This window comes from Triturus cristatus, chromosome 2_2, assembly GCF_964204655.1.
Source record: "Triturus cristatus chromosome 2_2, aTriCri1.1, whole genome shotgun sequence".
In the NCBI taxonomy this organism is placed as follows: domain Eukaryota; kingdom Metazoa; phylum Chordata; class Amphibia; order Caudata; family Salamandridae; genus Triturus; species Triturus cristatus.
Genome location: NC_140582.1, coordinates 1,232,600,090 through 1,232,672,178, shown reverse-complemented (window position 1 = coordinate 1,232,672,178; position 72,089 = coordinate 1,232,600,090). Strand labels below are relative to the sequence as shown.

General features: G+C 49.2%; 1 protein-coding gene across 1 annotated transcript; it reads left to right on the top strand.

The window, feature by feature from the left end:
* The first annotated feature begins 28,539 nt into the window (after positions 1-28,539).
* Positions 28,540-56,952, top strand: LOC146863468 (kazal-type serine protease inhibitor domain-containing protein 1-like). Its single transcript, XM_085642893.1, has 4 exons — positions 28,540-29,381; positions 43,247-43,407; positions 51,675-51,822; positions 53,773-56,952. Exons 1-4 carry the CDS (start codon positions 28,913-28,915, stop codon positions 53,901-53,903), a joined length of 909 nt encoding a protein of 302 aa, XP_085499019.1. The 5' UTR covers positions 28,540-28,912; the 3' UTR covers positions 53,904-56,952.
* The last annotated feature ends 15,137 nt before the right edge of the window (positions 56,953-72,089 follow it).

Below are 72,089 nucleotides of genomic sequence, written 5' to 3'. Positions count from 1 at the left end.
CTACGCGGTCCAAAATACCCTATATCGGATACACGAGTCTTTATTCCGTGCGATCGAATCCGAACAGCGCAAGCTATTATAGGGGGGAGGCAGTCCTAGAATTGCGCTTAAGAAGCTCCAGTATGGAATGTACGAGGGGTGTCTGGCAGTGCCGGATATTAGGAAAAAATATTGGGCCTCTCAGCTCATTAACATTAATGGATGGGCCTTTTCTCCGCTTGAGGAACCAGCATACAGGGTGGATCGATTGGCGTTGACTAACCGCAGTTATCTAGCGGAACTCTACCGGGTGGGACGGGGCAAGGCACATCTCCCGACGCATACAAGGACGGGTCTTGATATCTGGCATAAGGCTACTAAAGTGACCGGCTGGGAGAATAAACTCACGGAACAGACACCTCTGTGGGAGGGCATAAGGCTACTAAAATGACCGGCTGGGAGAATAAACTCACGGATCAGACACCTCTGTGGGAGGGCATAAGGCTACTAAAATGACCGGCTGGGAGAATAAACTCACGGAACAGACACCTCTGTGGGAGGGCATAAGGCTACTAAAGTGACCGGCTGGGAGAATAAACTCACGGATCAGACACCTCTGTGGGAGGGCAAAATGCTACTAAAGTGACCGGCTGGGAGAATAAACTCACGGATCAGACACCTCTGTGGGAGGGCATAAGGCTACTAAAGTGACCGGCTGGGAGAATAAACTCACGGAACAGACACCTCTGTGGGAGGGCATAAGGCTACTAAAGTGACCGGCTGGGAGAATAAACTCACGGAACAGACACCTCTGTGGGAGGGCATAAGGCTACTAAAATGACCGGCTGGGAGAATAAACTCACGGAACAGACACCTCTGTGGGAGGGCATAATGCTACTAAAGTGACCGGCTGGGAGAATAAACTCACGGATCAGACACCTCTGTGGGAGGGCATAAGGCTACTAAAGTGACCGGCTGGGAGAATAAACTCACGGAACAGACACCTCTGTGGGAGGGCATAAGGCTACTAAAGTGACCGGCTGGGAGAATAAACTCACGGATCAGACACCTCTGTGGGAGGGCATAAGGCTACTAAAGTGACCGGCTGGGAGAATAAACTCACGGTACAGACACCTCTGTGGGAGGGAGAATTTCTTAAACAGCTGCAGGGTTTCTGGAAAGGGAGCCTCATTGGGATTGACTTCCTTGGGGATGTCTGGACGGGAGGCAGAATGCTTACATGTGATAACCTACGGGAGGAATTCCAAATGGGGGAGGTGAGCTTTTCAGATACCGACAATTGCATCTTGCGCTTCACTGTCATGTGGAAGGAGGGACGGCGATACCAGAGTATTCACCTTTGGAGGACAGACTCCTTCTGGACCCCATGATCGATAAAGCAGTGTCCCCTACTTACTGGAAACTCGTTAACAACTCCCCAGACTGCATGGGTTCCCTGAGGGAGGCCTGGGAATCTGAGGGGAGACTTCTGGAGGACGATGATTGGGCAGAGGCCATACAGAGTCCCAGAGATATAGCCATTAGAGCGTGCTTTAGGCTTGCCCAACTTCGCATTCTGCACAGATCGTACGCCTCGCGAATGGTACAGATTCATATACGGGGTTGTGTATCCGAGCTTTGTGCGAGGAGATGTGGTGAGAAAAGGGTCCTTCTTTCATACTCTATGGTCCTGTCCCACGATTCAGAGGTACTGGAGGGGTTTAACCCATATATTGGAGGCAGTGGTGGGAGAGAAGGTCCCACTGGACTCTAGATGGCACATCCTGGGCGTTACAGGAGAGATCACATGGCCGCAATGGGCCAAGACCTGGCTAGCCTTAGCGGGGGGAGGGGGGGGTTGCCAAGAGAAATATTGCCTGGGCATGGGGGGCAGCAGAACCCCTGACATTGGAAGCACGGAAGTGTGATATGAACTGGTGCCACAGGGTGGACCAAGTGGTCTATCAAAGTCAGGGATACCCCCGCAAATGGGAGAAAATATGGAGGCCTGGCGCAGTATAGAGACCCGAGCACAGGGTCTTGAGATGTGTCTCGCATGTTTTCCTATGAGAGGTGGGCAGAGGGATTCGTCCACTATAGTAGTGATGTATGCAGCATGTCTCTTAGTTCGATATCTTGGGGGCCACGGGCAGATATGCTTATGTTCTAACCCGCAGCTGTATGTATATGTATGCTGTGTCTCTGAAGCTAGTTCTGTGTTTGAGAAAAATAAAAGACTATCTTTTTGCTCTGTTTGAGCAAAGGATCTAGTCCGTTGTCTGTTTCCAGGTGTGGAGCATCCCCCCCATACCAGGAGCCCTTAAAGCATCGGTCGTCAAACTGGGGGGGTAGGGCTCCCCTAGGAGGCCACAAGTGATCCTGGGAGGGGGCAGGTTCTGGCCAAAAGAACCATTCTGCCGATATCAGTGCATTGTTTTCAGTGGAAGGAGATGAGCGCCAGTAAGCCGCTCCGTGGGGCCATCTCTAACATCTTCTGTCATTTCAATGCTTGCTGGAAGAAGGTGTCAGAAGGGGAGGGGCTCCAATACCCTTCAAAGCCCCCACCCCCATTTCGAGTAATCAGACTGTGGATACGTTTGCACATTAGGAAGGCCTGTTTGACCAGAATAGGATGTTTGGTAATCATGTGTTTGGTTGCATTTTTAAAATGCTTACCGAACTTAACTGCAATGTTGAATAAGTCTAGACATATTTAAACATTGGCAATTTATTAGAATAATTGTGAAAATTTTGAGAAGGGCCCTGGTGATTTATTTATTTTCCATGGCAGGGGTAGGGCGTGTGATATTAAAAAGTTTGAAGTCCTCTGCCTTAAAGGCATAGGTGTCATTTAGGGGTTAACAGGGGTCGGTGCTGTGACCCCCTGGCATGCCCCTGGCGACCCCTGGCATTACGTTTGAGACCCCTAGACATCGGTGGGAGCTTCACGCCTCGTTTTTGTCATTTTTTTAAAATTATACTAATAGTGAAAAATATATTACATTATTCATAATTAGTTTAATAAAAAATGGATTACAAACAGCTGTAATAGGACTTTCCATGTCATCTGAGGTAAGTAAAAAAAAATGATTTTAAATGTATGTGTGTTGTGTGCGCGCTTGCAGTTTTGAGTGAGTGTATGTGTGAGTGTGTGTCTGTATGTGTGAATGCATGTGTATGTGTGAGTTAAAGTGAAGGTCAAGGGGCATGCGAAGTCACTTCCGCTGCCCCTGGAATGTTGGTGAATTGCCCTCCTTGCTTAAAGGGATATTCCCAGACAGACACTATGGGGATAGTGCACCCTCAGGCACTGCTCACTCGCTTCCAGACACGAGGCGGTAAACGATAAACCGCCCAGAGCAGGCAGACAGACAGACAGACAGACACCTGGCAGAGCAGGGGCAGTTTTGTGAAAGGGCTGCTTGAAGCTTGAGAGTAGCTTCTTCCATAATGTATCAAACCGTGTGCTCTTACCCACTTCGAGTATCCCCCACCCCCGCTGCAGAACCCTCCTTCGCTCCCCATAAACATTACAAAAGAAGGGGGGATAGCTGAGTCAGCAAGACAGACACGAGCCCAGATGTGGCCAAGTGGCGAGCTCTTGAACCCAATGGCACTTTCCAATCCCGGCTTCATTTTACCAAACCATGTCATCCTGGATAAATCGCTTCCTCACCCCTGGGTGCATCAGCTGCATTGTCTACAAACACTAGAGGAGAGGTGCTTAGAAACTGGGAAGAGCCAGTCCACAGCGCTATGTGAAAAGTCTGCTGTTTCCATTTGCTGTCCAAGAGCACACTGGGAAAGCGCGAGAGTTAGCAAAGCGTGCCATTAGGGCTCGGCCCCCGGGATCCACGCCACGCCCAACCAGCACGGCCGGGGTAGCCCCATTGGCGACCGCCCAGAGGAGTAGGAAGTGCTTCCGGGGCACAGCCCCGTAACCTATTTCCGGCCTGGGGCTCGGCGCGGGAAAGAGGGAAGAGCAATGGCCTATTTAGGCCTCTGAGCCACAAGGATGGCCCCTTTTTAGGTCTCGCCTTGCTATCGCGTAAGCGATCGCAAAGCGAGACTATAGAAAACGGGTTAAAAAAGTGCTCCCATAAAGCGAATTGCATGGCTAGCACGCGCACAATCACGCGTATCGTGCAGCCATGCAATTCGCTTTTTAGGAGCACTTCAAAGGGTCCGCTCCCCTGCCCCGAAGCTCGCGCGCGCCACGCTCCGCCGGGCTTGTTTTGTTTCCTTCCCTTCTTACCTTCCAGCACCACTTTCTGTTTTACTCTTTTCTTCTAACTCCCCCTGCTTCTAGCTTTTTCTCCTGTTGCACGACTTAATTTTCTTATTCTTTATTCTCCATAATTTCTCTCTCTCTCGCCGCCTCCCACTGTCTACAAAGAGTCATCTCAGGAAATCATATATTTGTCTTTTTGATGGATGTTTTAGCTAATCAAAACTAATCCGAGCCACTGCAAACAGTGACTTGAAACAGTGGGCTGATGTGCCTGGCGCGCTGTATTTACAGTGAAGTTGGCTGGCGGAAAGTGACGTGCCTATCATGGCACTACTTGGCAACAATGTGTAATTTGCTTTAGTCTCCTCAGTACCATGGTGCGTCGTTATATTGTTACCCTCCGTGGAATCTAAGAGTTCACTTATAACTTGGGCTTTTGGGTACAGGAGCTACGATCTGCGAGGCCCTATAGCGTAGTGTCCTTCGTGTATACAAGTCCACCCTTACCCCCTCACAATCTCAATGCACCCCTAGCTCCTCACCCTCACGTGAGGACACGCAGTGCAGCTCCTCTTAATGTTAACACGGAGCTTGCGGAAAGATCGTCTGACTAGAAGAAGCAAAGTAAAGTCCGCAATTTAGCATGTCGCAAACATTACAAAGGATCAAAAGAACCAGCCTAAGAGAGACTCAGTCGAATCTAGCCGATATAAATTAACAGAACAGGAAACCCAGCATTAAGCATGGACTGCGCCACATCTCAGACTCGTGTATATAAAGTATCTTCAAACTATCCCATGTAAGGCAGTAAGGTAATGCCTGGGAATCAAAGCATGACCTGCAGCACGTCCTGCTATTGCAGTAGTTGGACTGAGCTCAGCTCCAACGAATACCTCAATCTTGACTAGCCGCGCTCGTTGGTGCACTCGGACGGCACTCATTGGTGCATTAGGATACCACTCAGCTCAGCTCGTGCACCTCAATGGTGACGTGCGGCATGCCCGCCCCGCACACCTTTACCAGAGCGCTTCCAATCCACTCTATAGCAAGTATGACCTCGTTCTTAGGCCAAGAACAGCTCTACCAATTATAATCAAATTTAAACTACTGCACCACTTTCATACGTTTGTGCCAGCTCACCTCAGCCTCTGCTATCCCAGAACTGTCACCCACCCCCCCAAAAAAAAAGAACAGCTCCCTAACTTTAATTATGAGGGCCATCCCTTCCGGTACGGTATCCAGACACAAGAGACTGAACATACTGCTCAGCAAAAGCACCTCACTCCTGACAGGGAGCAGCCCTGCCAGTTGTTTTTTTTATTACTTTTTTTCAATAAATAATTACACATTTGTAGGCACAGAAAACTGCCTCGCAGCGCCTTTCGTCATCGTTGTATCAGCCAGCCGGTGTATGAAGCCATAGAACTCAGCTAGAGCACCTCAGTTCAAACAGCGACGCCTCCTATTGATTCTCCCTAGGAGCGGCAGACTGGATGTTCAGCACTCCATGCTATTCCAACAGTGGAACTCCTGCGCCTCCCGAGTCATCCCACCACTGCCTGCAGTTCCTAGGGCTATGCCATCGCCGGGAACCAAGAACCGGGCTCAATTAATGCCTCTCCTCGTGACCTACAGCTCTCCGTCGTGCTTCTGCGAGGAGTGCCCATGTAAACACTCCCTGCTCGTGGGCGTAGAAACCGCGGGGGCCGGGGTATGTAATCACCCGTCCACCAGATTTTGGAGTGGGGGGGGTTCAGGGGCAATTCCCACCTCCAGATTTTTAAGTGACAACTGAAGAATATACACATCTTCAGTCCCGTGGGTACTGCACGACCTCTTTGTTTTGTTAATTATTTAAATTGTGGTAATTTACTAAAATCGTTCAGTTACATAAGCCAAGGAACCCCGCAGTTAGGGAATGAAGGTAGTATTTTCGGTTAAGGCTACAGCTGGATCGCCTGCTTTGAAATAAGAAGGCTTTTGGGAAAGCTTAACTCCTGATCACAATTCGCTACAACAAGCATTGGTAAAGCTGTGCGACACGTGTTGCAGTGGAAGGACCGTTTCTGGTGCTTATGGGTATGGTCGAGTGTTAAACTGGGAACCAATGAGGTGCAACCTATGCCCAAGAGTAAAAAAACGAGAACAAAGTGAAGCAATACTATCAGAAAATGTGCCGCATTATGCTGCATAATTTGCTTTTTCTTGCTGCATAATTTGCTGCACATAATTTGGTCCTCTTCTGCCGCAAAATTCCAGTACCAGGAACTACGTATCGCTTTCCTTAGGCATTCAGTTTGAGAGCACATTGAAATAATTCAGTAAAGGATCTGTGTTCTAAAAACCCAACTTGTGTGTGTGTGTAACATACAACAATCTTGCTTTAAATTTAATAGGAATATAGGCTATATAAACAGAGAAAGTAAACAGGCATTTTGGGTAATTCGTGGGAAGGTAGTCCGGGCCGGGTGCGCGCACCATTTGGAGGCCTGAAAGCACTCGTTTGCTTTCACTTTCGCGGGCCGCACAGCAGTAAAGATCGGCAGTAAAGATTGCAATCTCTTTGTTCCCAGCATCAGTGAGATGCAAATGAACAAACAGCGTGAGGCCAAAGGTCTTATTTTTTTTAAAACAAATCAGGTCACTGCTACAGTGAAAGGAACACCAAGTATTTACAATGCAATAGGTCTCGCATTTACGCGAGTTTAAGCTATTGGCATTGTAAATGACGATGCCTTTTATTTATGTTTGAAAAACGAAAACACAAATAAAAGGCATTGTTATTTGCAATGTGAATAGCTCAAACTCGCGTAAATGCGAGACCTATTGCATTGTAAATGCTTGTTTTTCCATGCCGGGTCCCAGGAGTGTGTGCTGCTGCTTCTAACTCCCACCCACCCGTCCCGTTATTTAGGATTTGGGGGGTCTGGCGGTAAAGAGGCCACAGAGCATTGACTCACAAGGTTTTAAAGGGAGTCCTCCTTACATACTCCCTAGGCCAGCACTGAGGAGAGGGACGGTAAGCTCTCCACTCGGAGAATGGGGACACCGGCTGGGGAGGCAAGGGCGCCCGGTCACGAATTAGGGCAGAGGGCAGCTGCCCCTGGTTATCCCCTTCTAGCCTCCTTGGCAGCCTGGTGGTAGCGGGGTGGGCCCCAGAAAATGGCGGACAAGGTCCAGAGGGCTGGGGCCTACCTCTCAAGGACGCAGGTGGGTAGCGCCTTGCGTGCTTCTCAATTGGTAGAGCCGAGCCAGAGGGCCCCTCGGTGCTGGGAGCAAGTAATATGTGAATTTCTGAAGATATGATTATGATTTGATTGTAGATATAAAAATTGTCAACATTGATGTATAAAAGTATACGATATGTGTTATTAATCTGCTTTATTTACCCCTTCGCTGCGGCGCGAATTCCGCCGCGGCGCTGGGGGGGTTCGGGGTGAGGGCGGCGCCGCCATGCTCGTGACGGAACCACGCCGTCATGAGTCACGGGCGAGCTGTGCTCATGACGGCGTGGTTCCTTCACGACTCCGCCCACTCACTATTTCCTCCGCACAGGCGGGGAATTAGTGCCGCGTGGGCGGAGCGGCCGCAGCATGACGGAACCACGCCGTCATGAGCACACGCCGTCCGTGGCTCATAACGGCGTGGTTCCGTCATGCGAGTGGAAGGGGTTAATTGTCATGTTTATTTGTGTTATGAAAAATTAAACATGGCTACACTCTAAAGTATTAAGTGGTGTTTGTGGGTAACTAGGGAGCGGGGCGGGGATCATACTAGGGGGTCCGGGTCCTACAAGATCTGGACATGCCCAGACAGTGCGCCGGGAGCTGCGGTTAGAGACTTCGGTGTGAAGACAGCTCGGTTCACCAAGCGTTTTTTGCTCTCTGGATAATTTACTGTTGGGCTTCCTTGTTAATCGATTTACTTGAAGCTTGTATTTCTCTGCTCTAGTTCAGTATTTCATTTTTAAATGATGTATTCGAGCATTCAATACATTTGAAGTAGGATGATGTATTTGAGCATTCAATACATTTGAAGTAGGAAGTTTACAGCCCCTGCATACATTTATCTCCAATAAACATAAGAAGGTTGTCAGAGACCCCCCTTCACAGAGCTTCACAGTATAGCATATATCAGTAAGTCAGCAGGGAAAGAGTGCTTTTCCGCGGGAACTCATCAATTCAATTAAATAATTTAGGCAAATGGGTGAAACACTACTTATAGAGTAAAACACTGCTACCTGGCTGGTGAAACACAACCTGCGGAGTAAAACACTGCTCCCTGGCGGGTGAAACACTACCTGCGGAGTAAAACACTGCTCCCTGGCAGGTGAAACACTACCTGCGGAGTAAAACACTGCTCCCTGGCGGGTGAAACACTACCTGCGGAGTAAAACATTGCTCCCTGGCGGGTGAAACACTACCTGCGGAGTAAAACATTGCTACCTGGCGGGTGAAACACTACCTGTGGAGTAAAACACTGCTACCTGGCGGGTGAAACACTACCTGCGGTGTAAAACACTGCTCCCTGGCGGGTGAAACACTACCTGCGGAGTAAAACACTGCTCCCTGGCGGGTGAAACACAACCTGCGGAGTAAAACACTGCTCCCTGGCGGGTGAAACACTACCTGCGGAGTAAAACACTGCTCCCTGGCGGGTGAAACACTACCTGCGGAGTAAAACACTGCTCCCTGGCGGGTGAAACACTACCTGCGGAGTAAAACATTGCTCCCTGGCGGGTGAAACACTACCTGCGGAGTAAAACATTGCTACCTGGCGGGTGAAACACTACCTGTGGAGTAAAACACTGCTACCTGGCGGGTGAAACACTACCTGCGGTGTAAAACACTGCTACCTGGCGGGTGAAACACTACCTGCGGTGTAAAACACTGCTCCCTGGCGGGTGAAACACTACCTGCGGAGTAAAACACTGCTACCTGGCGGGTGAAACACTACCTGCGGAGTAAAACACTGCTACCTGGCTGGTGAAACACTACTTATAGAATAAAACACTGCTACCTGGCGGGTGAAACACTACCTGCGGAGTAAAACACTGCTACCTGGCGGGTGAAACACTACCTGCGGAGTAAAACACTGCTACCTGGCGGGTGAAACACTACCTGCGGTGTAAAACACTGCTCCTGGCGGGTGAAACACTACCTGCGGAGTAAAACACTGCTCCCTGGCGGGTGAAACACTACCTGCGGAGTAAAACACTGCTACCTGGTGGGTGAAACACTACTTATAAAGTAAAACACTGCTACCTGGCGTGTAAAACACTACCTGCGGAGTAAAACACTGCTACCTAGTGGGTGAAGCACTACTTATAGAGTAAAACACTGCTACCTGGCGGGTGAAACACTACCTGCGGAGTAAAACACTGCTCCCTGGCGGGTGAAACACTACTTATAGAGTAAAACATTGCTACCTGGCGGGTGAAACACTACTTATAGAGTAAAACACTGCTACCTGGTGGGTGAAACACTACCTGTGGAGTAAAAAACTGCTACCTGGTGGGTGAAACACTACTTATAGAGTAAAACACTGCTACCTGGCGGGTGAAACGCTACTTATAGAATAAAACACTGCTACCTGGCGGGTGAAACACTACTTATAGAGTAAAACACGGCTACCTGGCGGGTGAAACGCTACTTATAGAATAAAACACTGCTACCTGGTGGGTGAAACACTACCTGTGGAGTAAAAAACTGCTACCTGGTGGGTGAAACACTACTTATAGAGTAAAACACGGCTACCTGGCGGGTGAAACACTACTTATAGAGTAAAACACTGCTACCTGGCGGGTGAAACACTACTTATAGAATAAAACACTGCTACCTGGCGGGTGAAACACTACTTATAGAGTAAAACACTGCTACCTGGCGGGTGAAACACTACTTATAGAGTAAAACACTGCTACCTGGTGGGTGAAACACTACCTGTGGAGTAAAAAACTGCTACCTGGTGGGTGAAACACTACTTATAGAGTAAAACACTGCTACCTGGCGAGTGAAACACTACTGGTTGAGTAAAGCATGCCTGCTTGAGGGTTAAAACCGTACCTGTCGAGTAAACCACTGCTGTCTGTCAGGTGAAACACTATCAGTCAAGTAAAACACTACTACTCATACTACCAGTTGAGTAAAACACTCAGACTACTGGTTGAGTAAAACACTCCATCCTGGGGGTTAAACACTGATACCTGACAGGTGAAACCACACCTGTCCAGAGAAACGCTGTTTCCTGATGGATGAAACACTTCTACCTGACAAGCAGCAGGGCAGTCCTCTGAGTACAAGGCAGTCCTTTGGTAGTCTTACACAACTCCAGGAGTGTACTGAAGAGTGGTTTTGATGGTCCACTATTTATACCTGATGCTAGCTTTGAAGTGGAAGAAATTTCTGAAGTCTCGCCATCCCGCCCCTCACCCCTCCCCCACTACCAGGACATGTAAAACTCGAAAATACATGTCCAACTTTTTAAATACAATACACCCTGCCCTCACAGACATCAATTCACCAAAATACCAGGCAGCGGAAGTGACATCATACAACCTTTTGACACCTCCATGACATCACAGGAAGTGGAGCCACATGACCTTTAACCCTGATTACATCACAGAAAGTGACACCACCACAATATAATAATACAATAAGAAGTACAAGATAGATAAATAGCAAAACAACGACGAATGCAGACAAAGCCTTGTTTTATCTGCAGCCACGGTATAGGGGTCAGTCATGGTATGCCGGTATGCCGTGGTGCAGCCTTTGCATGCTGGCAACTGTAGGACCTTTTACCACAAGGGTCATGTACATATAAACTGTGCTTAGAGCTGTGGCATAGTCACAAGAAAACTGTTTTCCAAAACAGCCAAGAAATGGATTGTTTAAAGACGAAAAAAGTCTCTAACTTTACTAGGCAAGTTAATGGCACTTATGGTATTGCCCTGCGTGTGACTCACATGCGTCAATAGCTTTCAGAATGAGTTCCACAATATTTCCTACGTTAAAGTAACATTGGACATTGACGCCCCTGGTGTTTGGAACTGGACGTCCTATTAATGAAGGAAGCGACCCGATTAGGGCCACCCGGGTCACTCGCGACCACCTCTCAGCCTTCCAAGAAATGTCGATGACGCAGTGGAGAATACAAACCAAGTTATTTATTAGTAAATTACACTGCAGCGGAGCCCAGTCTGACCAGCCTCTTGAGATGGCTGCCGAGGGACTGACTTCAGAACACTTGGTAAAACATAATATACATTTCCAACACCCACAAGCCACGCCTAGGCTGGAAATTTCCAGCTGGGACCAGTTGCACAAACAGAAAGATAGAGGGATAAGTTTCAATTCTGAGTCTGAGCACACACTCTCTGTGCGCCAAGGTCACTCTGCCTGGCTTCACAGCAGAGTCAGAGGGAGCAGGCTTCCATCTCATGGGAAAGGTATGCAGAAGTACAGAACAATGCATTCATTAGTACAGCGAGGCCCAACCTTGAGAGAGACAGAACATTTAGCACAGCTACTGCTGGCAGAACCAGGGGGCAATTAATTGCAATCATGGCCTAGAATTGGCGGCTAAATATAACATGGCGCACAGATCAGACTTTTCATTTAATTCCGGCATTACACTGTTGAGGGTTGTTTTTGCACCCCATAAGACAGCAGGACCTTCTGTTTAAACCTCTGTGTTTATTTTTGCTGCTGTACATGTTGCTGTATCAGGACCTCTCGTAAATCGCCCCAAGTGGACAATCACCCTTGGAGTCTGTGATGTATTTGTGTTTTACTGAGTCAGATTTTCAAACTGCCATCTCTTCCTAGACTACACCTTAAATGCCCCACCGCGCCATGCGGGATACTCAGCAGTCAGAGTGTGACCATCTTCACTTCTAACTTGTGGCACCACCGGGCGCACACAACACTGCAAATTCTCCTGTATGGATAAAATATTGTTCCATGCCATGACAACTCCTGTCTCCAGTCTCACATTTCTGTTTACCACTGTAAAGAGGATGCGGTGTAACGGCCAGAGCGGAGTAGCCAGGTTTGAGTCTGGGCAGATCACTTCATATCCCCGCGCCTACAAAAATGACGGTGCCCTAGTGTAATGGGACTGGTACTCAAATAAAGTGCTCCAATACCTTTGGGTCAAGTGCGCGCGATAGAAAAGTGCAAAATAAAAATAAATTGCATTGTGTGGCAAGCAGCGTTGCTGTAGTTGAATCGCTCCTATTATACAGTCGCTCCTGCAAACAATGACGCGTCAAAGGAGAATCTAGTCCTGGAAACAGGAAGTTTCCGTGTTCTGGAATCCAATGATTATCCCATGTACTTTCCTCCTGACCGGCGGTAACCAAAGTTACACCATCACTGGGACGTGAGAGCTTCCGGGGACACTTCACTCTCGGGCTGTGGCCCGCCCTCAGGTTACGGAAGTGAAACTGAGGCCTGCAGAGGTCCCCGGAAATGCACTTCAATTTGGAGCAGATGTATGTTGACATACACATAAATCCCGGATGTCACATATGTAATCGCTTGTGATTCTGATCTCATGAAACCCTCTTTTCCTTATGTCACACCTTGCATATATTCCCTGCACCCATGCACTGAGTACTGACCTTCCCCGGGGGCTCAAAAAGGAGATTGCTGCCCTCTCACACGTTTACTCAGGGGGTTGCTGTCCTCTCACACGTTTACTCAGGGGGTTGCTGTCCTCTCACACGTTGACTCAGGGGGTTGCTGTCCTATCACACGTTGACTCAGGGGGTTGCTGCCCTCTCACACGTTGACTCAGGGGATGGCTGTCCTATCACACGTTGACTCAGGGGGTTGCTGTCCTATCACACGTTGACCCAGGGGGTTGCTGCCCTCTCACACGTTGACTCAGGGGATGGCTGTCCTATCACACGTTTACTCAGGGGGTTGCTGTCCTCTCACACGTTGACTCAGGGGGTTGCTATCCTCTCACACGTTGACTCAGGGGGTTGCTGTCCTCTTACACGTTTACTCAGGGGGTTGCTGTCCTCTCACACGTTGACTCAGGGGGTTGCTATCCTCTCACACGTTGACTCAGGGGGTTGCTGTCCTATCACACGTTGACCCAGGGGGTTGCTGCCCTCTCACACGTTGACTCAGGGGATGGCTGTCCTATCACACGTTTACTCAGGGGGTTGCTGTCCTCTCACACGTTGACTCAGGGGGTTGCTATCCTCTCACACGTTGACTCAGGGGGTTGCTGTCCTCTCACACGTTGACTCAGGGGGTTGCTGTCCTATCACACGTTGACTCAGGGGGTTGCTGTCCTCTCACACGTTGACTCAGGGGGTTGCTGTCCTATCACACGTTTACTCAGGGGGTTGCTGTCCTCTCACACGTTGACTCAGGGGGTTGCTATCCTCTCACACGTTGACTCAGGGGGTTGCTGTCCTCTCACACGTTTACTCAGGGGACTGCTGTCCTCTCACACGTTGACTCAGGGGGTTGCTGCACTCTCACACGTTTACTCAGGGGGTTGCTGCAGGAAGGCTTAGAGTGTTGTTTGTTTAAAATCCAAAATGTCATAATGTAACACCGAGGGCCTTAAAACAAATTTGATATTAGGACCCGGACCCCCCAGATTGTCCCTGCCCCACCCCCATAAATCCCACAAATCAATGATTTCCCATCAAGCATTGTGGGTGGAAAGAGGCCATGTTTATTACAAATAATCCTCACCAATAAACATGACAATACATATTTTCGCAGATTCAAATCCGCATATGAAATTGACATTAAAACACTTTATCAAAATAATATTTACAAGCAAGTTCTTCTTCGCATCATGATCAAAACCTAAGAAAAGATGGAATATAAGTGTATACAGAAGACATGTTAATTATCACACCAAGGGGCCTTCTGGCTCGTGCCCCCCAAATGAGAAGCACACAGTAGCAACCCACCTGCGTCCTTGAGAGGTGAGCCCCTGCTATCTGCTCCTTATCCACAACCCTAGGGGGGAAGGGGCACGTAGGGTGTAACCAAGGGCAACAGCACCATGCCCTAGCTTGTATTCTGGCACCCTCGCCCCCCAGCCGGTGTACCCATTCTCTCTGGGGTGAGCTTACTGTCTCTCCCCCTCAGTGCTGGCCTTGGGATTATGCATGAGGACTCCCCTTAACGATGTAAGTCAATCTATGAGGCCTCCTTACCACTACACATTTCTAACTTCTACCTCAAAGGGATGGGCTGGTGGGAGAAATGACGATACTCCACTGGACGTGGTGCTGGCGCCGAAGAAAAGAGGACGTGGGCCTGGGCAGAGTGCTCTAAATAGGCCCCCACCATCCCCACCATCGGCACCGGCTGAAGTGACGTTGCCCTTCCCCCATAAGGGATCTCTCGCCAGGCGCTGCAGCCAATCCATGAGCCAAAAGTCATGGCGGCGTGACCGGGACCCGGGGTGCCGTGTCCTAACGGCGTGCTTCCCGAACGTACGCGCTTCGCCAGTGTCAGCAAACCACGTTTTCCCTTCTTTACCTGACATAAAAAGACATGGCTGGGGCATATTCTGCCAACTTTTTTTTAATAACACACAGCTTCCTCCAGGCACCTCTAGGGGAGAGATGTAGTATTGCAGTTCCCTGAGTGTAGTATTGTGCCTTGTTAGTCAGAGATTCACAAGGCGGGCTGTGCGGGCTCTGTAAAAGGTAAACAGAGCTCTCACACCTGTTCTCCCTCTACCTTTAGTGCTGCTTCTGCAGCCTAGGAGGCCAGGGGTGAAAGGACAGCACCATGGGCAGAAAGGGGCAAGGCAGGGGTCTCAGCTGTGACCCCTGGTGACTCCTAAATGACGTCCATGCCTGCCCTATGGGCTGTTTAGGGCCTACCTTAGGGCTGGCATATGTATCAATAATCGCTGGCAATCCCAAAAGATCTGGCTTTAAAGGAATGTTGTATGGTAATGTGGAACATTATAAACCAGACCTAAAAATCCATGCATGTTATCGACTGCACTCCTCCATCTGTGCTGCTGCCAGCGAAAAACAACATAAGGTATCTTGTTATCTAAGACACTTTAATAGTATTACAGCATCATGTGTGTGGCCCTGAAGGTTCAATCTCAGGCAACTGAATAAATAAACAAAATGTTCACAGCTGCGTGGAGGACATGCACTGGTTTGTCCAATATCAGGTTTTTCAGCAGTCCCGTGTACACCACACTGCAGTCCGACCGTGATGTGGCCATGATCTCACCACCTCCAACCGGTGAGCTTTGTGGACAATGGAAAGACACTTCGGAGCAGAGGTCACAGCACATGGACACCCTTGGTCACGGCCTTCAAACATGACGTTTACTGTTGAGTCTCTGGGCGCCATAGAAGAGTGTTTCTCGAGATGCTCGTGTACTCGGGAGATCCACTACGCAATAGTTGATGCACCAAGCAGACTATTTAGTAGATGTCCCTCGCTTCAAAAGATGGCCATAGAAATGTGTCCAGACTTGGTTGATATGAAGACAGCTGTGTCCATGCACTTTAAGTACCATCAAGTAGGGATGTGTCATATTTTGAGATGTTATCACTGACAGAGGCCCAAGTTAGAGACGAACGTTCTTAGCCATGGGATTAATGTGGCTGTGGAGCTTACACTTCGTGTCCAGGATAAACAAACATGCATTTAGTGTATTTGCTAACATCAGGCTTGCAATCAAAAATGGCAAGAGATTCTAGCAATGCCCATAAAGGGAGGTTCGGCGGTGGGGGGAGGGAGAGACAGAGAGAAAGAGAGAGAGAAAGCGAGAGGAGACAGGGCGAGAGAGAGAGAGAGCCCGGGAGTGGTGCATGCGTGCACACGCAGTCTGCTAATTTTCAAGCACTGCACTCGTGTTAGAGGCGCACCGCTGCGTGCTCCCGCAAGGTGGATGCCGCAAGGTGGATGCCGCCACAAGCACGAGTGTGTCCTTGAAAATGGACACACAGAGCAACGGCTAAAGGTTAAAGGTCCTCCCATGCAGCGCATGCACACTGCGTAGGCAAGACCTAAAAACAACCTACCTACTCTTCAATCGCACCATGACATGTCGATAGCTAAGAGCCCTAAGGTGACAGCCCAGAAGACTTCCCTACTCCTGTCAGAGCGCAGATAATGTCCCTACTACTGTCACAGCACAGAAGACCTCACTACTCTGGTCACGGCACAGCAGACTTCACTACTCCCATCAGAGCTCACAAGATTTCCCTACTCCTGCCTCGGCTCAGAAGACATTACTACTTATGTCACAGCCCAGAAGACTTTTCTATTCCTTTCACAGTTCAGAAGACATCACTACTTCTGTCAGAGGTCAGAAGACTTCCCTACTCCTGTCTCAGTTTAGAATTCCACACTACTCCTGTCAGAGCCCTGAAGACCTCACTACTGTCAGAGCCCAGAAGACTTCCCTACTCCTGTCTCAGCTCAGAAGACTTCACTACTCCTGTTTCAGCTCAGAAGACTTCCCTACTCCTGTCAGAGCCCTGAAGACCTCACTACTGTCAGAGCCCAGAAGACTTCCCTACTCCTGTCTCAGTTTAGAAGACTTCACTACTCCTGTTTCAGCTCAGAAGACTTCCCTACTCCTGTCTCAGTTTAGAAGGCTTCACTACTCCTGTTTCAGCTCAGAAGACTTCCCTACTCCTGTCTCAGTTTAGAAGACTTCACTACTCCTGTTAGAGCCCTGAAGACCTCACTACTGTCAGAGCCCAGAAGACTTCCCTACTCCTGTCTCAGCTCAGAAGACTTCACTACTCCTGTTTCAGCTCAGAAGACTTCCCTACTCCTGTCAGAGCCCTGAAGACCTCACTACTGTCAGAGCCCAGAAGACTTCCCTACTCCTGTTTCAGCTCAGAAGACTTCACTACTCCTGTAGTGAAGCTCAGAAGACTTCCTTACTCCTGTCAGAGCTCAGAGGACTCACTACCCCTGTCACAGGTCAGAGGCCCTTGTCTCTCATAGGACCTTCACACAATAATAGCTGAACTCAATACCTCAAACTGCATCACCTGTGGAGTTTCCACTCACAAGAACTCTGAAGCTCTGGGAAAGCAGAGGTGCTGGAAAACTAGAGTGAGTCAAAGATACAACAGAGAAAAGAAAACCGAGTCCAGCCCTCTGATGACCTTTCATCAGCCAACCTGTATCCAACATGTTCACCAGACTGGGGGCTGAGAGGGGTACCCAGCAGACCCATGCATGGCTCACATATTCCAGAACATCACCCTCCAAAGCGAAGCGGCCATCCGAGCAGAGCTACCATCTACCACCCCAGAACCGCTCCCTACCCTGCACCGTACCTTCTGTACCTCCAGCATGCTCTACACCCCATCCCTACGATGTACTAGTTCTCTAGTACTTTCTGCACCCCATCCCTACCCAGCACTGTACCTCCTAGCACGCTATGCACCCGTCCTTACCCTGTACTGGCAATTCAGTACCCATCCTAACCCTGCACTGTTTATCCAGCCCCCTCTGCACCCTGTCCTTTCCCTCTACTGGCACTCCAGTACCGCCTGCATCCTATCCCTACCCTGTACTGGTACTTCAGTACCTTCTGCGCCCCGTCAGTACCCTGTCCTGCTTCCCCAGTACCTTCTGCACTCCATCCCTACCCTCTGCTGGTGCTCCAGTACCCATCTCTACCCTGCACTGTACCTCCAGCATCCTTTGCACCCCATCCCTACCGTCTACTGGTCCTCCAGTACCCGTCCCTACCCTGCACTGTACCTCCAGCACCCTTTGCACCCCATCCCTACCCTCTACTGGTCCTCCAGTACCCGCCCCTACCCTGCACTGTACCTCCAGCACCCTTTGCACCCCATCCCTACCCTCTACTGGTCCTCCAGTACCCATCTCTACCCTGCACTGTACCTCCAGCACCCTTTGCACCCCATCCCTACCCTCTACTGGTGCTCCAGTACCCGCCCCTACCCTGCACTGTACCTCCAGCACCCTTTGCACCCCATCCCTACCCTCTACTGGTCCTCCAGTACCCATCTCTACCCTGCACTGTACCTCCAGCACCCTTTGCACCCCATCCCTACCCTCTACTGGTCCTCCAGTACCCATCTCTACCCTGCACTGTACCTCCAGCACCCTTTGCACCCCATCCCTACCCTCTACTGGTCCTCCAGTACCCATCTCTACCCTGCACTGTACCTCCAGCACCCTTTGCACCCCATCCCTACCCTCTACTGGTCCTCCAGTACCCGTCCCTACCCTGTGCTGTTTGTTCAGCACCCTCTGCATCCCACCCTGACCCTGCAGGCTTCCTCCAGTATCCTCTGCACCCCGTCCCTTTTCAATACCCGTACTCCAGTACCCATTGATACCCTGTGTTGTTCCGCAAGTACCTTCTGCACCCCATCTCAAAACAAACAGGTTGGTTTCAGGGCATTGCACGGAGACGGTATCAGCAACAAGGCTCCTTTTGGACAACAGTTCGAGCACAGCACTGGTACTATTAGATCTCAGGGCTGCATTTGACACTGTTTCCCACCTGATTCTGATTTTGATTTTGGGATTAAAATCATTGAGAGTACATGGAAAAGCCATGGAGTGGCACACTTTGTTTCTAATTGATCGCACCCAAACAGTCAGGATATTTTCCTTCTTCTAAAAAGAGATTCCTGCTGTGTGGAGTACCTATGAGGTCGTTTTTAAGCCCCACTCTATTCAACTTGTATATCTCACCACTTGCAAAACTAATACAGAGATTTCGGATCTCCCATGTCTTCTGCCGATGACACCCAGATGGAATTGTCAGTGGCAGATAAGATGAACAAGGCCGCTACTTTCCATGGCTGCATGCGGGCCGAAACGCAATAGATGTGCACCAATGCACTCAAATTGAATAGGGACAAAAATGGATTTTAATGCTTTGGCCCCTGAAGTGTGAAGCACGCCGAAGTAAAAACAGGAAACTGTAGGGTTGCTTGAGGGTCCTTTAAAGTAGATGGTAAACCAGAGACCTCATCTTCCAACAAGCAGATCCAACTGAAGTTACATTCAAGAAGTAACATTCTACACAAGAACATTCTGATAAGGAACACTAATGAAGTACAAGCACAGGGTAAAAGGAATGTATGGCATATGCGTATGACATCAGCAAGTCAGAACACTACATCACCTCCCTCTTTTCATTAACAAAACAAAAGGAAATAAAAGCAGCAGATAAACACAAATTCAACACTTTACGTTTCATTTTGAAAACTGAGAGGAATCTTCTTTAGCCTAACCGGTCTAGTTTCACTAGAAACTGCAGGAGTTGCAAGAATCTCAGAAGGATTTCCTTCGCCACATTTAGCAGGACATTTGGCTATTCTATTGAGGTTCCACACTCTGTGATCTTGCGTTCTCACCGCATTTCCTAGAAGTTTAGTTACTCTAACTGGCTGACCAAACTTGGACTTACCAAACTTCCTTTCAGGAAGTTTTTCCCTGACCCAGTCACCAACCTAAACAACGGTTTTCTTTACAGCCTTCCTCGTATCAAACACATTTTTCCTTTTGATCATTTTCTCTAACTCACGATCTTTCCGACCCACAGTTTGGTCGACAGCACCACCTACCCCCAATCTCCTTGAAGACACCCAAGAAGGATTCAGTTGAGTGATAGGCACCCTTCCTTTGAACTGCGTAAAAGGAGTGATGCCAGTTGAGGAATGGGGAGTAAATCTATACTCAAACACTTTCTTCTTTACGGCTTCCTCACAGTTGTAATTAGACACTAAGGCTAATTGCATAGCCTCCTTCAGAACTCTTACAAATCTTTCAACTACCCCATTGCATTCTGGGTGGTATAATGCTGCACGTTTATGAACAATCCCTCTTTCACTCAAGAACTCCTCTACTACTCTGGAGACAAATTGCACCCCATTGTCTGTCAACACAGAACTTGGCAACACTTCACTCGCAAAAAGATCGTCAAGAAAATCAATAACAGATGAGGAGTCCACACAATTGACAATTTTGATAGCTGGCCACCTGGAGAACATGTCAATACACACAAGGACGTACTGATCTTGAGATCTTACTCTGACTGGACCTAGAATATCAATGGCCACGTCTACCCGGGGACCAGTTGCCTGCTTTCTAACAATCATTGGTTGGGTTCTACATTTGAGAACTTTATCACTACTGCCGCACTGAGGACAAGAGCGCACTAACCTCTCAATCTGTGTGTCCATCGCAGGCCACCAGTTTCCCTAAGTCTTTCTTTAGTTTTTGCGATCCCCATGTGACTAGCATGCACATTTTCCACTAACTTTTTGCGTAAACTAAAGGAACAACAAGCCTACTCCCCCTGAAAAGGACACCATTAGAAAAGGACAACTCCTCTTTGATACACCAAAAACCTCTTCATCACAAAGACGCTTCTTGCACCACCCATCACGTACAAAACCAATGACCCGTTGAAGAACAGAATCACCACTCATTTCCACATTCCATTCCTCTTCAGAGATCACACCTTGAGTGACCAAACACACTTTCAAACCTTCTCCAGCATCTTCCCCAAGAAAACAGTCGACATCATCACTGTCACAATCGATGGAAACACCCAACCTTGATAAGCAATCCGCAAGAATGTTGTTAGCTCCCGGTAAATAACACACAGAGAACTCAAAATCTTGTAGAGCAACTACCCATCTCCTTATTCTATGGGAAACATGATCAATTCCTTTCTTCTCAAACACTTCCTTTAAAGGTTTATGATCAGAAATTACAGAAAACACTTTACCCCACAAAAACTTCTTGAGTTTTCGAACGGCCCAATACACGGCCAAAGCCTCTTTTTCAACAACCGAGTAATTGCATTCCGCTCCTCTAAGTGGTCTGTACTGGTCCTCCAGGAACCCTCTATATCCAACACTGTTCCTCCAGTACCTCCTGCACCCATCTCCACCCTCCACTGGTCCTCCAGGAACACTCTCTATCCAACACTGTTCCTCCAGTTCCTCCTGTACCCATCCCCACCCTGCACTGGTCCTACAGGAACCCTCTCTATCCAACACTGTTCCTCCAGTACCTCCTGTACCCATCTCCACCCTGTACTGGTCCTCCAGGAACCCTCTCTATCCAACACTGTTCCTCCAGTGCCTTCCTCCAGTACCTCCTGTACCCATCCCCACCCTGCACTGGTCCTCCAGGAACACTCTCTATCCAACACTGTTCCTCCAGTTCCTCCTGTACCCATCCCCACCCTGCACTGGTCCTCCAGGAACCCTCTCTATCCAACACTGTTCCTCCAGTACCTCCTGCACCCATCCCCACCCTGCACTGGTCCTACAGGAACCCTCTCTATCCAACACTGTTCCTCCAGTACCTCCTGTACCCATCCCCACCCTGCATGGTCCTCCGGGAACCCTCTCTATCCAACACTGTTCCTCCAGTACCTCCTGTACCCATCCCCACCCTGCATGGTCCTCCAGGAACCCTCTCTATCCAACACTGTTCCTCCAGTACCTCCTGTACCCATCTCCACCCTGTACTGGTCCTCCAGGAACCCTCTCTATCCAACACTGTTCCTCCAGTGCCTGCCTCCAGTACCTCCTGTACCCATCCCCACCCTGCACCGGTCCTCCAGGAACCCTCTCTATTCAACACTGTTCCACCAGTACCTTCTGCACCCATCCCCATCCTGCACTGGTCCTACAGGAACCCTCTCTATTTAACACTGTTCCTCCAGTACCTCCTGCACCCATCCCCACCCTGCACTGGTCCTACAGGAACCCTCTCTAGTTAACACTGTTCCTCCAGTACCTCCTGCACCCATCCCCACCCTGCACTGGTCCTACAGGAACCCTCTGTATTCAACACTGTTCCTCTAGTACCTTCTGCACCCATCCCCGGCCTGTACTAGTCCTCTTGTACCAATCCTCACCCTGTACTGGTATTCTAGAACCCCTCGCCAGCACTGTTCCTCCAGTACCTCCTGCACCCATCCCCACCCTGCACTGGTCCTACAGGAACCCTCTCTATTCAACACTGTTCCTCCAGTACCTTCTGTACCCATCTCCACCCTGCACTGGTCCTCCAGGAACCCTCTCTATCCAACACTGTTCCTCCAGTACCTTCTGTACCCATCCCTACCCTGCACTGGTCCTACAGGAACCCTCTCTATTCAACACTAATAATAAAGAAGTTTATAAAGCGCTTGATTATACTGCCTAGTATGTCCCCGCGCTGCGGTACAAGTGGTCCGACCTCAAGTATGCACTGTTAGTCAGAAAGGAGAAAAGAGAGCAGCTACTCTATTCTGAAAAGCCAAGTCTTCAGTTTCTTCCGGAAAGTGGTTTCGGACTGCTCAAATCGTAGTTCCACGGGAAGACTGTTCCATTCCTTAGCCGCAAGGTAACAGAAGGATCGACCCCCCATTCTTGCTCTTTTAATAACAGGAACGAGAACACGCCCTGAGCCCGAGGACCGCAAGGCCCTGGGGGGAGAGTAGGGGGACAACAGATATTTAAGATAGATCGGAGCCCTCCCCTGGAGAATTCGATGGCTAAAGCAAAGGGCTTTAAAGGAAACTCGTTCCTTAACTGGCAGCTAGTGTAGAGTGGAAAGGGCATATTTTGCTGAGGCCCTCCTGGGCAGCATTAAAACAAGTCGGGCAGCAGCGTTCTGAATATATTGCAACCTCTGCATGCTTTTATTGTTAGCGCCCAAGTAGAGGACATTCCCATAGTCCAAGCGAGAGGTGACAAGTGCGTGGACTAAGGTTTTCCTGGCCGCTACAGGGAGCACATCTAAAACTTTCCGGAGGCCCTTCATTATACCGAAGCACTTACCAGCAACTATCCTGGATTGGTGGTCATATGAAAGTTTGGGGTCTAACCATATACCCAAGTTCTTCACTTGCTCCTTCGGGGCAGGAGTAGGGCCGAGGGTCTGAGGCCACCACTTGTGAGACCATAAGTTGGTGTCCCTACCTACAATCAGTACCTCGGTTTTATCACCGTTCAACTTGAGGCAGTTGTTAGCCATCCAACTGGCAAGTTCTTGTCGGCACAGAGAGAAGTTGGAGGCGTCCTCAGCACGGGATTGGGAAAGGGCTACAACAAGCTGTGTGTCATCTGCATATGACACGACATTGACACCATATTTTTTTACGCTCTCGGACATGGGAGCCAAATAAAGATTGAAGAGCGTAGGGCTCAGAATCGAACCCTGGGGGACCCCCTGCGCTATCCGGATGTTCTTGGAGTAGAACTGCCCTTGGGCTACTTGGAAACTCCTCTCCCGTAGGAAGGAGCTGAGCCATTCCAGAGCCAGATTGGCCACTCCGCCTTCCTTAAGACGCTGCAGCAGAATGGGGTGGGCTACAGTGTCGAAAGCAGCACTGAGGTCTAATAGGATCAGTGCAACCGACTGACCCGCATCGACCAGACTGCGGATGGTTTCCGTGGAAAAGAGCAGAGCCGACTCTGTGGAGTAAGTAGCCTGAAAACCCGACTGCGTGGAATGTTGCAGGTTGTTCTGATTAATATGACTCACCAATTGCTTATTGACCACCTTTCCTGCGAGTTTAGCGAGGAAAGGTAAGAGCGATATTGGCCGCAAATTTTCCAGCTGATTAGACTTCATTCCAGGTTTCTTTTTGATGGGCACAACCACAGCCTGTTTCCATTCCCGTGGGACCACTCCTGTGTTAAATGAGAGCTGAATGAGGTGTCTAAAGTAAGGTGTCAGGGTGTCCATGCTATCCTTCATGTTCTTAGGTTTGATAGGATCTTTTGGGGAACCTGACTTAATGCTAAGGGCAAGATCATGAAAGTCAGTCGTAGAAGGGAGGCTAAAGCTCCGGAGACAGGAGACCACATTCGTGCTCTCATCATTTGATAAAGTGGATTTCCCATCACGAGCTGCCTCAGGAACGGTAGAATACATTTTCTCCACCTTCTCAGAGAAGAACTCAGCGGTCCTATCACAGTCCTCAGCTGAGTCCCTATTAGGGGATGCAATTCTGTCCAGCGATGACAGTTCTTTGAAAATGCTGAACAGTTCCCTAGAGGAGTTCTCAGCTAATTCAATCTTGGTGTTCCTCCAGTACCTCCTGTACCCATCCCCACCCTGCATGGTCCTCCAGGAACCCTCTCTATCCAACACTGTTCCTCCAGTACCTCCTGCACCCATCCCCACCCTGCACTGGTCCTCCAGGAACCCTCTCTATTCAACACTGTTCCTCCAGTACCTCCTGTACCCATCCCCACCCTGCATGGTCCTCCAGGAACCCTCTCTATCCAACACGGTTCCTCTAGTACCTCCTGCACCCATCCCCACCTTGTACTGGTCCTCCAGGAACCCTCTCTATCCAACACTGTTCCTCCAGTTCCTCCTGTACCCATCCCCACCTTGCACTGGTCCTGAAGGAACCCTCTCTATCCAACACTGTTCCACCAGTACCTCCTGCACCCATCACCACCCTGCACTGGTCCTCCAGGAATCCTCTCTATCCAACACTGTTCCTCCAGTACCTCCTGCACCCATCCCCACTCTGCACTGGTCCTCCAGGAATCCTCTCTATCCAACACGGTTCCTCCAGTACCTCCTGCGCCCATCCCCACTCTGCACTAGTCCTCCAGGAACCCTCTCTATTCAACACTGTTCTTCCATTACCTCCTGCACCCATCCCCACCCTGCACTGGTCCTCCAGGAACCCTCTCTATTCACCACTGTCCTCCAGTACCTCCTGCACTGGTCCTCCAGGATCCCTCTCTATTCAACACTGTTCCTCCAGTACCTCCTGCACCCATCCCCACCCTGCACTGGTCCTCCAGGAATCCTCTCTATCCAACACTGTTCCTCCAGTACCTCCTGAACCCATCCCCACTCTGCACTGGTCCTCCAGGAACCCTCTCTATTCAACACTGTTCTTCCACTACCTCCTGCACCCATCCCCACCCTGCACTGGTCCTCCAGGAACCCTCTCTATCCAACACTGTTCCTCCAGTACCTTCTGCACCCATCCACACCCTGCACTGGTCCTCCAGGAACCCTCTCTATTCAACACTGTTCCCCAGTACCTCCTGCACCCATCCCCACCCTGCACTGGTCCTCCAGGAACCCTCTCTTTCCAACACTGTTCCCCCAGTACCTTCTGCACCCATCCCCACCCTGCACTGGTCCTCCAGGAACCCTCTCTATTTAACGCTGTTCCACCAGTACCTCCTGCACCCATCCCCACCCTGCACTGGTCCTCCAGGAACCCTCTCTATTCAACACTGTTCCTCCAGTACCTCCTGCACCCATCCCACACCCTGCACTGGTCCTCCAGGAACCCTCTCTATTCAACACGGTTCCTCTAGTACCTCCTGCACCCATCCCCACCCTGTACTGGTTCTCCAGGAACCCTCTCTAACCAACACTGTTCCTCCAGTTCCTCCTGTACCCATCCCCACCCTGTACTGGTCCTCCAGGAACCCTCTGTATTCAACACTGTTCCTCTAGTACCTTCTGCACCCATCCCCGCCCTGTACTAGTCCTCTTGTACCAATCCTCACCCTGTACTGGTATTCTAGAATCCCTCTCCAGCACTGTTCCTCCAGTACCTCCTGTACCCATTCCCACCCTGTACTGGTCCTCTAGGAACCCTCTCTATTCAACACTGTTCCTCCAGTACCTCCTGCACACATCCCCACCCTGCACTGGTCCTCCAGGAACCCTCTCTATTCAACACTGTTCCTCCAGTACATACTGCACCCATCTCCACCCTGTACTGGTCCTCCAGGAACCCTCTCTATTCAACACTGTTCCTCCAGTACCTCTTGCACCCATCCCCACCCTGCACTGGTCCTCCAGAAACCCTCTCTATCCAACACTGTTCCTCCAGTACCTCCTGCACCCATCCCCACCCTGCACTGGTCCTCCGGGAACCCTCTCTATCCAACACTGTCCCACCAGTACCTCCTGCACCCATCCCCACCCTGCACTGGTCCTCCAGGAACCCTCTCTATTCAACAGTGTTCCTCTAGTACCTTCTGCACCCATCCACGCCCTGTACTAGTCCTCTTGTACCAATCCTCCCCCTGTACTGGTATTGTAGAACCCCTCTCCAGCACTGTTCCTCCAGTACCTCCTGCACCCATCCCCACCCTGTCCTGGTCCTCCAGGAACCCTCTCTATTCAACACTGTTCCTCCAGTACCCTCTGCACCCCACCCTGTACTGGTCCCCCACACCCGTCCCCACCCTATCCTGGTCCCCCAGGTCCCCTCTTTATCCAGCACTGTTTCTCGAGTACCTTCTGCACCCCATCCCGAGATTCCCGACCCTACTCTCTTCCTTCACTACCCTCTGCAATTCATCCCATTCCTGTACTTGTCCTCTAGTACCTTCTGTACCTCATCCCCGCCGTGTATGGTTCACCTCCCTATCATGTACTTACCTCTAGGCCTGGGGGCAGTTCGCAGAGTCGTCCTACATGGAACTCAGCAAAGTAGCAAAAAATCTCAGCCATTGTCTGCAGAGTTATGCAAGCGGCAGAGTCCGGTACATCGCGCTGTTCATGCTGATTTTTAGCCCCAAGAGGTTCTCCCGCCCAATAAAATCAGTGCGAACTGCATCACACAGACTACAAGAAGGCGTGGCTCTTTCTGTTGCTGAAGCAGATTTTCTGCTTGAGCAGCAGCTTCCTCAATGCGAGCGGCAGCTTCCTTAATGCGAGCGTCAGCTTACTTAAAGCGAGCAGCAGCTTCCTCAATGCGAGCGTCAGCTTCCTCAATGCGAGCGACAGCTTTCTTAAAGCGAGCAGCAGCTTCCTCAATGCAAGCGGCAGCTTTCTTAAAGCGAGCAGCAGCTTCCTCAATGCGAGCGGCAGCTTTCTTAAATCGAGTAGCAGCTTCCACAATGCGAGCGGCAGCTATCTTAAAGTGAGCAGCAGCTTTCTCAATGCGAGCGGCAGCTTTCTTAAAGCGAGCAGCAACTTCCTCAATGCGAGCGGCAGCTTTCTTAAAGCGAGCAGCAGCTTCCTCAATGCGAGCAGCAGCTTTCTCAAAGCGAGCAGCAGCTTTCTCAAAGCGAGCAGCAGCTTCGAGCGGCAGCTTCCTCAATGCGAGCGGCAGCTTTCTCAAAGCAAGCAGTAGAGACCTGCCGCAACCACCCGTTTCAGAAATCTTGCCGAATGGTGTTGTAGCACACGATTTCTCTCGCTCGTGCTCAGCAATATAGTGCTGGCAACCCGCACAAGAGAAAAAACTCCACTCTGCGTCACAGAGTTTTTGGGAACTCCACACTCCGTATGGAGTGGGCAAAGCTCCACTGGTGGAGCGGAATTCTTCACCTACCCCTACTTACCTCTATTACTCTTTCTCCATGATGCTGCATTCCTTCAGTGTCCCCTCCCTATCTTGTTCCTCCAGTACCCTTTGCACCCCCTCCTCTCTCTCTACTGTTCCTTCAGTACCCAGTGCACCCCATCTTTACCCTGGGGTGTTCCTCCAGTATCCCATGCTCGTCGTGTACTATTCCACCGCTAGTACTGTTCCTCGAGTACCCCCTCCCCGTCATGTACTCTCCCCTCAGTACCCTCTCTCTGTCCTGTACTGTTCCTCCAGTGCCCCCTCCCTGTCCTGTACTGTTCCTCCAGTACCCCCTCCCCGTCGTGTACTCTCCCCTCAGTACCCTCTCTCTGTCCTGTACTGTTCCTCCAGTGTCCCCTCCCTGTCCTGTTCCTCCAGTACCCCCACCCTGTCCTGTACTGTTCCACCAGTACCACCTCCCTGTCCTGTACTGTTCCACCAGTACTCCTGCCCACCCTGTGCCGTTCCCCCAGTGCCCCCTTCCTGTCCTCTACTCTGCCTCCAGTACTCTGTGCCCCTCGCTCTGTGCTGTTCCCCCAGTGCCCCCTCCCCGTCCTCTACTCTGCCTCTTGTACTCTGTGCCCCTCACCCTGTGCTGTCCCCCCGTACCCCCATCCTCTTGTGTCCCTTGTGCGCACCTCCTCCTCGCTGCCTCCTGCCTGGACAGGCGGCCGGTCCTTACGCCTCCTCCCGGGTCCACTCTGGACAGGCCGCTGAGCCGGACCCGTCCATCTTGAACCCGGGCCCCCAGGGACAGGACAAAGGGGCACTGCCCAGTGTGATTTACACCTTCCAGCAGGAGGTTTTTTTTTGTTTTAATCTTCAATAACCGGAAGAGGGTGAATCAGACACCGGCCCGGGGTTTCACAAGCCACAGCTCGCGGCTTCCTTGCCACTCAGGTTGGCTAAAAGAGTTTAATTTGAAAGTCATGTTTGTCTTTGTTGGGGTGGAGCTCCTCCCCCTCCCTTCCCCTCCCCTCTGAGCCCCTTCCCCCGGGAGGCCTCGGGTATATCTGCGCCAGCTCCCCCCTTACTTGAGATAGGGCTAGACTCCCCCCGATCCTGGACCTCCGCTCCTACTGCTGTGGGGTCCCCTCAGCCTTGTGACCAGCTGCAGGGCACTCTCAGCCTTGTGCCCCGTCCAAGTGCCCAGCTCCGAGATCCTCTGGCCCTTTTGCCGGCTCTTGCACCCAACTTTGAATCGTGTTATCCCATTCTGACCCCGTTTTGGCGCAGACCCTGGCAGAGAAGCCCTTTGGTTGGCACGAGGCCTTCTACACAATCACAGCTCTATTGAACTTCACACCTGACGTGAAGAGAGAGATCAGAGCTAGTTTGGTTATTTTCGTGCCAAGCAGAAGACCCCAGGGTCCTTTGCGTTGGGACCCAATGGCTGCCATGCTGTGCCTCGCCCTCTTGCTCCTTGCTGGCTTGGCGGCCTGTTTCCCCCGGCAGTGGCCCTTCCAGGGATGGCAGAACCAGATCCTGATGCCAGAGGAGTGCCCGGCGTGCCAGGAAGCGCTCTGCCCTGCCTTGCCAGCGTCGTGCCCGGCTGGCAGGGTGCGGGACCGCTGCGGCTGCTGCTGGGAGTGCGCCAAGGCCGAAGGCTGGCTCTGCGATGCCAACCCAAGGGCTGACCGAGTCTACGGCCTGTGTGGCGAGGGCCTGGTGTGCCGGGCGCCCGAGCTGCAGAGCCCCGGTGCCAGGTCTCCAGAGCCACGCTGCGTCTGCGCCAAGAAGGAGGTGCTGTGTGGCACGGACAGGAAGACCTACCGGAACAGCTGCCACCTCCGGGAGGCGCGGAACAGCCAGGGGGAGCGGGGCCTGGCGCAGGCCCACAGGGGCCCCTGCAAGGCAGGTGAGTGCGCCGCGAGTGTATTCTATGCGTATGTTGTAATGCCAGCGTATGCGGAAAGGGCATCGGAATTACAACGTGCTGCGCCAACCGCGTGTTTCTTATTACAAAACGCGCAAATACAGGGCACTACTGTGCCAAATGCAAACTTTATGAGCTAATAGAGCCATGTGCATGATGACTCTGTAGTGTCCGTTTCACTGCGCTTTTTCTCCTAAGAGGCTTTGTGGCCCACTCCTGACGTAAACATGACCTACTCCTGATATCCAGACGCGGGCCCAGCTTACTCCTAGAAAGGAGCAGGCCTGACTCTAGCAAGGTACAGGGAACCGACTGTTGTAGATACAAGAGGCCAAGCTCCGTAGGGTCGCAGCCTGCGCAAAGAGGCCCGGAACTCTGGAGGGTCACAGGAAGCTCCCCGAGGCCCCAGAGGCCCGGAACTCTGGAGGGTGGCACCTAGCGCTGAGAGGCACAGAGGCCCGGGGCTTTGGAGGGTGGCACCTAGCGCTGAGGGGCCGGAAGCTCTGGAGGGTGATGCCGAGAGAGTGCAGGGTCGGGGTGATGCGAAGAGAGTGCAAGTGTGCGGTGATGTGGAGAGTGCAGGTGTGCGGTGATAGGAGAGAGTGCAGGTTCGGGGTGATGCAGAGAGAGTGCCTGTTTGCGGTGATGCGGAGAGTGCAGGTGTGCGGTGATAGGAGAGAGTGCAGGTTCGGGGTGATGCGGAGAGAGCGCAGGTGTGCGGTGATGCGGAGAGAGTGCAGGTTTGAGGTGATGTGGAGAGAGTGCTGGTTTGGGGTGATGCGGAGAGAGCGCAGGTGTGCGGTGATGCGGAGAGAGTGCAGGTTTGAGGTGATGCGGAGAGAGTGCTGGCTTGGGTGATGCGGAGAGAGTGCAGGTTCGGGGTGATGCGGAGAGAGTGCAGGTTCGGGGGTGATGCGGAGAGAGTGCAGGTGTGCGGTGATGCGGAGTGGGTGCAGGTTCGGGGGTGATGCGGAGAGAGTGCTGGCTTGGGTGATGCAGAGAGAGTGCAGGTGTGCGGTGATGCGGAGAGAGTGCAGGTTCGGGGGTGATGCGGAGAGAGTGCAGGTGTGCGGTGATGCGGAGTGAGTGCAGGTTCGGGGGGTGATGCGGAGAGAGTGCTGGCTTGGGTGATGCGGAGAGAGTGCAGGTGTGCGGTGATGCGGAGTGAGTGCAGGTTCGGGGGTGATGCGGAGAGAGTGCTGGCTTGGGTGATGCAGAGAGAGTGCAGGTGTGCGGTGATGCGGAGAGAGTGCTGCCTTGGGTGATGCGGAGAGACTGCTGGTTCGGGTGATGCGGAGAGTGCAGGTTTGCGGTGATGCGGAGAGAGTGCTGGCTTGGGTGACGCGGAGAGAGTGCAGGTTCGGGGGTGATGCGGGGAGAGTGCAGGTTAAGGGTGATGCGGAGAAGGTGCTGGCTTGGGTGATGCGGAGAGAGTGCAGGTTAAGGGTGATGCGGAGAGAGTGCTGGCTCGGGTGATGCAGAGTGAGTGCAGGTTCGGGGTGATGCGGGGAGCGGGGAGAGTGCAGGTTTGCGGAGAGAGTGCAGGTTTGCGGTGATGCGGAGTGAGTGCTGGCGTGGGTGATGCGGAGAGAGTGCAGGTTCGGGGTGATGCGGAGAGAGTGCTGGCTTGGGTGATGCGTTTGTAAATGTAGAGCAGGGAGCTGTGTCACAACCCGAGGGCGGGGGGCGCAAGGGACAGGAGGAGAGTGTCTCGGGCGTGTGTCCCCTGATTGCACAGCACGTCCTGGCGGTGTACCAAGGTCTGTGGAACATTACCTCGACCGTGGCTGAGGTATTGAGGCCTGCATTGTAATCCCGGCTTTTCCACTTCACCAAATCGTTTTATCCTGAGCAAATAGCGCATACTGTGCCACAAATCCCATAACAGGCAACTTCGGGGGCGTAAAAAGGCTAATTGCCAAGAATTCACACACATATGATCACGGAAATGTTGCCTGGTGTGAATGAATGATGCAACGACGTCAGCTCGCACCTTTCTCTTTCCTGAAACTTTGTCCAATAGTTAATTAGCGAAATAAAGACTAGAGGGGTTTGAGGTGGGTGACCCGCTTTTTGTGTACACATACGTGTGCCTCATTTGACAGCCTGCCCAACGGGACCACTCCACAATCCTCCATGTTTTTAACTCGTCCAAGCCTCTGTTCTGTACTTTATTTCTCTTATCAGCTATTGGACAAGAGTCCAAGGGAGAGGTGCGAGCTGACGTCACTGCCGCTGTCATTCTCACCCGTTTCCATGATCCTTTTATGAGAAGCGTCAGAAATTTGATTCAGCAGCGTAAGGACCTTTCTTGCTGACTGATGGACGGGCCTGCCCGGTGCCCCCAGGGGGGCCCTGGGCATGTCGAGGGCCTGCCCGGTGCCCCCAGGGGGGGCCCTAGACATGTCGAGGGCCTGCCCGGTGCCCCCAGGGGGGGCCCTAGACATGTCGAGGGCCTGCCCGGTGCCCCCAGGGGGGCCCCTGGACATGTCGAGGGCCTGCCCGGTGTCCCACAGGGGCCCTTGGTCATGTCGAGAGCCTGCCCGGTGCCCCAAGAGGGGTCCATGGACATGTCGAGGGCCTGAGGGCACCGGGTAGGCCCTCGACATGTCCAGGGGCCCCTCTATGCCCTTAAAGGGCCCCCTGGACATGTCGAGGGCCTGCCCTTTCTCTCTGGCACGTCAAGGACGTGTCAAGTCCTTGCCTGTGGAAATGCCTCATCTGAAGTGTAGCGCAATAGAGGGACCTGGGCTGTAAAACCGAGGAAAGGGCAGACCGCTAAACAAGCCTTCCTGCCAGGGGGCCGCTGCCTGAAAGAAATACAAATGTGTGCAACAGGTGAAGGGCGCCTGGAGGCCAGGATTGACTTTAATGGGCGCCTGGAGGCCGGGATTGGCTTTAGTGACGAAACCACTACCAGATGACACAGCTTTGTTCTTTTTGAGTGGTCCTGCTAGGGGGTTACCAGCTGAGCTGTGAAGTGCTTGCTTTTAAGGGACAGTTATATATATATATTTATACATTACATTGCGTACAGCCCGGGCTTACTAAAATCTAAATTTTTGCAGCACCATTTTATCTGAAACCGCTTTGTGCTTTTTGAAACCGTTGATCTTGTTCTGTGTGTGAGGTAAGTTTTAAAAATGACTTACATGTTCACAGTGCTTTCTGTCTCAGGGTGGAACCTCGTAGCACTAAACATAGACGCGTCACTATTCTCCACTGCACTAACCAGGTCTCAATGCTGTGTCTCTCTGGTCACACGCAGACCTCTGCAGCGCATTAACTAACAGAAGTTTCACAATGCATGAAAGGCCATTTCTCGCTGATTCATTTACCTTACATTTATTTTTAAATCACGCTGTGAGTTAGTTTATATGTATACAACTGGAGATTTTAAACAGTTACTGAATAGTTTGTTTTTTAGCCACGCCTTTGACCCCGCCCCCTCACTCACTCCACCCCCACACCTATTAATGCACTTCGACCTCTGATTACATGGTAGGCGCATCCTTCCTCACAGGGCTTCTCAGCGCTAGTACATCCCGCTCTCCCTCCAAGCGGCGCGTCCCTACATTTTTAGCAGCCCTCGGAGGCGGAGCCAGTGAGAGCCGGGGACGGATGACCCACTTCAAATCATGTCTCGCTGCTCAGCCTCGTGGGGAAAATCATCTTTGACGGCGCTCACTCGCCACATAAAGCAAATGCAGAAAATGCACCCGTTTTATAGTTTTATGAATCCAAGGGATTGGTTCAGTGGCCGAAATCCAAGAAGTCATCCCAAAGTCCCCGGTTCTGGCGTTGATTCCACACATTCCTCCGAAGCCATCACGGCTCATTCGTCACAGCTTTCGCCCCCACCTCCTTCTATATGCATTTTACCAGCATCGCAAGTCCTGTGTTCAGGAGCGAAGCTGTTAATGTGTGGCAGGTTTAGTGGCACCCGGTCCTAGACTGTCTTTTTTTGCACCGGGGTCCCACGGCAGCCTCACTGCGCCTCTGCCCGTGTTCCCGACAGCCAGGGTTTAATGCCGTCTCTTCACTGCAGACCCCCCCCCCCCCTCCTTCCCCCGCCGTGACTTCTGCTGACCCAGAGAGCGCAGAGAACCACCCCGTGCCCACTGCCCCAGCCGAACCCCCATTTCACGCCTCCCGGGTCCGGAAGCGCCTCTCTGTCCCTTTTATTCTTTTTAAGCATCGCGTTGCTATTGAAATGAATGCGAAACTCTCAGTTGTCTTTTTACTATAAACGTTTGCTTTTCACGAGTAAAACTTTAATTGTGCTTTTCTGTTGACGCGCAGCGCCAGAATTTCGAACACTCAGCAGCTGCGTCAAGTCGGAACCATTTGTAACTGGTCGACTAGAATTTCAGCCGATATAAATGAATCGTGTTCACTGTCGGTATCACCGATAGGAGGCGAGTGAGAGAGGGGAGCGTGTCCCAGACACGCGGAAAGGGGCGGGGCAGGTTTACATTATACCCAAACGACAAGCCCTGATATCAGGCACTATATAAGTAACTCCTTGAAGTGAACTCGCAGGAATAGATGCACTTGTGTTGAAAAGGCGGGAGAGACCGTCCACAAGGCTTGTGAATACACACCATCGTAGGAATCTCTGCGTGGTCTGTGCATCTTTCATGGGCACCATCAGTCCGGACCCTCCTGCCCCCCTCCCCTCCCTCGCCCCGCCTCCTGTAGGCAGACTCCTGGCGTGGAAGTCACCTGCAGCACTTCACCTGCACATACATTAATCGCAACTTACTACCGTGTCCAAAGATAGCCCTGATTTGATTGCACAGATAGGTTGCGATCGGAGGGGGTTTGACAACAGGTCTCGCTGAGAGCTCTACTTTTCATTACATTGAAGCGCCTAAAAGTCCATGAAGCACTTCATAGGCGAAAGACGCACAAGAGCAGTGACTTCATATAGCGCACAGTATACGCTCTGTTGTTTTAGGTGCTATAAATACCCAGTTAGATAGTGCCCGTATCATTGTCTCTGTGAGGATGAAAGCATGAGTCTGGCAGCCAGGATTTAGAGGTGTGGCCGGGCTGTGTGCCCCTATATTGGCGCGCAACCGAAAAGGCTGGCATCAATAAATCTACCAGGACTTTAAAACACACCTTCAAAAAGTTACTTTTAAAATCACTTCAAAGTTAACTTAATGTTTCTTAATACTGTACACCGTGAGGCCCGTCGGCGCTTTTTGCGCGCTTTATCAACGAATAAATTCAATCTTCTGTCACAACGTAGCGCCCCGAGGCCCGCTTCCTATTGCTTTAAGCGCTGCACAGAGAAGGGCGGACAGATAGGGACACTGGGGCTGGTGGGATTCGTTCCTCTTCTTGCCCCCCATTTCACCCTCACTTTCTGAGTGCCACCGCGCCAGCTGTATGTTCAGTTAACTGACTGTTCGTCTCTGCCCCTCCAGGGTTAAACACGGCTTTGATGCCCCCCTCTCCCCCGTTAAGTGCTCCCCTAACCTGTTTATCTCGTCTCGCACCTCTTGTTTGTCCAGGGAGGGGTGCTGCAGGGGTAAGAGGGGAGGGGTCGCACCCCTCATTGTCATCGTTGGGTACATGATTATTACCCTTGGCGTTTTACATACACACCCTGCAGCCCCCGCGGCCCCTCCCTGACCCGGGGCACCCAGAAGCCCTCCTCCCAACCCCTCCGCCCTTAGAAGCCTCTTTGGTGAGTTGTTCCCACAGCTGCGATCTGATGTCCCCCTGAGAAGTAAATAAACAAACCATTCAAAAAGGGCAGGGGGGCAAGAACGGGGGGGGGGGGGGGGGAGAGGGGGCGGGTCTGTTTAATTGACTTCACTCTGTTTTATTGTCACCCAAACTCTGTGTTGTGACACCGCAGCAGGACACATGCAGATGCGATCAGCCCCGAGCGGGGAGGGCAGCCATTAATCACTTTAAACACTCTGCACTCCCAGCCAATCAGGGAGCGTCGCGGGGGTCACGGCCTCATTAACCCCCTTCTCGGGTTCTTCACAGCATCCCTCCATAACATCAATGCCCTTGATGGAAAGGCATATACCAGTGTTTGTTGTGTCATAGCTGTGAGTCCTGCAGCGCGCTCCGAACACCGCAGGGGGCGGCAGAGGGCCGAGCTGGGCCTATCATGACAAGATGTCGCGCCATGCCTGACCTCTGACCCGAATCATTCCTTCTCTGGGGGTATGATACTGAGCCTAAAGGCAGCTCACGCCACAAACGTCATTGTTCCTTGGCCCGTCGATGCTGCTTCGTTCTGGTATCCAAGTCAGCGGTACTCATGTTATCAACATGATGAAAGGATGAGCGGCCTTGCTGGTATTTAATGCTCACACCGCCTCCTAATTTTACATAGCCGGCCGGAAGTCTCTTCCTGTGTTCGTTGCCACTGCCAAACCTCGGACAGATCTGTCCACAAAGAGGTGAAGATTTGCCCACCTGCTTTCAGAGGAACAGTCGCTGCGCCGGCATCCACAGGGGGGCACTGCTCCCTGCCTCCAGGTGACTAGTGCCACCCTGACTCCAGGAGTACATTTGTCCCCTTGCTTCGAGGTGAATAGGTGCCACCCTGACCCTAGGAGTACATTTGTACCCTGCCCCCAGGTGAATAGGTGCCACCCTGACTCCAGGAGTACATTTGTCCCCTTGCTTCGAGGTGAATAGGTGCCACCCTGACCCTAGGAGTACATTTGTACCCTGCCCCCAGGTGAATAGGTGCCACCCTGACTCCAGGAGTATATTCGTACCCTGCCTCCAGGTGAATAGGTGCCACCCTGACTCCAGGAGTATGTTTGTACCCTGCCCCCAGGTGAATAGGTGCCTCCCTGACTCCAGGAGTAAATTTTTTCCTGTCTCCTGGTGAATAGGTGCCACCCTGATGCTAGGAGTACCTGTGTCCCCTACCTCCAAGTGAATAGCTGCCACCCTGACCCCAGGAGTACATTTGCCCCCCTGTCTCCTGGTGAATAGATGCCACCCTGACTCCAACGGTAAAAAAACAATAGTTCGGGTGTGGCCAAAAGGTCCAATAATAAAGTGGTCCTAAGGAGAGCACTATGGTTAGAGAGTTGAAGATTAATTATTTTAAAGGAGCAACACAATGAATAATGTACATAGGGACATAAGTCAGTTCATGTGAAACATTTATTTCCACAAAAATAGAATTCAGGTGCTCACACAATAAGTGAAAGAGGCGTGGCATGCAGAGTGATGGTGAAGTTTAAAATGACGGCATCGCATTGACAACAATAGTGTAAAACTCCTCAAACAACTTTATAGAATAGGAAGAGTTTTGTTGTAAAGGGTCAACGGCGTTTCGATCTCAACTGTTGGAGATCATCATCAGGACATATAACGGGTGAGCACGCTGAATTGATGCAGTTATTCGTAGCGCAAGGAAGAGCAATTGAGGGCTTCAGAAAACAGCTGAGGGTAGACGAGTTCACCAAGATTAATTCGCTGAAGGTACGAGCGTGAGAATATCACGTGTCCCCTACCTCCAGGTGATTCGCTGCCACACTGACTCCAGGAGTACATTTGTTCCTGTCTCCTGGTGAATAAGTGCCACCCTGACTCCAGGAGTCCATTTGTTCCTGTCTCCTGGTGAATAGGTGCCACCCTGATGCCAGGAGTACATTTGTACCCTGCCTGCAGGTGAATATTTGCCGACCTTGATTCCAGGAGTATATTTGTCTTCCTGACTCTAGGTTAATAGCTGCCACCCTGACTCCAGGAGTACAATTGTCCCCCTGTATCCTGGTGAATAGGTGCCACCCTGACACCAGGAGTACATTTGTCCCCTACCTCCAGGTGATTAGCTGCCACACTGACTCCAGGAGTATATTTGTTCCTGTCTCCTGGTGAATAGGTGCCACCGTGATGCCAGGAGTACATTTGTCTCCCAGAGTCCAGGTGAATAGGTGCCACCCTGACGCCAGGAGTACATTTGTCTCCCAGACTCCAGGTGAATAGGTGCCACCCTGACTCCAGGAGTACATTTGTCCCCTGCCTCCAGGTGAAAAGGTGCCCACATTGACTCCAGGTGGATGTCTTCTTGAAGTCAGCATAGGGTTGAAAGACACCTGTTTTAATCTTCCCAGGATCCCTGCTGGGGATGGGCGAGGGTTGAAACACACCTGTTGCACTGTTCACCGTATGCCTTCTCTGGAGGAGCAAGGGTTGAAACACACCTGTTGCACTGTTCACCGTATGCCTTCTCTGGAGGAGCAAGGGTTGAAACACACCTGTTGCACTGTTCACCGTATGCCTTCTCTGGAGGAGCGGGGGTTGAAACACACCTGTTGCACTGTTCACCGTATGCCTTCTCTGGAGGAGCAAGGGTTGAAACACACCTGTTGCACTGTTCACCGTATGCCTTCTCTGGAGGAGCAAGGGTTGAAACACACCTGTTGCACTGTTCACCGTATGCCTTCTCTGGAGGAGCGGGGGTTGAAACACACCTGTTGCACTGTTCACCGTATGCCTTCTCTGGAGGAGCAAGGGTTGAAACACACCTGCTGCATTCTTCACCTGCTTGAAATGATTAAGGATGGAAAGATACCTGTTTCTTACTCAGAGTTGGTTGGGCGAGGGTTCCATGGCGTGCTGTGGTCCTGGTTCGTGCTTTTTTTGTGCACATCTTGTTTTGTTCTTATGTTTCTTGTGCTCCTTCAGTGATTTGTTCTCATGTTTCGCGTGCTTCTTCGGTGATTTGTTCTCATGTTTCTTGTGCTCCTTCGGTGATTTGTTCTCATGTTTCGTGTGCTCCTTCGGTGATTTGTTCTCATGTTTCGTGTGCTTCTTCGGTGATTTGTTCCCATGTTTCGCGTGCTCCTTCGGTCATTTGTTCTCATGTTTCGTGTGCTCCTTCGGTGATTTGTTCTCATGTTTCGTGTGCTCCTTCTGTGATTTGTTCTCATGTTTCGTGTGCTCCTTCTGTGATTTGTTCTCATGTTTCGTGTGCTCCTTCGGTGATTTGTTCTCATGTTTCGTGTGCTCCTTCGGTGATTTGTTCTCATGTTTCGTGTGCTCCTTCGGTGATTTGTTCCCATGTTTCGTGTGTTTCTTCGGTGATTTGTTCCCATGTTTCGCGTGCTCCTTCGGTCATTTGTTCTCATGTTTCGTGTGCTCCTTCGGTGATTTGTTCTCATGTTTCGTGTGCTCCTTCTGTGATTTGTTCTCATGTTTCGTGTGCTCCTTCTGTGATTTGTTCTCATGTTTCGTGTGCTCCTTCGGTGATTTGTTCTCATGTTTCGTGTGCTCCTTCGGTGATTTGTTCTCATGTTTCGTGTGCTCCTTCTGTGATTTGTTCTCATGTTTCGCGTGCTTCTTCGGTGATTTGTTCTCATGTTTCTTGTGCTCCTTCGGTGATTTGTTCTCATGTTTCGCGTGCTCCTTCGGTGATTTGTTCTCATGTTTCGTGTGCTCCTTCGGTGATTTGTTCCCATGTTTCGTGTCTTTCTTCGGTGATTTGTTCCCATGTTTCGTGTGCTCCTTCGGTGATTTGTTCTCATGTTTCGTGTGCTCCTTCTGTGATTTGTTCTCATGTTTCGTGTGTTTCTTCGGTGATTTGTAGGGTGCTCGGGTGTCTTATACTGATTGCAGTCATGGTGCTGTATGACATTCCTGCAGTGGCACCTGCTAGTCCAAGCTTTGTCACTGGTGTGTTGTGGCTCCAAAGGAGGGAGGATTGTGACAATGGCCATGGAACTTCAGGTAATGTTGCTAAGTGGGTGTTACCCCCCAGTTACCCCAGCTGGGATGAGACGAGGAAGTGCTGTGCTCTGGTGTTATCTGTAGACATACTTGTCACTGTTGATGTGTTCTGAAGTTTAAGGAAGGGCGGAGTCCTGACTGGGTACTACATGTAATGGGACGCGGCTACCACATTAGGAATCTATTTCCTCTCATGCAGCTAACAGTCGGTTTTACCAACAGAGGCTGACTGGCCTGGGACAAAGGACCACCAGTAGTGGCTGCTACTAAGCACGGGTGGTAGTGTGTGGGGGGCTGCGGAGGGGTGAATGACAAAAATAAAAAGAAACCCACTTACCTGAATGCCGCCAGGTGCTGCTGCCTCTGCTCCGTCTCCTCCGCGCCGCAACAGGAAGCTCACAGCCTCCCAGAAGCCCCTGTCCAATCACAATGCTGCCTTAAGCAGCGTTGTGATTGGTCTGAGCGCTATGGATCGGCACTCAGACAGGGGCTTGGAGACTTTGCATGTTCCCCACCAGGCTCTGTAATGCAGCCTGGTGGGGAAGATATGAAGTGCGCATGGCGGTTTGACCAGCCCTCTTGGGTCAGTCAAGCCATCAGTTGCACTTTAGCGTGTGCTTAACACTTGCCCTCTGCACTGGCAAGCCCGGCCCACCTGCCCAGCCCCGCACCCGAGCAGGAAGGAAAACAAAAACGATAATAACGTTAGTTAATATTGTTTTCGCGTTCCTTTTTCCCCTGCTTCCAGAGCAGTGGGCAACGCTCCTCCGCTGCCACGGAGGACAACAGAGGACCCCAGAGACTGCTGCTGGGGGTGCTCTGCCGCCAGGTGTCACAGGCTACAGAGGACCCCAGAGACTGCTGCTGGGGGTGCTCTGCCGCCAGGTGTCACAGGCTACAGAGGACCCCAGAGACTGCTGCTGGGGGTGCTCTGCCGCCAGGTGTCACAGGCTACAGAGGACCCCAGAGACTGCTGCTGGGGGTGCTCTGCTGCCAGGTGTCACAGGCTACAGAGGACCCCAGAGACTGCTGCTGGGGGTGCTCTGCCGCCAGGTGTCACAGGCTCAGCTTTTGTTGAATTTACAATGGTCCGCCAGTTATGGGATGAGATTATCTGACGGGTTCACGAGATCGAAAATATATCCTTAAACCAGGAGAGCAAAGTTCCTTCTGATTCTTGATTTGACGCTGCTGTGGAAAAACTGCTTAGATTTCTGGCCATCTGGTGAATCTGCTGGCCTGCACGCCAAAACTCTGCCCAAGTTATGCCACCATTTAAAATAAAGCACTCAATGGGGCACTGTCACGCTTTGTGAAACTTTCAGCACGTAGCCATTGGAGGGATAACATTTATGTATATAAATCTTTTTTGATCCTTAAAGAGCATATTGGTTTTCTTTTATAGTTTATTTGCAAAATGTGAGGCCGAGATTGTACATCTGTATTTAAGAGTAAAATGTCAGTTTTGCTGGTGGTTATAGGGGAAATTGAGAGGGGAGTGAAACACGCTATTAAATCGAAGAGATTATCCATTATTCTAATATCAGATTGAAGAGACGGTAGGTACTGGACCATCCGAGGACAAGGTCAACTGTGAGGCACCAAGAATTTCCACTTTAATTGCCCCATTCTTTCCCAGAATGCATGCTGAAGGTTCAATGAATAGTAGGGGTGAGAGGGGACAGCCCTGCCTAGTGCACCCAGTTTTTTGTGAGTCTCCCGTTCAACACTCGCGAGGCAGAGGAGCCCTTGTACTCACTCGCGATTGACCCATCTACCTGGGCACGGAAGACCATTGTTTCCAAAACTCTGAACAGAAACTTCCACCCCACCAGGTCAAATGCCTTTTCAGCATCTAAATAGAGATATTCTGTGTTTTCTTGCTTCTATTTGCAAGAGTCCAGCATTATGCATTGTGCATTTGTAATTTTTAAAAAAATTGTTTTGTTTTATTAAATTGTGCTGTGTTCAGCACTACTTAATGCGATTTACTGCACAGTGTTCGAATGCTTCTCAATGCAGATTTTGGATTTTTGGAAATGAAACTTTATTGGCCATGAAAATCAGAATATGGCTGGTAGAAGGGGGAACTCTTTTGAATCCAGGTTCAGAGACATACTTAATCTCACGAGCGGGCAGCTATCCTGAGAAGGGGAGATGGACGAACAAATGTGGTGCTGGCGGCAAAAAATAATACACAGTCACTTTGTCTTTTTAAACAGTTAACTTCATCTGTATAGCAGTACTCGGTTCATGTATTATTACAGTTCAAATCATTGAATTAGCCTGATTTATTTATAGTGCAAGCAGGTACCCACCTATTGATGCACAATACACGTTACAAAACCCCATTGAATATAATTAGGACTTGAAAGCACTGATAAAAAGTTTGGGACACAGAAGAGAAAATGTAGTACATAAAAAGTGAGTCTTGCATGTGAAGTGTAGGTGGCACAGGGTGGTGGGGACCTGATAGCAAGCACATTCCAGGGGCCCATAATACAGAAACATTGCACTAGGGCCGAGAACAATCCAAGATCTAAATATCTAGGTAGGGTCTCAGCATGTGAGGCTTCACTGTGCCTTGAGGGTTTATGATCTACTGGTAGGGATGATGGATTTCGCAGCTCTGTGTAAAATCCCCCGGAATAGCCAGGTCTGGATCCTAACACCGTACACACCGCTTGAATTACACTCTTCTCTCCCTCGCATCTCCTACTTGAGAATAGAGCCTCGAGGCCTTACAGGCTCATGCACATACGTGCAATTGGGAAGGCCGTGGCTTCTTTAGCTCTGACTGCAGCACCTTTAAGACACAAACCCCCCTCTCTGGCCATATGGGAAAGACCAAGATTCACGTTAGTATCACTGTTGCCATTTGGAGACGAGACCCGCGTGGTATTGAAGGCGAAGAATGGGGAATTCGATTGGTGGTGAATTGGAATGAACCACCACCTGCACCACACAGACTTATTTGGGGTTCAGGGGACGGCAGGCAGCCATTTTCATACCCTGTGGAGGATGTACCCTCCGATCCTGAGATCCAGCTAGTCTCTTAACCGAGTGCCCACAGCCAACGCCCAGGTTAGGCTGGAGGAGGCCACGCTGTAGATACACTGAACTGCCGCCTCCACATGCTTCTCAGCGGAGATCTGGGGGTGCCCTCTTTTCTTGACACCTGGCACGTATCTACTTTTCTTGGCCTGACCTTGCTTTGAATGTGGATTCTTTGCGTCTACAACTGATGTTCAGTTTCCTAAATAGATGCTCGTTGAGAGCACGGGCTAGGCCTATAAACGTGAGGAAATACTGTTACAGCGCACGCCTGCCATTATTGTGATTGTATTTATATAGCGCTTACTACCCGTGTTGAGGCGTCAAAGCTCTTTTTGGTGAGTAGCCGCTGCTCTAGATCGCAAAAAGGATTAGTGGTGGAGTAATATAGGGAAATATGAGTTCAGTATAAAATCCAACTTTCAAGTGTTGGGGTCCTTGAAGTGCACACTTCCACCAGGCACACACACCACCAGCCATCAGTGCACACATCAATTGTTAACGCATCCACAATTAACTATTGTAGCAATCGCAGTATGGCGCACTTTACTTTTAAACATATTCATCTAAAGCGCAGCATGAAGCTTAATTAATGCGAGACCTATTGTCTATGCCAATGCTTGTTTTTACAATGCTTAGAAATGGTAAAAGTGCAGGATGATGTACTACATTGTTTTTTTCTCATGGAGACTGCTATATTTTATGTTTGGGTGCACTTTACAGTTTCAATTTGAGTCAAAACATTTTAAAACGTCTTTCCTTTGAAATGAGGAGATAATGATGTATTCAGGCTTTGTACGATTCCGGCAGGCCTGTAGCGCCAGTCTTAAAACATCCGAGTACAGAATATATATCATAATAAGGGTACAGAACAGAGTGGGATTGTACAACAATCAGTTCCTGGACCGGTTCTATCACCGTCCCCCGTACTCCAGTGCCCCAAAAACCAGCCTTATCTGGGGGATCGTGTTTGCTGGTGAATTTCCCGTTGTTTTGGATGTCCGAATGTTCGGGGTGCTTCCACACTACTTCTGTAACAGTCCTTTATTTCTTGCTTCCGCCCTCTAAAGCTCCAGTCATCGTCAAGGCCCCTCGTGACATCTTGAGCCTGGAAGGAAATGACGTCATGTTTGGCTGTGAGGTGTCTTCCTTCCCTGTGGTGTTCATAGAGTGGAGGAAAGGAGGGGAGCGCGGCGCTCTGCCCGGCGACAGTACACATATCACGGTGCAGGTAAGGATGCATGCATGTATAGGTACTTCTAGAGTGTGAACCTACTTATGGGCTGGGATCTAACAATGGGAGGGCAGTGGGTGAATTATGGCCTGTGGTTTTTAGGGCACCGCACTCTAGCCAAACGTTATTTATAGATTTATAATTAGAGCTCCTGGTTCTACGGTATTAACTTTTTAACATTTCCACCTGTATGTCTCCATATTTATTTTTGGCCATTTCATTGGTATTTAGCCATATTTATTTTATGCTCTGAGAATGAATGGAGTCGTAAAATGGTATTTTAACATTTAATTTACTGATTAACATGCACTCATACTGAGATGCCCGTCACATTTTAGCAAATTAAGCAGCCAAATATAACAAAAACCTTCACCCACAGTTAACTATTAGCATTATATACAAATATATGTTAACATGCGCATGCATGTAAGGGCATCCGATCCTGTGGTATCGATCTACTTAGCAGTTGGTCTGGAATTCATGAAGGACAACGAGGAGAAATCCCTCACAAAAAACAAAATTTTCTGTATATTTCCACTTTTAACCCCTTCCCTGCGGGGGAAATTCCCCCGTGGTGCGGGCGGCGGGGGGACCGCGGCCCAGCTGTGCTCGTGACGAGCTCAGCTCATCATGACTCACAGCGAAGCTGTGCTCATGACGAGCTGAGCTTGTCACGACCCCGCCCACTGATTAATTCTCCCGCATAGTAGGCGGGGAATTAATCGCGCGTGGTCGGGCCGCGACAGTTATGACGAGCTCAGCTCGTCATGAGCACAGCTCCACTAAGACTCATGACGAGCTGAGCTCGTCATGAGCACTCAACTGGTTAAACATAAATACGGACAGGCAATAGATTGTTTTCTGTCTGTATTTATCTGTAAAAACCAGTAAAAATGGAAAACTGGACGCCTTATTTATCATTTAAAGCAAGTATGCTACCTTTTATTAATAATGAGGTGTTTGCAGTAGCGGCTCGCATAGGGCGGTCTGCGGGGCGGTGAGGCGGGGTAGGGAGAGTGGGGGGTAGTAAACTCAAACATACGACGGAACAGAGGAAAGTAATTATTATGTTCCTCTGTTCCGTCGTATGTCTGAGTTTACTACCCCCCAAACCTTCCCCTCCCCTCCCCCACCCCGCCTCACCGCCCCGCAGACCGCCCTATGCGAGCCCCCACCGAGTGTTTTACATGCCCACACACTAGATGGTGTAGCCTCCGTTATTCCTCTTTACATGGAGGATATTTCTTCATACTGAGAATCATTTGCTTATGACACCTGGTGAAACCCAAAGAAGACTCCGGTGGGCCCACCATCACGGTTTTGACCTAAGTCCTGTAACACCTGTGACTGGACTGGCTGCGGAGCCATAGTGAGCTTTCCACACTACTACCCTTTGTAGGGGGTGGAGCAACTCACAATCATGCACGAGTTTGGAGGAAAGGGTGCTGTCTCTTAGTGCAGCCCGTGAGACAGACGGAGCCTGAGGGACCCTTACCAATGGCCGACGAGGGGCTTCTTGAAGAGAAGTCTTTCCAGCTTCTTTCTGAAGTGGAGGAGAAAACGCGCAGGTCTGGTTCATGTTGAGTGTTGTGAAAGACTTGGACCCTGTAGCTTTTTAAAGCTTGTCTTCTGATCTTTACATTTTTAGCCTCATAGTTAGACTGCCAAGTCAGTTCTCCTCCTCGTTACTTACAGGCTCATCTTCTCCCCAAGTCATCAACTGCCCCAGTGCTTAATTTGTAAAATATTAAGTGCCAGGGTTCTGACCAGGAGGCCACTCCAACTTGCACCACCCATCGCCCCTGTCATCGCCGCCAAAACAACTACTAACCTTCTCTCTCGCCTGCAAGTGCGACAGTTCAGATTATTCCAGGTCCCCAAAGCTAAAGGAATGGCTGGGGAGGCAGGGATTAGTAATTTTTTAATGTATATTGTTTTCCTAAACAACTGTTATACTGCTAATCTCTAAATTACATGAGCAGCGCCACCTTGTGGCAGACTACCCTAAATTTGGTGTTGACAATTAGGTGCCGGTGCCGAGCACCGGAATCCAATTAAGTGCCGGTGCTGAGCACCGGAAACCTCCGGCTCAAATTAAGCACTGAACTGCCCCCATCCCCTCCTGTCCTTCTCTCCTCCTCTGTGTTGATCGGTTCTCTCACGTTAGCACCTGTGCTCTATTCTTATATGTTTGTGTCCTGTCAATGGAAAAGTCTTCCCTCCTGTAAAGATTTGTACAGAATAACTTCAACATGGAATAATTTCCACCTACCTCAACATTTCAAATGTTTGTCATTTTGAGAACCGTTTCGAATACTTTTTAGGGAAAATATCGTTCTCTTATCAAAGTTCCCACTAAATCTTTGGTCTTTATTAATGACTTCTTCTCCAGTCTAGGAACTAGTTTTTGGCACTAAGGGTGGACGAAACTCATGTAAATCTGTGTAGTGGAATCACACGGAATTACCTAAAAATTCCATTAGATTACACAAAAGGCAAATAGTCAGAACAACGCAGGAAGAGCCATGTGTCTTCCAACTTTGCAAGCGCTACCATGCTTGCTTTAACCACACTTGTTGCTGGCTGGCAGAAGGAGGAAGCCGGAAGGATAGGGAGAGGATGCGACAGTCTGAGGTAAGTGGAGCTGGGGAAGTTTTTGGAGAGGGTTAGTTTGTATGGTTTTGGGGGGTTGGGTTAGTTTTCAGGGCTGAGGGGTTTGGGGTATTTTTCAGGGCTGTTGTTGTGCTAGTTTTCAGGGCTGTGAGGTTCGGGGTAGTTTTCAGGGCTGGGGGGTCAGGTCGTTTTGAGAGCTGGGTGAGTCTGGGTTGTTTTCAGGGCTGGGTGGTAGTTTTCAGGGCTTGGGGACCGGGTTGTTTTTTAAGAGGGGTTAGTTTTAGATGTCAGGGTGTGGGCTTGATGGGTCGTTTTAGGGCTCAGGGCAGGAGGCAGGAATTGTAATACTTTTTTGGGTTTAAGGGGGCCGGGTAGTTTTTAGGGCTCTGGGGAGGTGGGGTAGTTTTTAGGGCTTACCAGAGGGGAGTAGTTTTTAGGCTCATGGGGTCGGTTAGTTTTTGGGCTCAGGGGAGGCCGGATAGTTTTTAGGGCTCGAGGGGTCGGTCGTTTTTAGGGCTTAGGGGAGGGCTGGGTAGTTTTTAGAACTGGGGCAGGGAAGTTTTTAGGGCTGGGGAGAGGGGGGTTGGTTTACAGGAGGGAGGGGTAAGTTTTAGGACTCAGGATGGGGGTTGGGGTTAAGGCTTACCTGTCAAGTCCTAACCACGGATATGTCTTGATCATACATACCTTAACAACGCATTATTTGTTGTAAAGGCATGCATGGTAAAGCCATATTTGTGGTTAAGATTTACGTTGTTGAGACTGTGTGGAACTGGCATGCGTGGTAAACGCATGTGTGGTTCCGTTACACAATCTACGCAGAATTACATCAGAAGGGTAGTTCTGCATTTAGAGCTATTTTCTTTACCCAAAAATGCTCCCTTGCATCCACAATGGATATGAGGATGCATTCTGCGTGAAGAAATAGCGCTAAATGCAAAAGAACATATCGTGAGACTCGTGCTCACTAAATGTTCTCTCATAGTAGGATTTTCCCCTCAAATTACTCTTAAATAAGTGAGCGGTTTTAATCGTGTTATTGTCAGTACTTCCGCATCAAAGAGTAATGCAGAATCACTGAAATTGATTTTTTGGGATGTGATTAGAATTATTCCCAGACCTCTTTGCCACTGGGCCAGGCAGAAGGTTGAATTTCTTGTAACCAGAGTTGTTACCGTTATTGTTTGTTTAAAAAGCTCGCTGCTCTCAATTTGTCACTCAGAATTATCATTAGCTGAAATGACTCATTTAAAATTATCACTAAATACTCTTTCATCTACAGCAGGGGTTCTTAGCCTGTGGTCTGGGGGTCCACGACACCTACTCAGGGGTGTCTTTGACTGTTTATGAAATTAAGCAATAATAGTCGATTAATAAAGTAAAAATACTTGAAAAGTAAAATAAAAAACTAAAGATTTTGAAAACACTCTGTTAATCTGCAGGAATCTGAAATTGGAGGCTAAAAATGAAGGGTCCGCTTCACAACGGGACATACATGTAGTAAAGTTATGAGTGTGGGGTCTCCGCACTGCGCACTCTCTGCAGTGGCTGGGATTACAAAAATAATTACCAAAACAGCCCTTTTAGAAAATATGTGCCGTGCCGCGGCCAAGCTCCACAAGGCTGCACATCAGGTGAATGTAGGGGTCTGGGTGAGTGTCTTGTGCAGGGGGTCAGACTGGGGCGCAGCACTGGCGATCATTGTCTGTTGTCGCTCTCTGTAAACATCAAATCTCACAGCTGCGCAGGCTGGCCTCACACATTAGTGATACACAGCACCTGTTATTTTTCAGCATTTGTATAACACACTTCTTCCATTCACATGTTCGCCACTTTTCGAACCTTCCAGAATATATGACGTCATTCCGTGGAAACATCCATGCCCTCCCAGTCTACTATGCAGCAACCTCTAAACTCTGGCTGAGAGCTGCAGTTAGCGCCGTCCCCACTTGAGGGCGCCCCGTGCACACGTTTCTTTCAGGATGAAAAGTTGTTCGAGCACTTCTACCTTTGAATTAATCTTTTCCTTCGGATTGAATCTTTTATCGTCTGTGCAGGTAACTGACTTTATCGTGATACGTGAACAGCGCTGCACAATGCGCTGGCGGTACGGGTGCTTTATTAAATCACTCCAGTGAAAGGCATTTATGAAAAGTGAACCTAGACAGCGACATCTTAAGGATTTTGGGGGCCCATGGCCAAACGGAGTTTGGGGCCCCTCTTTGGAACTACTTTGAATTTATGATATATTTCCAGCCCTTTCGTGCCCTCTTTGGCCAGGTCACCGGCAGTGCACATGTGCAATCGTCCACATTCTATATGTGCTTCCTTCTAATATTCATGGCTAGTTTCATTTGTTTTCAATATTGTAATACAAGGGCAACTCACTAATATTGCTACAAATAATCTCTTGACACCCTCACATTTCTCATATCTGAGGTCCTATTTTGACCTTTAAGAAACTTTTGGTGTTGCATGAAACATAAACACAACATTTCTCTGCAAAATGTCTGACTCTTGCACATCACTCACATTAACAATACATAATAGGAAAAGATATTTAAAACAATCCCTTTCAGAATTATTCAAGGTCATCAGGGCAAGACTCTCTGCAGAACAGATCTGGTTCTAACTGGGGCCCCCATGAAAGGCTGGGGCCCTGGGCCAGAGCCCACATTGCCCATGCCTTAAAACGTCACATTCTTGCTGGCAAGTCAGCTGTGTACCCTGCATGTGGCCTGGGACGGAGCAGCTGCACAGTTTATTGAATGAGATACAAGAGGTTTATGTACAGCTCACTTCCTGAACTCACTCTATATGAACGTAGTCTATGTGATAATTAGAAAAAGGCGGCTCAGTGAAATTAAATATTTGCCTAAGGACACACAATTTGGTCAGAAGGAAAAGCCAGGATTGCTCCCAGGTTTCCTGATTTCAGGGTGTCTGATCCAGACACTAGATGGCTACCTCTTTCTGTCAACAAAGGTCACTGCTTTGTCTCTAATTGTTGGTGCATGAGGTCAGAGGTGAGATTAGGGGGAGAAGGGGGATAACGTTAAAAGCGGGCAGCGGATCTCCCCACCAGACGATCGATCGTACTTGTAAGAACTGTAACGATGTACCATATGATTAAGTGGTGCCGCCCGGCCTCCGGGATGTGGGCAGTACGGCTGTGTATACTGCACGGATAAATGGGTAAGGGGGGCGGGAAACCTGCATTACTAACATTTGTCTTGAGTGTTCTACGATATGTTTGGTCCTGCAATAAAAATGGTTTGAAAAAAAAAAATGAGGTCAGAGGTGAGTGGCAGATTGAACTCGCATGAAAGGTCTTCTGGTTTTGGGCTTGGGGAGCCGGGAGAACATTCAGCTGAGCCAGGCATGTTAGAATAGGTTCTGTGTGGGAAGGCCAAAGTTGTGGGAAGATGGATGACGAGGCCAGGCCCTGCCACACCAAAGTCTCCAGCTACTTTATATATTTACCAAAGCACTTGTGTACAAGTTACCTGCCAGAGGTGCTAGCAGTTACACTTAAATTGAAACATTTAGCAAACGCACGCTTATCACTTGCAACAGTGGAAGGATTTCTAGTGCTCCAGGCAAAATACAAATTGGCTTCCTGGAATTCCCAGATACTGAAAAGGCTATTTTTAGGTCTTTTGTACTCAGATAGTTTTACCACTAGGTGGCAGATTAAGACAGCTTTACTTTTGCCGTAACATACAGCGTGGTTCAGCGCTCAACTCACAGTTCGGTAAACAAGTGACATACATTATAATTCATAGTCCACAAATAGGGAAAGCAAAGTGATATCTTCTCAGTAATTCATTGTATGAGTCGTTCTTTCTTCGAAAATATATTCTTTATTCATTAGTTGTTCTTAAAAACACAGCATGCAATTGATAGCCAACATGTTTCGTCCCCCTGGGACTTCTTCAAGACTTAGCATTTGAATGGTGTTTCCCGCATGTTCTCCAAGTCGTAATTTCTAGTGTGGATACAATGGTGTATTGAATGAATGGAGTATGTTAGCTCCAAATCGTACTGGCGTGACGTCCGGTCATTCTTTCTGAACCGGACGTCACGCCAGTACGGTTTGCATGCTGTGTTTTTAAGAACAACTAATGAATAAAGAATATATTTTCGAGGGAAGAATGACTCCTACAATGATTTACTGTGAAGATATCACTTTGTTTTCCCTATTTGTGGACTATGTGTTATAATCTATGTCACTTGTCTACCTAACTGTGAAGTTGAGTGCTGAATCACGCTGTGTGTTTTGGTTTGGGGTTTCTCTTTCCCCATATAGACGCGTAGGAGGGTCACGTCTCTGGTTCATTGCACCACGCGATAATAATTTCTCACCATGATCACTCAGTATCGATGAGTGCAGGACTTGTGTGCCTTGACCCTTCTTTGTGCGGATTGTTTTGCCGTAACTTGCCTTCTGGTACTGTAGGTCGTGGCTGCCCCCGAGATATGTTAAGAAGCTGAGCTCCCCTTTCACCCACCTCTCGTAGTGGCCGCGCCAGTGCTGCCTCTGGCTCTAAGAGCCTGTGTATGAGCAGAGCGTTGAAAATATTTGGCATGTAATTCATGCAACAAAGATCGTGTTACAATATTATAACGTGTCTTAAAAATGAAAAAAAGTGTCTATCTTTCACACGAGGAAGCGTTTCATCTTGGTAGCAATGATTGAGAAGTATTCATTAAAAATAAGAGTTTTTAAATGTGAACTGAGAAACATTCCTGCCCCTGTCCTGATGATAGTGCTATTAGTGAACTAAGAGGCAAGTCAAAGGTCACATGTGTCCTATACACAGCCTGTATTATTATACATGGAGCAGCTGCATAGTGTATTAAAGCAAAACAGAGAGGTTTTTGTGCAGCACACACGTGGAACTATCATATTTGAAGGTGCTCTCATATGTGTAATGAACAGAAAAGCGACTAGGCAAAATACAGTATTCGCCCACGATCACACAATTTGGTCAAGCAGGGAAGCTGGGATTAGTCTCAGATTTTCTAGTTTCACAGTGTGCAATTTAGCTACTGGATGGGTATCTCTCCGTCACATCAATGGTTAATGTGTTGTCTTTATTTCTTGGAGTATGAGATTAGTGTGTGGATGACAATTTGACATGATTCAAACTCGGTTCACCAAATTACATAGACAGCAGTTGCAGCCACTAAACCACATCCCCTCCCATGAGAGCTCGGCTTGAGGTTCCAAGATGACCTCGAGCTGAGCCAGAGCCGGGCATCTGGCTCAAGCTTTCAGTGGCTCGCCCCCCGCTAGTATAATGCCATGCGGCCATATTCTTGATTTCCTGTGAGACTTCATAGTGGATGTTCTTAGATTTGAAAGAGGTCAGGTATCAATTATAGACCCAGATTGGTTGAGTGGCATTCCATGCACTATGACATCTGAATGTGAGGTGTTGTGATTGGATTTCCGTGCTGTTTAGTAACTGAATGCCAGGCTCTCTGATTGGTTGAGTGGCAGACTATTCTGTTAGGCTCTCTGATTGGTTGAGTGGCAGTCTATTCTGTTAGGCTCTCTGATTGGTTGAGTGGCAGTCTATTCTGTTAGGCTCTCTGATTGGTTGCTCCTACCCTTGGAGACTGATCTCTTGTTTTCTCCCCACCAGTCCCGGGGAGGCCCCCAACGCTATGAGATCACCAGCTGGCTTCAGATCCGGACACTCCAGAAAGAAGACGAGGGTCTGTACACGTGCTACACCCGCAACCAGTTTGGGGAGACGTCGTCCTCAGCCCGCCTACGTGTGGTGCCCCTGGGTAAGGAGGCGGTGTCATATAGAGGGGCGCGCAGGCGTCTTTTCTGCCAAGAGAGCGAATCCTGTTCTTCAGGATCGACATTCTTATGGAACTTGTTTTACTTTAGTGATCCATCGCCTTGAGGCCCTGACGGGTGATTTATAAATCCTGATTGATTGATTGATTGATTTAACTGCAAATGGAGTGCTTTCTTTTCATGGGAGCAAATATTGAGCATATTCAGCTCCGTCCACCCCGATATATGTTCCTCTTCGCAGCCCTCCGGCTTGAGTCGAGCAGCACAGAGATGGTGCCCCCCCCAAAGCATCTTTTATCTCATCTCCCCATCAAGGTGATTTTAATTCAGATCGTATTTACTGAATATATAAGTAGTACAATGCACTACAATGAAATGTTTAGAAGCCAAAATAGGAATTAAATATAGACGGCACACAAGTGAGACACATATAAACAACTACAGGGATGAACAGTCATTGCTTGCTTTCAAATTCATTTTATAGCATTATATAAGGTATTTAATAAAGCATCATATAAGATACTTCTTCATATGATGTAAAAACATTTAGAAAAAGATCCAAGAACGTGAATGCGCATAATGGCTCCACCCACCCACTCCGTTAGAAATTGATATTCCCTTAGCAACCTCTGCGCTGATTCCTAATGACTCGTCAGCGCTGGTGTCACCGGTTTTGTAACTCCAAGATGGAGAAGGAGGGTGGTGACAACCAAGAGGAGAAGAAACAGCATTTCAAGTTACTCTGGATGTATAAGGTGAAAGAGGCATATTGAAAATTCAATTATGCACTGCAGCTCCAAGCACACTTATTATAATATGTCCAACAAGTGGTGCTCAAGTCCCACCCACCCTTCTTTCAAGAACACATTTGGGCTCACACTCAGTCGAGGCAGGGTAGAATGGTCCGAGTGGAGACGCTGTGCCCTTGGAGTAAATGTGACTACGGGGAAGCGTCCACCCCCTTAGAGCAGAAAGGCCTATTTAAAAACCTTACTTAGGCGTATGTATATACAGGTAGGAGAGGCTTACGCCTCCTTTCATTCACTACTCCCTTACCATTAGTTGAGGATAGGCAGGTAGGTCTAGGTGCCCTGAAGCAGGACGAGTGACCCTTTCTGCATATTTGAATTGGCTGAAACATCTAGGCATATTAGAGACGTCGGAACCATTGGATTCCTAATAAGCATCTGAATTTTTGTTTTTTAAATATGGTATGAGTTTCCGATAAATAAAGTTATTTGGGTAAATCCACAACCATTTTTAATCTGAACTGGATCTCTGGAAATGTCCAAAATAAATGATTATCCAAGAGCTCCCGAAAGCAGTTGAGCCCACCCTAGTGGTACTGTCCTACCAGAGTGAGAAAAATGCCAATGATGAAGCATGCCACCATTTGGTGGTGAGACGTTTTTTCTTAATATTTTTAATATTCCTATAGGATACGGCACTGACTATATTCAGGAACAAATACTTTGGGCTTTTGCATTCTTTTGGTGTGTCCAAGATGTCTCATTCCCAACATTAGGGGAAAAGGAAGACAATTACCAGCCACAGACGGTGAATGAAGTGCCATAACAAAATGTAATAATGAAAGACCAGCGTGAAACCCCATCCAACAGGATGCTCCGCACTCAGACACGCACAAAAAGAAAGCGGCGGAAGGTGGCCTCCTCCGGCAGGCAGATGTAGGCGATGGCTCGACTACCTTGAACTACCTGCCGATTGTGAGCGATTGGTGGCAGCAAAGCCTCTGCTTTTAGACGACTTAGCAGTGGTAATTTTATGAATGTTCATCAACAAGTTTCTTGTAGTTTGTGGCTGTGGGGATATTCTCTTATTTATTAGATCCCAGCCACTCCACTCCACCAAAGGACATTTTCATATTTCTGTTGAGTTTTGACACATTTTCAACACTCTTCTTTCTTCTCTCCTAGATTCTCCACTGGCCGCTGAGGTGCAAGCCTACCGGGTTGGAGTATACGATATCTCCGATGATGAAGACAGTGAAGAGGTGGAAGGCTCAACAAGCTTTTCTTTTGAACAAGGGACTCTAGAAAGAGACTGAGTACGAACGCAACAAAAAGTGGCAGCATTGCCACTAAGTATGAGACTCATTCATGGTCTGTTTGCGTTGAAGGACAATTCATATCTGGCAAATGGTGTAAATCCGTCACATTCTTGGTTCCTGAAACCCCCTCCTTCATCCGTGTTGATCGCTCTGCTACATTCCAGTAATTATTATCTTTTTGCATTTGTGATATTTAGCAATTTGTGACATTAAATACTGTTTTCAAAAAGATCAATGACCCATCTTCAAACCGTCCGATCACAAGTTTTTCATGTTATAGCCTAGACTAGCAGATGGCCATAGAACCATTAACATGAATTACTTTACAACTAGCTGAAACGTGTCGCCGGTCTGCCCAGTAATAACCCATCGGATCATTTGTCCAGCTGCCTGGGCTCGACTCTGGCCAAGTGAATGTCTTTGTTTCACATTGACCGGTCTCTTCTCCAAGTTACACACTAGACTGCCTCATTTGTAGAGTTACTCCTTGGTAGCCCCCTTCACCTAAGTATGTGCTGCACACTGACCTATTGAGATGTACGGGTGGTTGGAGGCTTCTGCAGGAAAGGTGTTGGCTGGTGCTGGTCAAGAGCTTCAGTTTCCATCTCATAGAATGCAGGCGCCGGCACAGAAGGAGGGTTGAAGAGCTTAGAGGTCCTGGAAATCCTTGGATGACCGCTTAGAGACAGCGCAGAAGATGTGAGAAAAAGAAAACATGTCTCTTTGCACCTGAGGTGAACATAGGTAAATGGAAATCAGCACTGTGCATGCCGGCTCATGTCTGTTCATGCCGGGTGAGCAGAGGTCCATTTGTTGGATCATGACAAATGCAGAAAGACCAGGTTGGTCAGCGACAGGTCAAGAGTGGACTTAGTGAGTTGCAGCAGCTCCATGTCAGTCACTAGAGCACCTGAGATCTCTTTGTAGACTTAAGTGAGCAAAGATGGATGAAGACAATCAGGTTGGTGTTACCCAGGAAGGTGTGAGATTGTAAGGAATATCTCACCGCAAGGCCACTCAAAATTCAAAGTGCACTTCTCAGGTAAAAACTCTTGTTACATTCTTTGAAAAGCCTACAGAAGTGCATAGTGTTTTAAGTTTGCAATACTCTCTCAGGGCCTGATTCACACAGGTAAACTTACACGTTTGAGTAAATGTAGTATTGTTTGCAATTCACAAAGGTATTTTACTAGTACTATTGTTACGACTGAGGAGTTCCCGCACATAAAAAGATAGGATACTACTATCTTTTTATGTGCGGAGACTCCGCAGTTGTTAAGATACTACTTGTAAAATACCTTTGGCCTGATTCACATAGGTAAACTTATACTTTTGTGTAAGTTTACCATTTTTTGGAATTCACAAAATGCAAGCTTAATTTTATTAATAGTAGTTTTACGACCACAGAGACTCAACTGTCACAGCTGACAAATCTGCACATAAAAAGATTTGCCTGTCTGTTATGTGCGGAGTTCTCCACAAGTGCAGATCCTCAGCAGTTGTTAAATTACTATTAGTAAAATTAAACTCGCAGTTTGTGAATACTAAAAAATAGTAAACTCCCACAAAAGTGTAACTTTACCTTTGTGGATTAGGTCCATAGTGAATAGTGAACAATCATAAATTTACTCAAAAGTGTAACTTTACAAAAGTGTAACTTTACCTTTGTGGATCAGGTCCATAGTGTATAGTAAACATTTGTAAACTTGCACAAAAGTGTAACTTTACAAAAGTGTAACTTTACCTTTGTGGATCAGGTCCATAGTAAATAGTAAACAATTGTAAACTTACACACAAGTGTAACTTTACAAAAATGTAACTTCACCTTTGTGGATCAGGTCCATAGTGTATAGTAAACATTCGTAAACTTACACAAAAGTGTAACTTTACAAAAATGTAACTTTACCTTTGTGAATCAGGTCCATAGTAAATAGTAAACAATTGTAAACTTACACACAAGTGTAACTTTACAAAAATGTAACTTTACCTTTGTGGATCAGGTCCATGGTGAATAGTAAACAATCATAAACTTACACAAAAATGTTAACTTTACCTTTGTGGATCAGGTCCATAGTGAATAGTAAACAATCATAAACTTACACAAACGTGTAAGTTAACCTTTGTGCCTCAGACCCTCAGTTATCACAGGATGTCTTAGAACAGAGCATTCATGTTGGCCCTGCTCAAGCTAACGAGGAGAGCAGCCAAAGTGATGAAAGAATGCGTGTCTGAGGTAGGGTTAGGAGAGTAAGATGAGGGTGAGAGGAAATAAATGCCCTGGCCTGTTGTTCCCTGGCTGCTGTTCCCTCGCACCACCCGCACCTGCTTCGCGCTGGCTCTTTGTGGGCCGACACCACATACACTGTGTCGTAGTGTGCAAGGCTCCATTCTCTGGCAAGCTTTGGCACCATGGAGCACCACGACACGAGGGACTAGATAATGTCTCATTTAGAAACCCTCTAATTTCACATTGTCCAGTTCATTTTGGTACACAACTGCAGACCGCAACATCTCCCAGGACATTCCACGGAAAATCAATCAAAAACCAAAGATATCGAGAAAGAGGACCATCGCTCGCCCCGTCTCATGGGACTGGTTTAGTTTGCTGGATTTCACAACTTGCACCCTATCGATCCACCCTGCTTTTTAGGTCCGGCCTTTGAAAGAACTTTACTTATTTCGCAAAACTCATTAAAAAAAAAATCCTATCTAAAAATATATGCACATTCTTAGAGAGACTTTGGGTGTGAGGTGTTTATCCAACGGTCTGTTATATTGTAATTTATGTTTGTTTCATGAAGGGGTCAGCCCACTTCAGCCATGGGTTCCCCTCTCTGTGACTGGAGGCATTTCTCTTGCACACTATGTGGACGTCCGATTTTGAAATAGCCCTCTTCAGTGCCAGAGCGGATGGTCCGATTTGTTTTTTATTTTTATTTTAAATAAAGATTACTTTTTCTTTTATACATACTTGTTTTTCTTATTTTATCTTTTCAATGGCTCGACTTCTCCTTACATACTGCTTTTTGACCACTCGCTTATTTGTTTATTGTGCCCGGTATCCCATGGAGGCACTGCTACGGCGTCCCTCTTGGAATGGGTTTCACATTATTTATTTTTAATAAAGTATTCCAAAAAGTGCCACTGCGGCCAGCTTTGAATGATGTTTGAATACTTCATCACTCCTTATCATTCTAAGGTGGCCAATGTGCTTTTAATTTGCCAGCAAATTATAAAGTATTAATGACGCATTCGAAGGTGTTTACATAAGTTATTAATAATAAAGAAGGGGAAGCCCATTGTAATATGGCCCCTGTGTGTATTCAAGTTTTGGAAGCTGGTAGCTCTGTCAGTACTGCTGATGGCCATTATGGGCCAGAACTTCTGGTTTTGCAATGCTTGTTATCTTTGCCTGAGCCCTTTCTGATGCCTGAATGCTCTCCTCCTTTGTTTGCACCCATGTGCTGGTCCCTTCTGATGGTTATATCCCCCTCCGAGATTTTGTCCATGCTAGCAAGCACTGTGCACCCCGCAATGCCGCTTTTTTTGGAGTTCCGGCAGCGCACAGTGCAGAGCCATGTCTATGAGGCCACAAAATGCCACCCTGGGTGGCTTTTTATGGCCTAGCAAATATACTGTGAGGAAACGCATTGCAAGTCACTCAGGGAGGCGTGCCATGGGCGCTGCAGTGGGTGTTCCCATGTAACACCCACGTCATTTGAGACCTTCCCAGATTTACACAATAATGTAAATCTGGGCATTCATCAAAGCCATGTACCTCCCCAGAGGTGGCATAATGAGGAGAAATAACAGTATTTCTCCTCGTACTTTTCTATGCAGCACACATAGAAAGAGGACAATGCCTCCATTGATTGTTCTTGCGCAGGAAGGAGTCCCATCCTGCACAGAAACAATCATTTCTACAATGTGGTGCACGGGGGCTGTGTTGGCGCTAGGCTCAGTGAAAGAGGACAGGAATACACCGTATCTCATAAATATGGCACATTCATGCCCTTTTCTTTTGACATAGGGCAGCGCTGCAAGAAACCTTGTGGCGCTGCCCTGCGCCAAAATGTTGTCAATGAGGCTTGGATTTCTACCTCCTGATGTCTGAACCTCCCCTGATGTCTGGGCAACTCCTGCCAGTGGTTGCGTCTGAGTGCTGCTAACATCTTCATATTACTGTGCACTAATGCAGCCTCGTCCGACACTCCTCATGGTTCCAGGGTTATTCCAGTGTGCTGTCTTGCAGGGTGTAGGTTCCAGGGTTATTCCAGTGAGCTGTCTTGCAGGGTGTAGGTTCCAGGGTTATTCCAGTGTGCTGTCTTGCAGGGTGTAGGTTCCAGGGTTATTCCAGTGTGCTGTCTTGCAGGGTGTAGCCTAGACAGTAAAACTTGGGAGGGGTGAGCCTGAGATTTCCCAGCACTCCCCAGGAGATACTCAACTAAGTTCCTCATTTATTATTGTTGAGCATTGGAGCCTGGTGGATCAACATATACTTTGCACCAGAAACCTGACGCGAGCACAGCTCGAAATGGCTTTTCAGCACAGAGTACCACCCCCCCTATTATCGATGCAAAGGGGACGTAAGTGGGTGGAACTATTGTAAACATTCATAGAATTTCACATAAAGCCGGATTTCCTAAAGTAGAGATCTGACTGTGTGAAATCCTAGCGCGATGTGAAACTAGGCGCTAAGAAGGGGTAAGCGGAATGTGACGTATTTTCCACGCTTAACATGTGCAACTTGCTCAAACTCATTTTGTGCAACATATCCTTGAATGTAACCATTGCATAGAAATTTGGATAGGGGGTAATTTCTCAAGTTCAAAATTCATGCAGGAAACCAATAGCTTGACTTGAAACTCAGGGGCTTATTAATGAGAGGCTGACGCTGCCGGAGAGTCACTTTTTCTGATGCTCCGGCGGTGCAAACCTCTCAGCCATATCTATGAGGCCACACAAAGCCACTTTGCGTGGTTCGACTGGCCTCATAGATGTGGAGTAAGACAAAGAAGTGCAAGTCGCTGCTTTGTCCTACTCTGTGCCAGGGAGGTGTTCCATGGCCCGTGCGGTGGGTTTTCCCCTGCTACACCGATGGCTTATGACGCTGCCCCAGATTTACTTCATCATGTAAACCTGAGGAAGCGCGAAAACTTTACTCCTCCCAAGAGCAGGCGTAATGAGGAATAATATTGTCGTTTCTCCTCGTTTATTCCTCTTTTCATGTGTGCTGCATTCTGCGGCACACGTGGAACGAGGATAACTCCTCAGGAGTTATTTTTGTGCGAGAAGATGCCCCTTCCTGCACAAAACAACCCAGCCTGCACCGGAGGTAACCGTGCACCAGATTGCATAAAGTCAATGCCTTCCTGCCCTTTCACTTTGGCGTAGGGCAGTAAAGCAAGGCTCCTTGCTGCTCTGCCCTACAGCAAGATCCCATAAACGACCCCCTCAATGTTTAGCACAATGCAAAGCCTTTTTAATGTAGACGGTAAGTACGGCACTGCACTTTCCTCTCCACTCGCACAATATGAGAACGGCGGGGCCAAAAGTATGGCGGTCGTGCCGGCCCCCCTCCAGACCTGGAGGCAAGCCTGTTGCGCTCTTTGGTGACGCGACAGGCGCACCTCCTCAGCAATTGGTCCCGGCCCAGGGCGTGACCCGGAAGTGATTGCACTTCAGTGCTGTTTTCATGAAGTTTACTACATCTGGAACCCAGCAGATAAGGCAATGAGCAGCAGCTGGGAGGATGAAGTCAGGGGCTGCTCTAGGCTCAGGGTGGCCCTGTGCAGGGAGCGTAGGTAGGGGGCCCCGGAAGAGGGGGTCCGGGCGGGGCGGAAGGCGGAGGCCACCAAATCCCTGCCAGGGGCTGCCACGAATATGTATTGTATCCGATTCCTCGTGGCCAGGCGGCCCCTGGGGTTTGGCGGCCCTGTGCAGGTGCACAGCTTGCACATGCCTAAGGCCGCCCCCGATGAAGTAATTGGAAAGTAGAAGTTTGTGGAGAGTTAGGAGGAAAAACGATATCATGAAAGTATAACAATAATCTCGGAACATTTCAAAACAGCATTGAGGTATCTTTTTGTTGTTGTGTGTGATTGTAAGCTTTATTATTTAGTTAATTAGAACCAGTACAATAGATGATATCTACAAAGAGTAAAAACAATTATCAGATACAATTCTTTAAAAAACTCCTGTGTATAAAAATGTGTGCAGATGTGTCATTTGTAAACAATCGGTCAGTGTAGTAGGACTTTTTGCTGATATGTAACAACATTCTCGGTTGAATAAGTCCTTAGTTCTACTGCTTAAATTATGTACATTAAAGTTTACCGAGGCAATCAGTGCATTCCAGAATTCTTGAACCAGACCTTGGACTGCGGGGCGGGATCGGTCTATTTTGTTCGACTTTGCATTTCCATGCCGCCTGCGAGAGCTCGATGACAGACATCGTCTGAATAAGGCCATACATTTTGCACATCGTGCCAGAACCCAGGGGGCAGGATTTGAAAAGCTGATGCTGGAAGCTTCCTGACATGTTCAGCCCCGCAGCCTGGCGTACCCGTTTAATTAATTGCCTCCTCTGATGCTCCAGGGCGGGGCACCAACAGAGCAGGTGTAACCATGATTCGTGCTGAAAGGGACAGAGGCTGCCAGCTCTCTTGCCTCTGAGGCTGTCCCAGGAAGGACTCAAATCTGTGATTGGCGGAGCTAGTGTAAAGTTGTAGGTTCCCCCCAGTGAAGAACAGGAGCCAAGATTGTGATCCAACCTTCCTTTATTGGTCAGATATCTTATAACACCTAAGAGCGCCGGGCATAAGCCTCCGATCGCTGTAATATCGCCTCGCGCGTCTTGCGCATGCGCAGTAGCGTCCAATATGGCCGCCACGCGCATTTGCGTGCCTACGTAGTGCGCGTCTACTAGACCGCGACACTACATATCTCCCCCTTTTATACCACACAAAACTAATTACATGACTGAGAGTGTTATTCCAGTTCATAGTCTTTAAACTTGGATGGTCTCACCACCGCTCGCCCAACTCGGGTGGATCTTACCGGGGTAGTGTGTCCTTCTCGACCCCCTTCTGCGACAGGGCTTCCCCTTCTTCCTTCTTGGGTACCTTTTTCTCCTCTTCCTCCATTCTCGCCCACTTCCCGGGTCCTTTCCTCCGTAGTTGGTCCTTCTCTTTCTTTCCTCTCGCTGTTATGATCTTCAGGCATACTCTCTTCATACTCTCCATTCGGAGTTTCTATTTTGTTTCTCGTGTCCTCTGGTGATGTCACTCCTTCCTTGTCCTCGCGGGGCCACTGTAGGATTTTGTTGCATTTGGCCATACGGTCCTGGGACCATACATTTCCATCGCTGAGCAACGCCGCTCGGTCATACACTTCTTCCACTCTTAGGGGTGGGGAGTATTTGCTGTCTCCCTTTCTCTTGAGAACTGCCAACTTTACTCTGACCCACTCCCCTTTTTCTAAAGCCGTCTCTTTCACGTTTTTTCTGCGGTTGTAATGTTCTGTATATATCCTCTGTGCTTTCTCCAGGTTGTGTTGCACCACTGCTGGAGACCATTTGCTCGTGATTGTCTTCTCTTTCCATGCGACATTGTCTTTGGTGAAGGGTTGCCTTCCGCGTAGAATTTGAAACGGGCTGTACCCCGTGCTAGTGGGGGTGACGCGGTAGGCCCATACCGTGCTTTGTACTTCCTTTTCCCAGTCTTTGCCCCTGGAGATGGCTGCCTGTATTGAGACCATTATCACTCTGTTGAACCTTTCTACTTGGCCGTTGCTGGCAGGGTGATATGCTGACGTATGTTTGAGTAGAATGCCATTTCTTTCTGCAAATCGGGTCCATTTGTCTGAAGTAAATTGGGGTCCGTTGCCACTAATTATAGCTCTGGGGATGCCCTCCCTGACGAATACCGTTGTGAGGAATCGAATTATTGTGTCAGTGTCCATTTCTTCTTGAATGTGTACCTCTGGCCACTTTGAGTATTTGTCCACCACTACACATATGTACTTGGGAATTCCCTGGTTGTCAAGTACAGGCCCCAAGATGTCCACTGCCACTTCTTCCCAGGGATTACTGGGGTTCGTGAACCTTCCTAGAACAGGTCTCATAGGTTTCAGGATTTTGTCAGCTCCTTGGCACTGCACACAGTCTCTTACATGTCTCTCCACCTGTAGATCCATACCTGGCCACCAATACGTTTGTTTGGTTCTTGCTTTAGTCTTCACGATTGTAGGAAGGTGGATATCTGACTATGGTTACCCCCAACTTTTTGCCTAGTGTCTAGCTGGTTTTTCGACTTAGTTGGCCTGAGATCCTGCCATTCAGGGTCTCAGGCTGTCTGCTCTCTCTTTAAAATGGACTCCATGTACCCTAGGTACATAACCAATTGGTAAGGATCACCTTATTGGACCCTGTACAGTGTACCCTAGGTACCCAGGGCATAGGTGTACCCTAGGCCTCCCAGGGGCTGCAGCATGTATTATGCCACCCCTGGTCTGGCCTTCCAATCAGACACAACTGGCTGATCACTCAGCTGGGGCAAGGTCGTGTAATCACCCCTTGCTTAGATATAGTATGCCTATATCTACCCTTATATATAGACACATGTGTACCTATCAGTCACTCCTATGGCAGGCCTTAACAATCCTGGAGGCAGAGTGCTTGGTAACATGTGAGATGGTGCTCTAGCATGAGCTGAGCCTGTCTGCAGCTTTCGGAACCATGTCCTTATAGCTGTTCTATGATATAGCCTACCATATACTCTTAAAGTGCCTTATAATCTTAAACGGTTATGGTAACTATGGTTTGGCTTTATCAAAACATGTCGTGTAAGGTGTCTAACACTTTGGAATAATACCCCCATACCATTTCTGGTGATGAGGATATTATTCCTCCCTTCTAGAGGGAGAGACATGTTAAAATCCTACTTTGCTGTTTAACTCTAACCAAAGCCTCAGCATCACAAAATGGATGCTGCTGCCACAGACACAAGTCTGACCTCCTGCTGCTGGGAGTGATCCCAGCCAGGGAGGCCTGGACAATAGGTTTCCTGCTTGGGGAGGTGCTAGCACCTCCCCAGACAGCCTTTAGTGTATTGGGGCAGGGTGGGCTGAAAGGAATGAGACATGCCTGGGGCACACAAGGTGTTCCTTGCATAGTCCAGTTCAAACCGGCGCTGGGGCACTCCAGCCCCAGCTCTGGCGCGAAACTGGACAAAGGGAAGTGGGTGTAACCACCCCCTCCCAGGTCCCACCCATAAGGCGTGACCTAGCAGGTATCCCAGCCCCCCAGATTAGTATAAGAGTGGGAGTTGGGCCTCAAGACTTTAGATTATCCTGAACCTGCAAAACTGAACAGAAACTCTGGACCTTCGACATTCGACGAAAGAAGAAGACTGAAGAATCTCCCTTGTAGCCAAGGAGTGGCTACCCTGTGCAAACAGGCACCATCAAGAGACTACCCTTTGCTTTGTGAAACGTTCGACGAGGAACCGATTGCAGAGCCCGACCAGAGCCTTGATTTCCAGACTTCTCCGACCCTCATCCACATCTGCAGCAGAGCTGAGATCCGTGGAGGCGACGAGCGACGTGGGACCGGCTACCTGGGAAAAGTGGCTAGTAACTTACAGCGCAGCTTCTGAGGTACCCTCGAAGTTGTGCACCGGGGATTGAGAAGCCCCAACCCCAAGCACCATCTGCACCGAAGACCAGCCCCCCACACTCCACGAGTCCTGCGTGGGGCCCTTCAGCATTTTCCTGCTTGCCGCGTCTGTCCGGTTGCTTGCCCGCTGGCTAGTGGCCTCTGTGACGACGCTCCCTGAAATCTTCTGCGCTGGTTTGGCTCCTCCAGACTGGCTCCCGCTTCTCTGCAAAGAAGAAGCACCCCAGACCTTCCTGGTCTGCACCAGAAGCAAGTCCCTTGTTCTTCGTGGGTTCCGCTTGCCAAGGCTTGGTGAGTCCTAGTCCAACTTCGACGCCGCCGACAGCAAGAGCCTTCGTGGGACAGCTCGCCTCCTGGTCCTGGTCGTCCTCGACGCTTCCTGGTCCTCCTGGCTGCAGCGACAAGCTTCACCTTCACCTGCAACTCTTCACGACATCGCCTGGTTCCTTCCTGGTTCCACGTGGTCACTGGCTAGTGACCTTGACTCTGTCCCCTCTGCTTGCAGGTTTCTTCCCTTCTTGATCCCAGCCTTGGGATCCACCGGACACTCTCCCCTGACTGCCTGTCAGCATCTTTCTTCAGGCATCCATAGGAGTCGACGACGAAAACGACGCATCTTCACCCCTATGCACCCGCAGCCTGTGGGCTAGGTAACTTGGGTACTCCGGTGCTCATCAGGATAGTGACTATCCTAGTGTCTAGTTTTCAAGTCTCAACTGCCTAGCTACTCCGGAAGTGTCCTAAATCTATCTATTTCAAAACTGTAACATTGCTATTGACTTTTACGCATTACGCGTGAGTGTTTCCACTCTGCACACGAATCCCGTGGGCCTCCCACTTCCTAACTAACGCTAGTGTAGTGTAGCCCCAGCGATTCCCTAGGCCTAGGCCTATTCTATTTCCGTGACAGTGGTTCTTATACCACTTATTTAGTATATGGTTTGCGTGGCCCCTAGGGCCTAACTGTATTACTTACCTGTGTGACTTACTGTATGCATTAATAAGACTGTGTTGTACTTACCTCTAAACTCATAAAGAGTGCTGAGGGTTTGCTTAGAATAAATATACTTTATTTTATATATATATCTGTTGTGGTGTCCTTTCATTTGGTATTCAAGGGATTATATATGGTATCACAGCTGGCTTCACATGCCATTCAGAGTTTAGCCTAAGACTGCTCTTGTCCATGCTACCACTAGGATAGCTGGTCTATAAGGTTGACTTTACAACCAATCACCATAAGGGTATTTGGACTGATATAAGGTGTACACTATAACTAGTGACATCATACATCAGGCCAACTTCTCACATTGGTGAGCAGCGGTTGGGATCTGAGCTTGCTGTTGTAATACCATTGTAATCTTGAGATACTAAATTGAAAGATCACACAGATATTGTCTAGGTACATATAACATAGTTTATAATACTTAAGTCCAACTGGACTTAGTGGTTGTAGGTTGAAGGGAGTAACACACCCTGACTACAACTACTAGAGAGGTTTAGTAGAAACAACTAGTGTAGGTAGGTGCACACACCACACCCTCACTAGATCATGCCTCTGGGAGGAGATCAAGTAGATGCTCTCTCAGGAGGGGCAGGTCTGCAGAAGACCCCCTCTAGGTATGATACCTTAACATTCCAGGAGATGAGACATTTGTGTACCTCCAGAGGAATAAAACAGGGTTCCAACCCTACCCTTAGACAGCTAGTGGAGCTTCTGGAGGCCTATGATGCTGAAAGAGCTGCCAGGGATGGTGCCATAGCTGTAGATAAGGGTCTACCCACCACAGATGAGTCAGATGGGACTTCAGAGGAAGAGGTAGACAGCCAGAGCCAAGTAAGGAGACTTAGCCAGGCTAACCTAAGTCTACATGGGAGTTTGCATGGGGTCCCCCCATACAGACCCCCAAGTAGGCTTTCACAGAGAAGCAGGAGGGACAGATCCCCTTCAAGGGAATCCATCCACTCCCATGTTTCTAGCATCTCTAATGCTTCCTCTCACAGGGGAATGACTTCACCTGAGAGAAAGGAGCATAAAGCCAGAATGAGGGAAGCTAATCTGAGGATTCAGAGGGAAGAAATTGCCCTTGCCAAAGAGAAGCTTGCTCTGGCTAGAGAGCAAAAATTGTGTGGGTCAGAACCCACTGGTGGCAGCAACATTCCTAGAGATAGGGATAGGTCTTATGACCATAGAAACCTAAGCAAGATAATCCCCCCATATCAGAATGGGGATGACATCCACAAATGGATGACTGCTTTGGAGAGGGCCTGCAAAGTACAGCAGTTACCCCAAAGTCAGTGGGCAGCTATCTTGTGGCTCTCCTTTTCTGACAAAGGTAGAGACAAGCTCCTCACAGTCAGTGATGAGGATGCAAACAATTACAAAGTCCTGAAGAGTGCTCTGATAGATGGGTTTGGCTTAACCACTGAGCAATATAGGTTGTTGTTCAGAGACACCCAGAAGACACAGACACAGGACTGGTCTGATTTTGTGGATTGTGCCACTAAGGCTTTGGAAGGTTGGTTAAATGGCAGCAAGGTGCAGGACTATACAGGATTGTACAACTTGATTATGAGGGAGCAGATCCTTAGTAATTGTCAGAACCAGCTTCTCCATCAACACCTGGTAGACTCAGATTTGACCTCTCCCCAAGAATTGGGAAAGAGGGCAGATAAATGGGTCAGGACCAGGATTAGGCCTAAAAATCAGGGTGGTGACCAAAAGAAAGATACCACCAAGCCTCAAGAGAAGGGTGGGGATAAAGCAAAAGAGAAATCTTCCTCAGGGCCCCAAAACTCCACACAGGGTGGTGGGTCCCAAGCTCCCTCCTCTACCACAGTTAAAAAGCCTTACTGCCATGTGTGTAAAACACCTGGGCATTGGAAAACTGACAGCAGTTGTCCACAGGCTAAAAACAAAACTGTTCCTCCAACTACTCCTGTCACACCACCTATTACTGTCAGCAGTAATCCCCCAGGTGGTGGGAGTGCCCCCAAAAATTTGGTTGGGTTTTCTTGGGGAACACAGGGGGACTCTGGCTTAGCCAATTCCCCTACAGCAGCTGCTCTTGTCTGTGATGGTGGCATGGGGTTTGCCAACTTCACTGCCTGTCCCAACACTTTGGGTAGGTACAGACAGGAACCCTACATCAATGGTAGAAAAGCTGAGGCCTACAGAGACACTGGGGCTAGCATCACTATGGTGGCCCATAGGCTAGTTCCCTCTGAGCAGCTTTTGCCTGGGTTCTCATACCAGGTAACTAACATTGATGGCAAACAGAACAGTCATCCCATGGCAGAGGTATGTCTCAGCTGGGGAGGGGTCACTGGCCCTAAAAGGGTGGCAGTGTCTCCAACCTTGCCTGTGGACTGCTTGCTGGGGAATGACTTAGAACTCTCAGCTTGGGCTGGAGTTGAACAAGACACCCATTCTAAAATGGTAGGCCTTTCCAAAAAGGGTAGGGGGGTTGTGCCAGTCACAACCCCTGTCCAAGTAGCTTTCCTCCCTGAAAAGGTTGGAAGGGCAGTGGTAGCCACAGCCCAGGCACAGACAGACTTCCCTGTAGAAATTGGCAGAGCTGTGTCAGTCACAGCTCAAACACAAACTGAGTGCCTTCCTGAAAAGGTTGGCCAGGCTGTAATGGTCTCAGCCCACACTCAGACTGATATAGGTGTAGTGAAGCCTGAAACTATGGATCACTCCACACAAACAGAGAGTAGTGGGGAGGAAGAAAAGTCTCCCTCTCCCCAGACATTAGGAAAAGGTCAGCCTCCTCAGGGATCTGACCTCACCCCTTGTGAAGGAACTGCCCCAGAGGTAGCCAGGCCTGGCCTGGCAGAGCCTCTGATGTCAGTGGCCCCTTTCAAGGTGGGACCCAGTCTGGTGCAGGTAGCCTGCCTCTCTCTACCCTGCCTCAGTCAGCCCAGGGCTGCAGAGGTCAGGGAGGCCAGTGGACCCCAAGAGGGCCCCTGTCCACAAGAACCCCCCCTTCAAAAGAATGAGGATTGCCTGGTTAGTTGCCCTAGCCAGGTGATGGGTAAAAACATTCCTGAGGGATCCCCTTCACAGGTAGTTAGGGACCTCCCCGAGAGGGATTCTGTTGGGCACAGGCAAACATGGGACCTTAGGGCCCCAAACCTGACCTGTCCCTCCAGTAAGCCCACAAAAGGGACCCAGCCTCCAGCTTTAGGTAGCCAGAGGCTGACCCTGAGAGCACAGTGCAACTCAGTTAGAGAAAGAAAGGCATCCATGGTGGAGGATGATTGGAGGAAGCTGAGGCCTCACTTTGAGGACACTCACTTCAGTACTCCATCTCAACACCAGCCTTTTACTTTGCAAAGACACACCAAAGGTAGAGATTCCCTATGGTGGAGACCCTATGATATCTTTAGGATGAGGGATTGCTTAGTGGACCATGAGACAGGGGGTAACCATGCCAGTGCTGGTTCTTCCTTATATGGCCACTCAGGCAATAGAGGCTTACCTTGTCAAGGCCAGCCTTATCTCCTTTCGTTTGGGGGGGGTTGTGTAGGAAGGTGGATATCTGACTATGGTTACCCCCAACTTTTTGCCTAGTGTCTAGCTGGTTTTTCGACTTAGTTGGCCTGAGATCCTGCCATTCAGGGTCTCAGGCTGTCTGCTCTCTCTTTAAAATGGACTCCATGTACCCTAGGTACATAACCAATTGGTAAGGATCACCTTATTGGACCCTGTACAGTGTACCCTAGGTACCCAGGGCATAGGTGTACCCTAGGCCTCCCAGGGGCTGCAGCATGTATTATGCCACCCCTGGTCTGGCCTTCCAATCAGACACAACTGGCTGATCACTCAGCTGGGGCAAGGTCGTGTAATCACCCCTTGCTTAGATATAGTATGCCTATATCTACCCTTATATATAGACACATGTGTACCTATCAGTCACTCCTATGGCAGGCCTTAACAATCCTGGAGGCAGAGTGCTTGGTAACATGTGAGATGGTGCTCTAGCATGAGCTGAGCCTGTCTGCAGCTTTCGGAACCATGTCCTTATAGCTGTTCTATGATATAGCCTACCATATACTCTTAAAGTGCCTTATAATCTTAAACGGTTATGGTAACTATGGTTTGGCTTTATCAAAACATGTCGTGTAAGGTGTCTAACACTTTGGAATAATACCCCCATACCATTTCTGGTGATGAGGATATTATTCCTCCCTTCTAGAGGGAGAGACATGTTAAAATCCTACTTTGCTGTTTAACTCTAACCAAAGCCTCAGCATCACAAAATGGATGCTGCTGCCACAGACACAAGTCTGACCTCCTGCTGCTGGGAGTGATCCCAGCCAGGGAGGCCTGGACAATAGGTTTCCTGCTTGGGGAGGTGCTAGCACCTCCCCAGACAGCCTTTAGTGTATTGGGGCAGGGTGGGCTGAAAGGAATGAGACATGCCTGGGGCACACAAGGTGTTCCTTGCATAGTCCAGTTCAAACCGGCGCTGGGGCACTCCAGCCCCAGCTCTGGCGCGAAACTGGACAAAGGGAAGTGGGTGTAACCACCCACTCCCAGGTCCCACCCATAAGGCGTGACCTAGCAGGTATCCCAGCCCCCCAGATTAGTATAAGAGTGGGAGTTGGGCCTCAAGACTTTAGATTATCCTGAACCTGCAAAACTGAACAGAAACTCTGGACCTTCGACATTCGACGAAAGAAGAAGACTGAAGAATCTCCCTTGTAGCCAAGGAGTGGCTACCCTGTGCAAACAGGCACCATCAAGAGACTACCCTTTGCTTTGTGAAACGTTCGACGAGGAACCGATTGCAGAGCCCGACCAGAGCCTTGATTTCCAGACTTCTCCGACCCTCATCCACATCTGCAGCAGAGCTGAGATCCGTGGAGGCGACGAGCGACGTGGGACCGGCTACCTGGGAAAAGTGGCTAGTAACTTACAGCGCAGCTTCTGAGGTACCCTCGAAGTTGTGCACCGGGGATTGAGAAGCCCCAACCCCAAGCACCATCTGCACCGAAGACCAGCCCCCCACACTCCACGAGTCCTGCGTGGGGCCCTTCAGCATTTTCCTGCTTGCCGCGTCTGTCCGGTTGCTTGCCCGCTGGCTAGTGGCCTCTGTGACGACGCTCCCTGAAATCTTCTGCGCTGGTTTGGCTCCTCCAGACTGGCTCCCGCTTCTCTGCAAAGAAGAAGCACCCCAGACCTTCCTGGTCTGCACCAGAAGCAAGTCCCTTGTTCTTCGTGGGTTCCGCTTGCCAAGGCTTGGTGAGTCCTAGTCCAACTTCGACGCCGCCGACAGCAAGAGCCTTCGTGGGACAGCTCGCCTCCTGGTCCTGGTCGTCCTCGACGCTTCCTGGTCCTCCTGGCTGCAGCGACAAGCTTCACCTTCACCTGCAACTCTTCACGACATCGCCTGGTTCCTTCCTGGTTCCACGTGGTCACTGGCTAGTGACCTTGACTCTGTCCCCTCTGCTTGCAGGTTTCTTCCCTTCTTGATCCCAGCCTTGGGATCCACCGGACACTCTCCCCTGACTGCCTGTCAGCATCTTTCTTCAGGCATCCATAGGAGTCGACGACGAAAACGACGCATCTTCACCCCTATGCACCCGCAGCCTGTGGGCTAGGTAACTTGGGTACTCCGGTGCTCATCAGGATAGTGACTATCCTAGTGTCTAGTTTTCAAGTCTCAACTGCCTAGCTACTCCGGAAGTGTCCTAAATCTATCTATTTCAAAACTGTAACATTGCTATTGACTTTTACGCATTACGCGTGAGTGTTTCCACTCTGCACACGAATCCCGTGGGCCTCCCACTTCCTAACTAACGCTAGTGTAGTGTAGCCCCAGCGATTCCCTAGGCCTAGGCCTATTCTATTTCCGTGACAGTGGTTCTTATACCACTTATTTAGTATATGGTTTGCGTGGCCCCTAGGGCCTAACTGTATTACTTACCTGTGTGACTTACTGTATGCATTAATAAGACTGTGTTGTACTTACCTCTAAACTCATAAAGAGTGCTGAGGGTTTGCTTAGAATAAATATACTTTATTTTATATATATATCTGTTGTGGTGTCCTTTCATTTGGTATTCAAGGGATTATATATGGTATCACAGCTGGCTTCAAATGCCATTCAGAGTTTAGCCTAAGACTGCTCTTGTCCATGCTACCACTAGGATAGCTGGTCTATAAGGTTGACTTTACAACCAATCACCATAAGGGTATTTGGACTGATATAAGGTGTACACTATAACTAGTGACATCATACATCAGGCCAACTTCTCACAACGATTCCCAGGTGCCCCTCATGTATTATAGTCAAAAGATATGGTATTATATTCGCTGGTGGGACCACTCGGTTTCCTCTATACATACAAACAGTCCATCATTCCCCACCGACAACTCGTCCCTGACCTCGTAGAATTGTCGAATTTGGGGCGTCTGTTGTTTCCTATCGGGCCACCCTCGCACTATGCATTTCTTGATTTCTTCCAGATCTCTATCTGCTCCATACGCGTCCTTCCTTTATCGCCTGCTTATTGCCCGTTCCAGATCATCTGTCAAGGCTACCATCTCATCATCTTCTTCTGTGCCACTGGTGGCCCTTTCCATTGCTGACGCCCTGCTGAGATAATCTGCTATCTTGTTTCTTGAGCCTGGTATATATTCCACATCATAACGATATTCCAAGAGTTTCAGTGTCATCTTCGCTATGCGGGGTGTCGCGCCGGCATGTCCGCTTGACGTTAGTACCTTCACTAGTGGTTTGTGGTACATTTTCAGCAGGAATCGCGTGCCCCACATGAACTGGCAATACTTCCCCATGGCCCATACTACAGCCAACATCTCTTTCTCTATCACGCGGAACTTTTGTTCTGAATTCGTTAGTGACCTGGACGCGAAGCTGATCGTCTCCTTCTTGCCGTCTTGTCTCTCTTGCAAGAGCACTGCTCCTAACCCCTTTTCGTTGGCGTCTGTCATCAATATCGATTTTCCTAGGGGATCGTACCCTTGTAGCGGGATAGCCTGGCTGATTTCTCGTTTAACTGTGTCAAACTCTTCTTGCGTGTCTTCCGTCCATGCAAAAGCTGTTTTCTCCCTCGTGAGCTGCCTCATGTGGTGCGTTTTCGTGGCAAAGTGTTGGACGAACTTACTGTAGTATTCCGCCATCCCTAGGAAGGATCTTACTTCTTCCTTGGTGGAGGGCGGAGGAGCATCGCAGATGGCTGTCACGTTCCCTTTTTTTGGTGTTATTCCATTCTCTCCGATTTCATGCCCTAGGTAGGTGACTGATGACATGCCAAAATGGCACTTCTCCCACTCTGCTCTTAGTCCGTTTTCCTCCAGGATCCTAAGTACCACCTCCAGCTTCTCGTCGTGGTCTTCTTGTTCCTTCGATGCAAACAACAAGTTACAAAGCTGTTCCTAAGAGGGTAGGGGGAAGGGGTATCATGTATGAAGATATCTGTTATGGATATTGGAGCCCTCACACAGCCATCGGGATATTGTGAATCACATAACCCTC

Excerpts from the sequence above, each read along its gene's own strand:
- LOC146863468 (XM_085642893.1), top strand. The coding sequence starts at position 28,913 with ATGGCTGCCATGCTGTGCCTCGCCCTCTTGCTCCTTGCTGGCTTGGCG. Across the intron at positions 43,408-51,674 it reads GTACACATATCACGGTGCAG|TCCCGGGGAGGCCCCCAACG; the intron begins GTAAGGATGCAT and ends TCTCCCCACCAG. Across the intron at positions 51,823-53,772 it reads CCTACGTGTGGTGCCCCTGG|ATTCTCCACTGGCCGCTGAG; the intron begins GTAAGGAGGCGG and ends CTTCTCTCCTAG.